General features: G+C 39.1%; 1 protein-coding gene across 2 annotated transcripts; it reads right to left on the reverse strand.

The window, feature by feature from the left end:
- Positions 1 to 15,031: 15,031 nt before the first annotated feature.
- TES (testin LIM domain protein) lies at positions 15,032 to 43,925 on the reverse strand. Of its 2 annotated transcripts, none has more exons than XM_050323793.1 (7): positions 43,828 to 43,925; positions 32,791 to 32,876; positions 23,435 to 23,687; positions 21,876 to 22,211; positions 18,385 to 18,600; positions 17,714 to 17,872; positions 15,032 to 16,484 (listed from the first exon to the last, which is right to left on the reverse strand). In XM_050323793.1, exons 1-7 carry the CDS (start codon positions 43,852 to 43,854, stop codon positions 16,293 to 16,295), a joined length of 1,269 nt encoding a protein of 422 aa, XP_050179750.1. In that variant the 5' UTR covers positions 43,855 to 43,925; the 3' UTR covers positions 15,032 to 16,292. The 2 variants fall into 2 exon arrangements, with proteins under 2 accessions (XP_050179750.1, XP_050179752.1); XM_050323795.1 differs by lacking the exon at positions 43,828 to 43,925 and adding an exon at positions 43,578 to 43,595.
- Positions 43,926 to 72,089: the final 28,164 nt, after the last annotated feature.

Here is a 72,089-nt window from a genome sequence, read left to right on the forward strand (position 1 = left end):
TTTTAAGAATACAGAAATTAAGCATGAGGAGATTAAACTGTCAGCATTTTCAACACTTGATTATACAGTTAAGGTCAGTGCCCAAGAGAGGGCAGAGGCAGCCTGCAGGAGGGATGGGACTGACCTCAGCTACTCCTTGGGAGGAGACACAAGTAGCATCAGGTGTAAATGAAGGAGTGCTGAACAGTGCAAAACCAGCTGCAAAGCTTAGTACTTTCTTAATGAGCATCATTGTGAAAAATCTCGATGGACTGCAAAACTGCACTGCTCTTGTCTAGCTTAAGGGACACAGACGCGAAACAAAAGAGCAGAATTATTGCTCTTCATGAAATAGTTCTGTTTGGGAATTGCTTGACACAGAATGCTGTGAATTCTTAAAGTTTGCACAGCATTACGGGAAAATTGGACAATGCTGTGGGTAAGAAATCTGTAAATATTACCAAATAAAAGCCAAATAAAACCAAACTGAACTAAACAACTCACTTATATTGATCTCAGGAAAGCTAATTTACTTTCATTTGAAAATGACTCAAGGGTGAGAATGCATTTCAGTGATGTATCTTCTGTTTTCCTTGTTCTCACGTTCTTTGTTAGACTTGTGGTTGCTGCTGGAGACAGGATGTTGGTGTAAATGTGGTTCTGTTATGACCTACCTGCAACTGTCCCAAGGCTATAATGTGGTGAGCGACATGTACTGACAGCAGATGATGCTACGTGGGTTTTGTGGCTATTAAGTAGTTTCCAGAGATACCTTTTCCCAGAATCTCTTGGCCCTACAAATAAAGCAATTCTGCATGGTTTTCACGGCTTTAGACTCTCTGAGTCACTTGTTGGGATTGCAGAGTATGGAAGAGGTCAAATGCTTTGTTAATAGGGATAGGCTGCACCACACTGGAAATCTTTTTTCCCCAGTATACCCCTGACATTTCTAAAATCTAAGAAATGGGTTTCTACAAATAAATAACATCTGTGTGTTATCAGTATAATCCATCTTGAGGATGGAACACATTCATCTGGGTAGAGCCTGAATACCCTCCCAGGACTATTTCAAATCCATCTCCTAGGTAAAGCAGACAGATACTTCTGCCCCAGCCCTACATCCCACACTGACTCCTGCATTCACAAGGAACACTAGTGACCTGTCTGCATCCATACAGGCTAACCACACTCCAGGGAAGTGCATTACCTTTCAGAATTAGTATAGATTGGTTTTTTGATGGGTATACTTCAATTTTGTCACTTGTCCTAATGAGAAAATTTAATTTAAATTTAGCATCCAGGAACGTTGAAATGTACAAAGGGTTTTAAATGAAAAAAAAAAAAGTTATTTCAAGTATTGCCGTGTTTGGGGGAAACAGAAGAAAGAAAATGTAGGTGATAATTCAATCTTCCACCCTGATTCAACAGAGGGGAGTCTATGGTTAAAAAAAAAAAAAAAGCTGTAAGATGCAAATAAATTGCTTTTCTGAAGCCTTTTACTCAGGTAGGAGTTACTCTTCCTAGTGACTAACCATGTGTGAATTATTCCTCCAGTAGACTGACTTGTGGATTCACAAAATTTAATCAAACTATGGCTCAAACTTACATTGTAATATAATTATTTGCCAGCTTAAAAAAGAGAAATGCAGTAAACTGGAAATTCTTACCATTTCCCCCCAAAATCCACTGGTGAGAGAATCAGTAGTTCTTCAGGTTACCGTTTCTAATTCCTTTGGTCTCTTGACTGCAAGACATTACTGGCTTTCAGTGAACTGGTAGTGACTGACTGCTCCAAGCACACTCCTAGACTGTTGCAAATGCAAAGTAAAATGGATTTTTAAGTAGTCACCCATGAAGATTGGCTGAGCTGCCTGTTTGCAATGGGCTAGGACCATGCGCACAACCAGTTACTGTCACTTGACTGACAGGCAATTAAGATGTGCTAACTTGAGCTTGTGGGAACATATTAAAATGCCTTATGCAGTACTTCATCACACTAAAACAAATACTGTGTCAAGGTTGTGATAAAAGTTTTATTTTATTGATACTACATGTAAATTAAAAATATAGCCAGTTACTATGCAAAGTTTTACATCTTTTATCCACTCAACCTTGTTCTTTATGATCAAAGTTTCCACATCTTCCTTTCTGCACCAAATGTACTTACAGAGAAAAAGATGTTACATATTATCACATTTTTTCCGGGTTTTTAATCAGTATTCAGAGGATCTTATGACCACACATGGGGGCCTTTGGCAAATCACAGAATATTCTGAGTTGGAAGGGACCCACAAGGATCATCCAGTCCAACCCTCAAGTCAATGGACCCCCAGGGATCAAGCACACAACCTTGGCATTACTTGCACCAGGGTCCAACCAACTGAGCTAATCTCAAAGGTAATTTGCAGTTTTCCACAATGCTGTGTGGGTGGGTTTTTTTGAGAATCTTTAGGTTCAGTTGTGACCCAGTACTACAGAAAATGCCTTGATATATAAGAACTAAAGTGCTGTGCTTTTCTGCCTCAACAAGTTATTAATTTGTTTTTAGCTGATACTCCATGTCTAGATAAGAGCTCTGCTCCTAACATTCACCTACCTCTCACTCCCTGAATTCTTTCCATCAGAGAACTAGATATAAATTTATCACTGTGGGTGTGACAACAATCTTCAGATACAGTAACAGACAAGAAGAGAAGAAATTATTCCTCTCTGACAATTTTGTGGCCAAGTGATTTCACCTCTTGTCTAATATTAAAAAAAAAAAAAAAAAGAGTTCAAGAGGCTGATTGTTTTTATTTTCTCTTTCTGCTTACTTATGATAACTGGGGGATGCAGGCCTTAACTTTGCATTTAAATTATATTAACATTTTGAGCTGATAAGGCTTACTGTTTTAAATATGGTCTGTAAAATACATAGCTTAAATGTGAAATTCTGAAGAAATGAATAGGTAATTAACCTGAATTACTTTGACTATTTGAAAGTCAGACATAGTCTAAGCTAAAGGGCTACCATCAAGAGAAAGTGAGAAAGGAATGAGCAGGTACAATTCAGAGAATCACAGAATATGTTGAGTTGGAAGGGATCCACAATGATAATCAAGTCCAACTCTCAGCTGCACAGGACCATCTGCAAGAGTCACACCAAGTGCCTGAGAGTATCATCCAAATACTTCTTGAACTCTGTCAGGCTTGGTGCTGTGACCACTTCCCTAGGGAGCCTGTTCCAGTGCCCAAACACTGGTGCCTTCACTCTGGTGAAGAACCTCCTTCTAATATCTAACCTAAAGCTCCCCTGACACAATTTCAAGCCGTTCTCTTGGTTGTATCATTGATCATCACACAGAAGAAATCAGTGTCTACCCCTCTTCTTCCCCTCACGAGGAAGTTGTAACTGCAATGCAGTCTCCCCTCAGTCTCCTCCAGGATGAACAGACCAAGTGACCTCAGCTACTCCTCATATGGCTTCCCCTCAAGGCCCTTCACCATCTTTGTTGCCCTCCTTTGGACACTCTCCAGTAACTTAATATCTTTCTCATATTGTGGTGCCCAAAACTGCCACAATATTCAAGGTGAGGCCACCCCAGTGCAAAGCAGAGTGGAACAATCCCCTCCCTCGGCCAGGTGGTGATGCCAGGTCTGATGCCCCCCAGAACATGGCTGGCCCTCCTGGCTGCCAGGGCACTGCTGACTCATATTTGACTTGCCATCAACCAGGACCCCCAGGTCCCTTTCTGTGGCACTGCTTTCCAGCATCTCGTTCCACGGTCTTTACCTACAGCCAGGGTTGCCCTGTCATGGATGCAGAACCCAGACTTTTCCCTTGTTGAATTTCATACGGTTGGTGATTGCCCAGTCTTCTAATTTGTCGAGGTCTCTCTGCAGGGCCTCCCTGCCTTCAAGAGAGTCAACAGCTCCTCCCAGTTTTGTATTGTCTGCAAACTTGCTCAGTATCCCTTCCAGTCCTGTGTCCAAGTCATTTATGAAGATGTTGAAGAGCACAGGGCCCAAGATGGAGCCCTGTGGAACCCCACTAGTGACAGGTCACCAGTCTGATGCTAACCCATTCCCTATTATCCTCTGTGCTCGACCTGTGAACCAAATTGCTCACCTACCGCATGATTTGTTTATCCAGCTGTGTTCAATAGGATCCTGTGAGAGAAAGTATCAAAAGCTTTACTGAAATCCAAAAGATCATATCAACTGGTTTCCCTTGACCAGCTAGGTGGGTTACCTTGTCATAAAAGGAAATCAGGTTTGATAAGCAGAACTTTCTTTTCATGCAGCAGTGATGGCTGTGACCAGAAATAAACGTCTAAAATAGAATCACCCTCTGGAGATGCTTTTACCTCCTCTCTTTAGTAACAGGCTGAACTTTGATGATTAGCTCCAGTTTGACATCTTACTGTTAAGTGGCTAAAATTAGGTGGCATGAACCTCATCTTGCCATTATGCATTTTCATCTAATGCAGCAAAGCATTTAATAGCAATGCTATACTTAAATGTAAGACAAGTGCCATAAATCTTTCTAAGTGTATTGCTAGATGAGGTCAAGGGTGCTCATTTGTTTACAGAGTTAAATACTGTATCTCTAGTGGTGTTTAGCTCTTGAAATTTCTATCAATACCATTGCTCTAATGTGCAGTTACAGCTTCAAAATATGAGAGCCAGATTTGAAAGGATTTGTTTGTCACTTGTCCATGAATTGGACTTTACCAAAGGGAAGTGAAGGTGTAGAAAAAAGAGCTTGCAGATCTCACATCTGAATACTGTGCATCTGAAAGTTATTTTCTTTCATGATCCTAAACAGTCAGGAAAAAGGAAAAGCACAGACACTGAAGTGGGAATAGATTTACCATACAATTATTAAATTTACTTGGTGATATACTAAGCTTAGTTTAGGCATCTACCTTAAATTCAACTAAGAAAATGCACATTTAGGAATCCAGATTTCCTTTAAAGGAAAACTGGAAGAGACACTCAAAGAGCCAATGGGAATATCAGCATTATCTCCTGCAATCTCCAATGTTACCCATTTTGCTATTTAATTGCAACATTAATGCCTGGTTGTTTCCTGGCAAGGTATAAAGTACACATGGAAAAATAAGATACTGCAAGAACACAGAGCACCTTTTTGAGCCCATTTAACTTCCCTGTAAATTGGCAAGCAAACCCTACTTTCACTGATGTCCTGTGTTGAAGCAACACAAAAATGTTTTTCAGACAGTATTTACCATATTTTACAGTACTATTTCACAGCAATCTAGATAAGTGACCTGCACAACCCATGTTGCAGTTTAAGTATGGGAGGCTAAACTCTATTGGTGCACATATCACAAAGATAAAATAGAAGTGTCTAAACAATATTATATGTTGACTTTGAACAGGGTGAGTATAGCAGGTTATCATCCTGCAAAAACAAACACCTTGATTCTGTGACAAATATTCAGAAAATCAAATTTTGACTCACCTAACCACCTAGTTTAGTTTCCAAAATGACATGAAAGAGTAAAATATTTCTCTTGCCTACATTACTGTTGTTTTAGGCCAAACAGGAGATTTGCTTTAGCAGCTCTGCTCTGACTTTCCTTAAACTGTTTGACTTATTACAAATCTAGTCAAAACAAAGGAAAGAAAACATTTCAGATTTTGAAGACTGTCTTATTTGCAGCTTAAATAAAACAAGACTTTGCATTTGCTTCTCTGACTCTAGTTGCACAATAGGTGCTTGTCAGTGCTGCCCAACCAAGATGACTCACAATTTTTTGTGAGGTTCAACTGCAAATAGCTTCATTCTGAGAAAAGTCTTGTCTAAGACAGTGGCCTAAATCTTCATTCTCCTACCCATGGTGGGTAGTGAAATATCTGTTTAAGCTGGCAGATGTTGACTAGTCAATGTCCTAGAGATGTGCTCCAGCAAAAAAGAATTTTCATGAGGGATGGACCAATTTCTACACTTACACAAAGGGGAAGAGAAATTACTGCTTCAATCTACATTTTGATGTGAAGCACTGTCTATTAGTTTAATGAAGTTACCTTATCCTTACATGCTTATTAAGGTAAAAAGTGTGGATATCAGTACTCCTGATAACTCTCAGACTTGCCAGTTTGAGAGCTGAGACCTGAAATCAAACAGATGTCTCACAAAGAGCCACCTCCACCATTCTGAATGAAAGAGTGGGAGTAAAGGAGACTTGCTGCAGTTATCTGCAGGACCCTTCCACCACCTCAGGTATGGTATTGGTGGCAAAAACATAATAAGGAACGTGTCAAAGAGGACCTTGATGATTCTATGATTCTATTGGACAGTTGAATTGGCTGCAGACTGGTACCTGCATGCAGCTGGCCAGTCTCACTTCTGTACCTCTCCAGTTTTCTTGTAAGGGTCTATTAGCAATTATTCACTTTATCAATAGATGAGGTGATGGCACTGGCTTGGTATAAGAGAACTGTGCTTGAACAAAAATTATATCTTCATGTTTCTTGTCCACTTTATGTGGAGAATCCTGTGAAAATAATTTGCTAGATTAAATGATTCAGATCGACTGTTCTTTCATTTGTGGACGTCAGCCCTATCCCTACAAATGTAAAGTGAAGGATACGGGCCAGCTAATTGGGTGGGACTTTGACATTCCTCAGAGGCTTCTAATTCCTGTCCTGCTTCAGGAGTCCCTAGAGACCTCTCCCGAAGAGCTCTGTCTTCCTGTTACCTCTGGTAATGGGACTGAGACCTGTCTACCACCACGAATGATGAATGCTGTCAGGCTTATTTGAGGTGGGAGTCTAAAATTCCACACCCTATTCCTTCCCCACAGACTTCTGCCAGTAGGAACCTGTTCTTATCAATTTGAAAAATGCAACTTTTTCCTCTACTAATGACAACAGTAGTAATAGTGCTGCTATAGCAAACAATACTTAGAATCAGGCAATCTTTTCAATTAAAGAGTGCTAAAATTTGATTTTATTTCATTTTTTATTTATTTAAAATGTTGTCTTCTGGCAAGTAAATAAATAGCTGAAGTTAACTCAGTACACAAGTTCAATTGGCTGAACTAAGCAGTAAAAGTTACCTGTAGTAACAGCACAAGGGTATTTCTGAAATACAAGATACTGCACCTTGAGCCAAGATTCAGAGCAGAGGAGCTGAGTGGCAGCATACAATGGCCTCAAGGCCCGTGTGTAATGGCCAGGTATTTCTGGCCAAGAAAACGTCTATATTGAGTTTAGTGAAACAGGAATGCTGAAAACACAGGCAGTCACCTGGAGTAACTATTTATCACCTTTCATCTTTAAATTACTTTAAAGTTATTAAGTGGCTCTACAAGATCCCAGAAACATTTTCCTGCCATCTTCATTTAAAAAATGAGAGCACAGAATTAGAAAAGGTAGTGGCTTGGAAGGAGCGGTTAGCAGGGAAAAGAAGAAAAATCAGCCTCAAAATGAGGAGGAGTTCTGGTCCTTCATGAGCACCACTAATTTTGTAACTATTGCTGAAAGTAAGTGTGACATTGTTATCTTTGCCCAAAATTGTATTACTGTAATTCTAATGAAAGTAATTAATTAATGAACTGGTTAACTAACCTAAGCTTGCTTGAAACTAAGACTTTCCTATCCTCTATAGAATTCACACTTTATATTACAAAATTGTTTTTGTACATACACAAAACTGGCAAAAATGTTACTGAGTTAGATCCTACAATTTTCTTTTTCCCTCTACATTTTTCACTATAACTAGTTTCTAGTAAAAAAAGTTGTATTTCCTCCAAAATCACCTACAGTATACTCAACAATGCACCTTTTCTTGCTTTGTAGAAACAAATCCTCAGCTTAGGGTATACCATTTGGGTCAGGTTTGGATGCAGCACAGACCCATCCCTCTCTGGAACAGCGTGTGCTTTCCAAGTCTGGTCAGATGCACGTTGTACAACTGCGCCCGAAGGCAAGTGGCAGCGGTTTACATTAGGATCAGAACTGGGCTTGGGACAGTGAGTTCAAGAAGCACTGGAATAATGTTTCTTTCTTTAGCCATCTCTAGGCCCCACCCCGTTTCTCAAAATTGCTGAACTATTTACAAATGTTTAAGAGAACCTCTGTGTTATTAGAAGAATGTTTACACTGACACGCATTTCAGATGCAGGCAGAGCTATACAACCAAGGCCCACCCCAAAGACAAGAGCTGTGCTGTATTATCAAAATATGTACTGGTTCTGCTCTCCACTACCATACAAGGCAGCTCTGCATTCCCCCTGGTAACCTTTTATTACCTCCTAAGTTTTCCAGATCACTGCCAAATTTCTTAAACTTCATGGAACAATTACAGGCTTGATAAATATAAAGCCCAGATTCTGCTTGGCAGTTTCATATGCGAATGTCAAAATGAAGATAAAAATTATTTCAGAAAAGACTAGTAAGGCCATTTGTATAACTGAACTGGGAACTAAGCCTCAATATATCACTGTGAAGTTGCTATTACACTCATCTCACATAGGATGTTAGCTGAGGAACAGAATGACCAAGGAATTTAGACAATGTCCCATTGCGTTCAGCAGAAGACTGGAATTAGATGTCAGATGTTTCTGCTTTGCAGTCACAGTCTGCAGTACTCTAAACTATGCTGATTCCTTATGCTTTTAGACAGGAAGAAAGTATTACATAAAAAGGATTCTAAACAACTTACATTGATACTCTCAATGCATTATGATTAAATTAGAGGGGGCTAAGAGTCTGTTTGTTTGGTATAATTAAGAAATTTGTGCAGGAATATGCATTGTAATTTCCCCAACATATTAAAAAAAAATTAAAAAAAGAAAGAAGGGATGAAATAGAAGAAATTCCACAAACGCAGTTGAAAAGCTTCTGAATGCCTATCATACAGAGAGTTTTAAAGCAAAAAAAGTGCATTGAATTCATGGAATGAGAGAGATTCTGTTTGTATTCTGCCCACAATGTTCTGGCTTCCTATTCTGGAAGGTCATTAAAATGTTTTCTAAGAACTGATGAACTGTTTACTGATTTTGTTCTTACTGATTATTCCTGATTTCTCTCCTAAATACACTACCAAATTTATTCATTAAAAATGCTTCCCAGCTTGTTTCAGCTGGAAATTTAAGCTATGATGTTGGCTTTTTTCCATATTTTTTTGATGAATATCTGTATCCAGCTAAGACAAGCCTCAATAGCTTCCATTGAGTCAAATTTCTACACAATCTAACAAAATGATGCCAGTACCTAAAACTTAGCTGTCAGAATGTGTGATTTTTGGGTCCAGAATTTGAAATGCTGAACAGTCACCCCACCACAACACACCAGTCGGAAATGCTCCAAATGCTGAACATGGATTTTTCTGCCTGCTCTGAAGTTTACTAGTGCCATAGAAATGGGTGCAGACCACACTGAAGTGCTAGTTAAGGTACTCTTGGAAAGACTCTTCAGAGTGAGTCATGTGTGGATGTGTTTTCCGTGTAGGCGGTCTGTGTGTGTGTGAGAGAGACAGAGCAGTCTCTTCTCCTGGAACCACAGCCAAACTTGGCAGAGGGATGAAGATCTAATATTAAGTTCCTAAAAGTTCTGAAAAACTTGCAAAACAAGTTTTGTCTGTTAATGCTGAACCTCTGCTGAGCCTCAGCCTCTAAAAGGCAAGAGAAATTTCACATGGGCAAATGAGATCTAATGAATTCCCTAACCATGGGAAATGCTTTAGTCAGAGTTTATGGATTAAGCAGCTGAAAAACCTTGAACTGCAGTTCTTGCCTGTATGAAGTCTCTGCTGCCTAGCAAATCTAGATGATGATAGAAGTCATAAATACATTTTTGAATATGGTTTCCTACGTAGATTCCCTGAAGTCTGTAAGGGATAAAGTGCTGCAGCTTAATATAATACAATTAGATTGTCAATTAATCATAAAACCTCTGGGAGCTAAGCTGCTTTGGTTCAAGTCCCAGAATCCAGCTGCATCTCTGTACTGGGGGCTTTGGACTTAAGTAGAGAAGACACTATGGAGCAATGATCTTAGGTAGAGGGAGAAATGGCACCTGGTGTGTACCTTTTCAGTGATGTGTGACAGTGAAAACCAGAGTAGGCAATGAGATAAAAAGAACTAAATTATATACGTTGTTGGAATAAGCACGGTTGGTGATAATGACTTGGCTAGACAAGGTTCTGAGTAACTTGATGTACTCACAAATTTTACCCTGCTTTCAGCAGAGGATCAAACTGGATGACCCCTAGAGGTCTCTTTAGTTTAAATCTTTCTCTGTTATGAGCCCTCAAACACTGATTTCATGGTTAAAAGATGGGTAATTAATTTTGCTTCTGTGTTGCTTAAACTGTTACCAGGGCATGAACATCTGGCCTGGATCTATCCCTGTGTTTCATTTCTGATTTGATTTCTCAGAATCATAAGTGAAATTCTTCTGAATCAGATCTGCTTCCTAGGAAATGTCACAAAGTTAACCTCAGACAGCAGACTTCAGCGAAGTTTATAAAGCCATTATCACACAAAAAATATTTTGCTTTTTTATTTAAGTGAGGTACTTCTATTAATCACCATACAAGTGTAACTGATGACATTTTATATATACCATAAGTGTGCAGCGTTAGGAGCATGGATTACTGCTGAATCACAGAATTGCAGCCTTTCTACCTTCATGTTCTGATTTCTAACCACAGCAACTAACCTTTTCTTTTTTAGAGTAATTGAGCTTTATGTTTTCTATTTTTAATAGTAAGTCAAAATTATTTCAGAGTATCTCCATGATTCAGCATTACCCCACCTGGCCTATTGTACCTTTTTCCCCATTTTCTCACTCTACTCGTGTTCATTCTGAAGTACTTCTCCTGTGCTGCCTCCTCCTATCCAAATTCCTGATCACGCTGTTTTCCACTTCTGCACTGCCAACTGGACTTATTGCCCCGTCCTCAGCTTGTTCCTTTCTTAAAGCCTTCAGAACATCTCTTTCAGTCCAAAACTTATTTTCCTACTGTTTCTCCGGGCTCTGTCCTGTGGATGCAGCAGCCCATGTGCTGAGTGCAGCACAGATGGCATCTGCTGGGGAACCAAGGAACAACAGGTGACTGCTTCCAACAGTTCAATTACTGCCAACATAAAAAACAAGTCTTTATTCATGTAAACAATTCATCCAGGGCAACCAATAAATACTCAATGCTTTAGTGTCACACTATTTTTTTTTTTTAACAACTGAAAAGTCAACAAATACATGAAGCTTGACTAGTTTCTCATAAACTGGGTGCAAAGGTTTTTTACAGCAATGCTAGGCTTAATTTGTAGCAGAAATATCCTCTCATTTGGCTCTTTTTTCACTTGTTTATAGGGAAGGCAATGGGGGAAACTGATCTTACATTTTATTGTGATTGCTTATAGCAAACACCTAACTCGACGCTGCTGCTCTCGTGATGGCACAGTCAAACAGGTACTGCCTGGGTGCTTACAAGAGGCAAAACGTATCTGGGTCAGTTTTTGTGAGGAAGGCAGTGAACACAGGATGGCTGTCTACAATCTGAGCCTAGCCTGGCTCATATGGTTTTGGACTTTTATTCCCTAAAGCTCCTTTACCTGATATTTTGTTAATAAAGACATGGAAGAAATGAACATGTTATTTTCAGTACATGATGATATATATATATAGATGATGTGCTTTCTATTTAACACCTACTTCTAGGACCTCTTTTTGCAGTGCACTCACCTTTATTACGTACTATGCTTTGGCCTTATGCTTAATTAACAAACTCAATTTACTTATTAACTGAAGGAATGAAAAAAGGCACAGTCAGAAGGCCCTGAGATACAGACTTTTTAGAGCCCTAGCACTTTGAAGCAATAGGGTAGTAGATGTAATACATGAATGTGGGTGACGGGTTGCAACCTTTTTAAGTATAGAGAGGCTCCAACTTCATACCATTAGCAAGCATCAACTTGTAAGACAAAAATCACCAGATCTACTTCTGTGTGCTTCTACTCACTGCTGACTGTAATGACACAGGATTACAATTTTAATGGTGCATTTCAGCCAACATTAAAAATCATTAATTGTATATGTGAAGTTACAGTCTACCTACAACAGATGGCATGAAGGGTGTTTACCTGGAGTAAAACACAGTAAGCCACAGCTTGATGGCTGGGACATTCTCCTTAAATGTGTGTGATGCTGAATTTAGAGCTGAAACACTTGAGGAGAGCCCTGAATCCAGACTTCCCACTTCAGGAAGCAAATACCTCACTCATACAGAGACACAGAAGAAGGTGAATAACATCCCGTGTTTCACACCAAAAACTATAACGAAAATAACATTTATGCTCAATGGAGCTTGGGGGGTTTGTGGGGAGCAGTTAGACTGGGTTCCTGTCAGTTCTAGGATAAAACACGGCACTCCACAATCCTGACAAAAGGTGTGGAGACCTAGCAAAAGATTTTCTATTGGCCTCTTGCACAAAAAGAGGCCTCACAAAACATTTTTTCACCTCACAAAAGCATTCATACATATTGACGTGAATCAGACTGGAATCTTCCCTGACAGTGTTTTTGCCTGGGCTGGGAAAGGAGACTCCATTGGCTCACAGGTCTGCTCTTGTAGAGGTGTTTTTTAAGATGGCTTTTCACTGAGATGTCACAAGGTATACGGGATGCTGCTTTGGTGGCATAGGATGCCCAGGACCTGAGGACACCCTGCTCAAATTATGAATTTCTGCCCTTCAACTGCTTCACGCTCATACATGCAGAGCCTTCATCCTGTCCTCGTAGTACAGCTGTTATGTCCATGTTCCCTCAGAGAGCTTGCTGTAGCTGAAATGCTGACCCTGTCCTGGACGGCCAACCTCCTCTTTGCCACGCATTTGTAGCTCTAACATTCCAAACCCATGCTAAATTTGGCAGAGGCTGTTGAGCAGAATGGTAACATTCTGCCACTCCCACCTCACCAGTTTGTCTGGGAACAGATGGTCTAGATTGTCCAAGCACCTCAAGTGTGCTAATGGTCATTACTTCAAAGTCAAATAATTTTGCTTTATACCATTAACTGTGTTCTGTAAAACTCAAACCCAAGGATTCTGCAAGCAAATAGGAAGTTGCTGAGGTGATTGCTCATTAGCATGTATTTTAAGAGACACAAACCTTAAACTTCCAGAGGTAAAACATACATATAAACCCTACTTAAAGTATGTTTTTCTTTTTATTTCTAGCATCTGTATAACCATACTAAGTTTGAGATGCAATCCAAAACTCAGTGTTACAGGTTATTCCCACCATATATAAATATCTGTTACTAATTCAAAGACACATTGGTTTAGCTTTGTTTTTGTTCAAGTTTTTGCAAAGCTTTTACCAGACTCATTTCTACAGACCCATAGTATAACTATTCCTTAAATAGACTTTGTTGTTAAAATGAGTTCTTGTAAGATTTTCTTACCAACAAAATTCTACTTTTAAGCAAATAACTTCAATGTTCACAGAGTTCAAAATTTCATCTGCAAAGTATATATTTTTATTACTTAAGTATGTAAAAGCTTCCAGCTTCTATTCTTAGCTTACTAAGATAAGTAGATCCAAAAGGACCTCTAATAAACTAGCCAAAAAATACAAGATGAAAAAAATTCAACACTAACTGCCAATTTTTTTATTATGACAGTAACAGAATGAAATCTCCTTAATGCTTGTTTTCAAGCTCCAGTATGTTGACAAATCTTTCAGCTAACACAAAAAGTGTTATCTGCAGGAACATAAATTCCTTCCGAGCTCATTACAAAGACAGTTTAGTACTCCTGACCATCTCCTGACCTATTGTGTAGTCACACAGCAGTATCTTTGTCTCCTCTCTGTAGCACCTGCACATTACACTTGACCTTCCTATGACATGATCCTTTCCAATTACTGCATGAACAGAAATTAAACTTTGGCTACCCCACAGCAGAAACACCAACATGCATCAGGTTGCAGGGAGGAGAGCCAGAAGGGATCAAGTAAGCAAGATTCTCAAGGAGAGAGCTAGCTAAAGCCAGCAAGCCAACATGCTTCAGGAGAGGTATGGAAAAAGTCCCAGAAGCTGATGGATTATTGAGATGTTTGGTTTGACATCAGTTTCTTTAGCAATTCTGTCTTGATGTAATGAGTAAGTCCTGCTCATCCTTTTAAATGAAGGTTACACAATAATAAAGTTTAATAAACAAAACAAGACTTAAAGTGAAAAGTCAGACTGCCATCAGTGCAAGCAATCATGTTAAGGAGAAAGTTGATACAAAGCATGGCAAGGAAAGGGTGGGGAAAGGTGCACAACAGCTTTTCAGTTCTTTATAAAGGTCAGCTTCATCTTCAAGAACAGATTTTAGTGAGTGGGTGAGGACAGATGTACTCAAGACACAAACTCCAGTCACTATTAATCCATTCTCATAGATAATGATTAAATAAGACCTCATCTCACCCTCCAAATGGCATTCTCACAGCATGTCTTGTACAGGTTAAGTGGCACTTAAATGGAAAAACCTTCTCTTACTGGGACTTCCTGGTTTTCCTTGGTTAAAACTGCAAATCTGGCAAGAATACAGCCCTTGTTGGTATGAGCTGAAATATATACACTTTTTTTACAATCCAAGGAACTCTGAGAAAAGCTGTACAGGCCTCCAGAACATGGATGTAAAACTTGATTCTTAACTTAAACAACATATAAAGTATGTATCTCACACCACTCTCTCTTTTTTGCAGTACCCAAAGGATCACAATGCACTTTACTTCTTCAGCACATTAACTCACCTGTGTGAATTAAAAAAGTATTTTAAGACATTGTATTGGAAGTTATGTGAACAAAAAATAAATCAACACTGAGTTCTGAGTTGTGGATTTGCTGGAACAAGACCACTGTTTTGCACTTATAAGCACATCAACAATGTTACACATGACAGTAAGCACTGCACAGTAACACAGAATTAAGTTTTTTGGAAATAACATCCAGACCAAAGAAAACATGGAAACGTTTCCCCTCCTCTTTGCCTCCCCGGAAGGGGATTCAACAAGAACAGAATTAGGAGACAACTTAAGTGAGCAACACTAATTTTATTTGTAAATGCTACAATACAGCCACCATAAAACTTAAAAGAGCTGAACATAAGACTTGCATGGCTTTTTAAAAAAATTAGGTATTTTATTATTTGTTTAGGCCAAATACTTCCCATTCACTGTTTGGCACAAAGATAACTAAAGGCTTCATTGTAGATCTGAAATTAAAGAGATCTGTCTTAAGAAAAAGAAATAGCCCACATTTGGTTTATCTAGTAAGCAAAGGTAATACACAGTTGTGAATTTTTTCGCTCAAATATGGAATTCTTCTGGAAAAGGCTTCCTTGCGCTTTGGTTAAGAACTTAATAATCAAAAGGCTAAGCAGGATCCTTTTGAAGAAATACATTCTTGGAAATGCATATAGTATTGTGTGCCACATCCCTCTGATAGAAGGCACAGCTAATGAAAAGAACATTCATGAAATAAAACAGAAACCACTTCAGAAAGGCTAACAGTGACACATTACTCCTGGTGGATTTTTTTTTTTTTTTAATCTAGGCAAGACCTGCTCTTATTTTCTAACACCAACACTCTCCCCCCAGTCCATAAGCTAACTTCAGTATTCATAAAATTAAAACTCTTTCAAGTATGAACAGTTACAGGAGAGAAACATGAGCCAACACAGTTTTCTACTGGTGGAGTTGCTTTCAAAACTACATGTAAGAGTAGTCACTATCCCTCAAGAACCCACGCGTAAGGAACAAGCAAATGATTACATGCAAATTTTTTTTAAGTGTCATTCTCCCTGCATACTGGAGGTCAAGTGAACAAAGCTGCATGTGGCAGTAAAACGGATCATTTTGTCTAAAGTGCTTGATGAAAGCAGGGAAGCTATAAAAATGATAAATTAGTGAAACCAGAGGTGTAAGAGTTACATTTATCATACAAACCAAGATAAATTGGAGCATTTTCACATTTTCTTGTTCTATTAGACAAGATGCAGCAAAAAGATCCTTCACAGTGAAGAGCTCCTTTAAAGTGTATATAGTTCATAACACATTTTTTCTTATATTTCTGGGATATGAAGTAATTTGAAATAAGTCAGGAACAGTATTCCATGAAAGAAAGTATTATTGTAGCTAAGAAATGAAGATTACATAGGAAGATTTAGTCATTCAAAAAAAAATTCTTTGGGAATTGCTAATTAATACTTTCAATAACTTTAAACGCCCTGATACTATATATTTTACAGTAGAAATGCAAGAGCCTTTGGAACACAGCAATGCTTGGTTGATTCTGTGCATGTCTTCTCTTATGACATCATCTTTTTCTTACATTCCACTGAGCAGAAAACCATCCCTTCCACAGGTATGAACTTCTGGTCAATTAGACACTTGCTGCAACAGGAACACAGGAAGCATTCCTGAGTAGCATGCCAGTTGAAGTTGTTGTATGTCACACGCTGAACTTCTGGATCTATAGCATTATGACAGCCTTGGCAGATCTGTTTAGAAATAAAACAACACTTAAATGAAGCATACACATGCTCTCTACAAGTCCAATAAAAGCTAGAATTCTTTAATGTTTTTGGAAAAGTAAGGTGTTAAAAGAAGCCTTTTAAAAAAGTCTCCAGCTTTTGATTTTTTCCTTTTTTTAAAGCAGCACTCCGATTAGAATTCAGTTGAGGACACAAAATAATAAAACGGACACAAAAAACTATTTGCTGCTGAGACTAAACTTAGACAGTTAGGATGGTTAGGATTTCCCAATATCCAAATAATCATAAAATCCTGTTATGTCAAAGAGCACAGATCTTTATATATTAACCTATACATCTGAAGAGATTAGTTACAAATCTTCCTATGCATTGACAGCTGTATTTGTAATACCAAATAATTAAATGCTATTAGAAAGTCTTGGATGTTATTCATCTTAAAATCTGGTCGATCACAAATTATCACTCAGATCAAGGAAGTTAATGTTTTAAGAAGAAAAAAAAAAGAAGCCTCTCCAAAAGACAATTCTCATACCTATCTCAGATGATTATTAACTGCCAGCTAGAGATAATAGTTCTTCTCTCCATTCACTATATAAACAGTCTAATGCACATTAGGCTGAACTCCCAACTAGCACCTACCTCACTGATATGACACGAATGGACCATCATCTCACGTTAGTTTCCATCATAATCATGAGTCGAGAACCATCATTTTTTTCCAGACTTCTAGCTTTATCCTGTCATTCACTCTCCTTTTTTATCTCATGTGGTTAGAAACACAAAGAAACAAAGTACCTAGACTACAGTTGCCACTACAGGCTTTTACTAGATCAGCTGAAGTTGATTCCCACCAGTCTCAATGAACTACAATTGACAAGAACTACATATTTAGCAGTATCACTTATCTCTACCTATTCTGTTCCTTCTACTATGAAGTCCTGCTTCACCACTAGCTAAGATCAAGGTATTTTTCCATTAACTTTCCTCCCATGGCAGTGGCTTTTATTTAAGTTTATAAATTGACAAAATACTTGCCTGATTTTAAGTTGTGTGGTGGTGGTGTGGGTTTGTTGGGGGGGGGGGAGGGGGGGAGGGGTAGGAGAATGACTCAAGCCTAAACATACGTTCAATTTATACTCTTCAGATATTCCCACACTGGGAAAAAGTAAGAATTTCAAGCTCCATAGATGTATGTTCCCTTCTTTCTAGCACTAAGATGTCAGCAACGACCTTACCTCAGCATGGTTCTTCACGTAGCAGGATTTGCAGACTGGCTTGTCATTCACCACTACATAGATCTCCCCAGCCAAAACACAATCACAATCAAAACAGCAGAAGTGCTTCAGATGCCAGTTTTGACCTTCCGCCTGAGTATATTCATTGCTGAATATCAGCTATGAGGAAGACATAAACAAATACATTCATTTGAACAGGATCTCTTTTACTATATCCAGCCTCAGGATGTTTTGTAATTTTCAAGGAACTCCTGGTGTTTCCAGCATTGTTTGACTGTTTCCCAAAAGCCTCCACGCTGTTCACTAAGAGCCTGCCGATGCCAGAGGCCCCAGCCAGACTGTTCCCCGTGTGCTGCCCAGAGTCGGTTCGCCCCCTAGCACCCCTCATGAGCAAAGAACTGCACAACTGGGACTTGCTGGAAGCGTTTGCCCTCACATTTTACATCCTATGTCCCTGTAGACTGTGCAAAATCCCCACCAAATCCAAAGCAAACTATGGATCTTCCTAAACGTGCAGTATCCATAACAATTTCGGTTCTTTGCAACTACTATCAGCTAAAGCTAGTGAAGGCATATCCTCTGCCTGCACTGAAGTGTTTTAATAAAAATATTAATCACTTCCCAGGGGAACAAACTTGTACCCTACAAGAAAAGACTAGAATATTTCCTACCTCATCACATCCAGCACAGCGGGGTTTTTCACTATCACAATAATGTCTTCCACAGTAAAGGTTGCCATTCTTCCAGAAATAGATCATGTCTACTAGAAGTTCACTGCAGGTGCAACACACAAAACAAGCTGGGTGCCACAATTTGTCATATCCAGCACGTTCTGCATAGACAGCTGGGTCGCCTTCTTTCATGTTCAGTTTGCAGTGATAGCAGGACTGGAAAGAGGTTATTACCAAGTTAATTATGTCTTCAAGAGGTACATTTATAGAAATTACTTATTATCAATATATTTAGTAAACTCCACCTTCCCAGACTGAAATTAAAGTATTAGTTTACTCCTATGATCAGACAGTAGTGGTACAGGATGCCATATTTCAGGTTTAACTACGCAATTCAAGATAATGCACATTCTACTGGTATAGCAGTAGTGCTGCTTAAAAGGATTATTGTATTTTGCCATATTAATGTTCTGCAATTACAGTGAAGTGTCTAAAAAAAAAAAACAGGCAATTAAAATTCATGTTATGCTCTATTAGTCTTACACACTCAAGGAGAGAATAATGAGCCTCCATCAAAGTTAACCAATTAGACCATAACCAGAACACGATAAGAAAATGGCTGTACTTCTACATCACGAGAAGATCAAGCCATATCTGCATCACTGATGAGGAAAAAAACCTGTGAGTATTTCAAACAAAGCTGTGTTCTAGGGATGCTAGTCACTCATGGCTGTTGTCCAACAGTCTGTGATTAATGATCTTAGGACAGGGAGAGTGATTGTGCAAAAGGGACTACAAAGTGTATGAGCACAGCTACACTACAAATAGTTCCAAAGAGTCTGTAGTCAGTCTTCTGTTCTATACCTGGTTACAGAGAGGGTTTTGTCATCAAGTCAAAACATAGTAATTTATGTTACTGAACCCAAATTTTTTTTTTATCTACAGTTTAATCACCAGTTTGGCATTTCCTGCACTCCAGCTGGTCTGTGGACTAGGCTGAACATCCTGGGAAGGTTTTCCTCTATGATTCACATCATGACAAGCCCAGCTACAAACTGCTTTGTGTGTGCATATAAAAATAAAATAGATATAAAGTGCCTTGGCTCTAAGGCATATTGATCAGATCCGAGACAGTTTTAAAATATACATAGAAAGACACCAAAAGGGGAAGAACAACTTGGAACAGAATGTATGGAAACTAATGAAAGGAAAAGTGTAAATATATGTACATAAAGCTTTGCAACTTCTCTTTCTTTAGACCTCATACTCCAAAAGAAATCAATTGGAAGGTTAAGTAGCTGCATAGACCCAGAAGAGGGTAACATGATTCATTAGCCTACCATTTACAACGTCTCCAGCCTAGGTGGTTAAAAAGGTACATAAAGATTTCCTTCTTTACAACATGAAAATATGCTGAGTATCTATTTTCCATTTATTCAGCTTCCAGTCATGGTAAAAAAAATTATTATTTTTTTTTTTAAAACACAGAGACAATTATTACAGGTATATTTACGTTAATAGTGGAGAACTGGTTGTTAGTGGTTTATTGTTGTTTTTTGCTCTTTATTAGGTTTCACAGAATTTCTATCTATTCCTGTAATGAAAATAAATTTTCCACAGCAACAGGAATACCTGCTTTCAGACTCAGTCTGAAAGACAGCATACAAGAAAACTGAATGAGCAAAGATGCAGAACCAATCAAAAAAAGTATAGACAAAGATGGCATTTCTTCTGCTAAGTATTTAAGAGTTCTTCTTTGTATTGATTTATTTTGAATTGTTAAAAAGAAGTTAAGATAATGTTAAAGTATATAGCTGAAATGAAGTCTCATTGCAGAAAATAGACTCCTCCCCCAAATACTTAAAAATACTGTATCTGGATCCTGATTATTCAGCTCAGTGTAAACTCAGTACCTAACAACAAATAAGCAACTCAAATATTCACTTACACTATTAAACATTTCTAAGCCTCTTTCTAAATCACTGCCCACAGTGATAAGATATGCCTGGCTTAAACTGTAGGAAGAATACCCAGGTGCTGGAGTAAAGAAAGTGTGGAACTGATAAATAGGTATAATGTAAAAACGAAGCACCTTTTGACACAATTACTCAAGAGGACAAAGTGCCTCTTGCCATTGACTTAATGTAGTCCAAGGCAGTTGGTCTATAGGGTACAGAGCAATGTGTGTATTTCGGTAGGTCTTCCTTGAGGAGGTACGTGAACAATTGCTGTGGTGAAACTGAAGTAAGCCAGTAGGAAAGGCTGATTTAAGACAAAATGACAGTAACCTAATCAAGCCATGATAAAATAAACTTTTTAGGATCTTATATTCCCTGGGACAAGATAATGGCAAGGAAAAAAGAATAATTAATTTTAGAAAATATCTACAGGTAGCCAAGTGGCACAGCACAAGACTGATTAGGGCAAGTGTACATGTTCAAAGCTAAAACTTAAATGTTGATTTTGTGTTGCACACCACAAGTCATACACTGTGTCAGTTTAAAAACAAACAACAACAACAAAAAAACCCACACCAAAAAAAGCATACAACACTCCCCAATAACATAAAAGCCATATTCGACAACCAGTGTCAACAAGTAAACCTTTTTCCTCTATTTAGAAATTGTATGTTCATTTTCTGTAAGTAACCTGCAGACAAATAACTGTGGGGATTCATACATATAACAGCAACATTTCTAAAAATCAAGTTACAGTAGCTTGTGATAGACATTGATTAAAGTGTATCTCCACTAAACTGATTTAATGTTACTTCTGTAACATTACCCCTATTTTATATTTTTAATTGGTAGCTGAGACATGCACAGCAGAAATCAGCAAGTTACAAAAGAAATACTTGATTAAGTCTGTAGGTTTTCAAAATATCAGTGAAAACTGGATAATTTTACATACCTTGATTTTCGCTGAACTATTACAAGGCAGAAATCAGATGCCAAAGAATAAAAATAGATAAGAAGATGGATCTGAATATGAAAACAGGGCTAGTGAAAGCTTGTTAGACATGGGATGGAGAGGTGTTACTTTATTATTCCTTAGTTTCATTTAATTTCAAACACAATTTGTCAAGTGGGTAGTTTTGGTGCTCTTCCAAGAAAGAGAAGAAAACAGGCTTCTAAAATTAAACTAAACTCTTCAACAGGAGAAGAATGCAGGAATTAGTCCGTTAAGACTGCACTAGTTTTTTGATTATTATTCTGTAAAAGCCACACTACTATACTATCTCCAAGCTAACATGTTTTTGTATCAAGGATGAAAATGACACCTAGGAGTTGTTTTCTGCAATGCATTAAATACTGTCAAAAACCAGGGGTCTCTGCAGACACTCACAGCATTTTCCAATTCCCCTTCTTTCTTTCCCTCCCCAGATTTTCACTATTCCAAGTTAACAAACAATTTAATTGGTTAAAATGACCAAATAGAGCACTCTGGTGATAATATACCTTCCTGCTTTATGTTTCCCTTCTTATACTTACATACTGAGATGCTTTCTGATCTGAAGACTTGTCCTCCATTGCTCCTACAACAGATGAGGTGCCTCTGTCACCATTGTTCAGGTTATCCTTGTCAGCAGCTCTCGCTTCCACATCACCAGGGAGCTTGACATCTCCTACGCCAAGTGCCTCGTTTTTGTACTTCTTCACAAATTGTTCCATCTGCTTAACCTCACTGGGGGAGAGCTCATGGCATTTTGAAGGATCTTGATCGTGAGCAGGCAGCTGCTTAGCCAACTGCTTCTTCCTGTATTGCGCGCCTTCTGAGCCAGCAACAGGCTGCTTCTCCTTTGGTAGCATCTGCATGTACTGTCTAGCCTGAATAAAGAAGGAATTAGATATCAGATAGCACTTCAGCTACTGACCCATTCTCTTAAGCAAACACCCAACTAAAATAATCTTTACTGTTGTTAACGACAGTCAGATTTGTCAAAAACAAAGTTCTTTCCATAAACATTGAACTCCAGAAACACTGCAACGCAGATGCATTAATTCACTTTTTCCTAGAGCAAGACAAAGGCTTCCTTTTAAGTTTTTTATAACATACAGAAAAGAGTTATTATTTCTCAGAGTAAGTAACATTTACACAGCACCTTGTCTCTATCTATAACTGCAGATCATCAGTATAGTCTTAGAAAAACAGAATCTGAAATAGTCTGCCTGGGGCATACAGACTATTGAAAAAACAATTCTTGCTAAATAAAGGTAAAAACCCTCCAACCCTCTGGTTTTAATAAAGCAATGACAAGGCTAAAAGAAGAAGAAAAAAAAAGAGTAGTAGTAACTGAAAGTTAAGTAACAGTCAATTTAGATGCACAAGGTTTGTGCACTAAAAAGGGGTAGGTCAGAGATAACGTGATTCTGGCACAGATCACACAATACTGCAGTACAATAAATTAACAATCAAAGTTTGAGAAGTGAAGCAAAATCCTCAGAAGGCTATCTACCATCTCATCTACTTCAGCTGAAAATATACTGGAAGAGAGTTGCTCTTTCTGATGTCAACACTGACCTTGTTCTTACCATATACAGTAAAAGCTATAAGCAAGACTAAGTGTTCACCTTAATTTTAAACAATGACATAAACTGATCGGTTGGTTTTGGTGTTGGGGGGTTTTTTCAGTGGGCTTTTTCCTTTTTTTTTTTTTTTGGTTCGTTTTTGTTTTGGGGGGTTTTGGTTGGTTGGTTTTGGGTTTTTTGTTTTGTTTTTTCCTTTAAGCCCACACTCCACGCAAATTTTTTCAAGTTTATCAAAAAAAAAAAAAAAAAAGGAAGTTAGAGAAACTGGGACTCCAGGGACTTAGAGTTAAGAGTTATCTGCTATTAAAAACCATCTCATCTCCCCAGATTTTAAGAACTTCCACATACAAACATCCATGAAGCAAGATGACAGAGGCAAGACTCATTAAACAGGCACCTATTTTCAGTTTTGAAGAGGAAGAGAAGACGACAAGTGGCAAAGTTATCCTTCCAGTAAGCTCTACTACTTTATTCCCCATCAACTCCTGCCTTGAACATGAAAAAAAGCAAGCTGGACTTACAAGTGTCTGATTCTGAACAGGAGGAGCCCACTCATAAGTCACGGTATTGATGGATATGTTCTTCTTGGCTGGCACTGGATTGGTCAGTATCATTACATTGCGTTTATACACGGGATTGCCATCATTCTTCAGCTTTGCAATAAGGGTCGTGTATTTTGTATCTTCAAAGAGTTTCCCCACTTTCCGATCTTCCTCATTGCTTGAGAGGATATCATGCTCTTCCTGGCCACATTTGCAGTTGCGGCATATTTTTCTGAAATTCGTGGCAACAGAAAGAAAATTACTGTCTCAATCAAAGTGACATTTCACATCAGCTGTGCGTGTAGTAACATTACTCGACCTCTTGTTTCCAGTGCTTTGATTAGGAAATACTGTTTCCTAAAAAACCAGGAAGCTTTTTACAAGTTACTCCATAACATGCTAAACACCTCTTTATTTCTCCTATTGTATCAGGTACATTGTTTACAGATATTATTATCAGATAGATATCAGTCAACTACATTAATGCATTTTGAATATGATGCCATATCATTCCTTCACTTACATCTCAACACTGATCACACACATATGTACACATTATCAGTCACCTACCAGATTTATTTTAAGGTAACTTCATTCATCTACATGAGTCCCTCAGCAATCACTTATCTGGGCTTTTGTTTTTCAGTTGCTCTTTATACACTCAGAGTTACATACGCTGGTACTATTTTGTTCAGATGCATTTCACTGTATGCATGATATTTGGTTACCACAGAGTTGCCATCATGTGGAAACAAGTATTTCTTAGAAAGGAAAAAAAGAGCATACATCCATATATACAGTGTAACTGCACCAAGTTCTGTTCAAAGCACAGGATTTAAAGAGAAGATGAAAGAAAAATCTAAGGCTTATATGGACAAAGCCTTTCAAACAGCTCTGAACCAAGTCAGAAGTGCTCTGGCACACACTGTAGAGAGAATTTTTACAGATAACAGCCTTAAAAGGTAGAAACATATCTACTTACTTAGATATAAATGGTATTCTTTTATATACAAGACATTTCAACTGCTTTGGCTAAGGGATATGAGAAAGCAATTTATTACCTTAAGCATAATTAAACAATTCACATATAATGAACAGAACCTTGGATTGGACAAGCTAGTTTATTATTTATTAATGGCTTCCCCAGAGCTTCAGTTCAAAGCAGTCAGCCACTGTATACAGAAACTAGTGAAGCTGGATGTTAACTAAAGGTTCTTATAATAGACTAAGAAAACAGATCAACCTTCTGGTTCTTTGGAGTTTAAAGAAGAATGAGCAATATTTTACCCCATTAACTATCCTTTACCCCATTAGTTATCCTTCCAACAGCAAACAGCATAAACTACTATGTATAAATTGCTTTTCAATCCTGCTTGCCAAAACCCACTGTACTCTAACCTTGTTCTGCATCTTGCTTTCTACAGTCTTTGAAAGCAAGTTAGGTGCCTTAAGATAACTTATGTCACAGGTACAAGACAAAAACATGCCACTGACCACAGCAGGCCTCCGAGGGGATAAGAAAGGAAGAAAGAAGGATGACCTGAGTGTAGCTGGTCATGTGAAGTGATGCACAGCCAACCCCAAACATATGCCCTCCATATGTACACCATTTTATGATGTGGGGTACTATCAGTTCAGTGTGTGGTGGATGTTGCCCTGGTCATGTGGTTATACAGCAACCACAAGTTACGGTAACAGGTTATAAAGCCAACTACAAACAAAAATAATAGCTAACTGCAATAAGAATTAACCACTCCACTCTAATAACATGAAAAATAAGGTTGTTAAGCAGAAAGGACTTCACTTTGCAACAGAAATACCTAAAGAGATCAATAATTGGCTGGCTGACAGCTTCCTTAATTTCCATAACAGGAAAGATGCACAGAATGTCAAAGTTGATACTTACCTGAATAGCTACTAAACATTAAGTACTTTTCAATCTTCCAGCTTACCAAAACATTCAAACATGAACTAGCATTGCCTGTTAAGCATAAGAGCTGTACTGTGCATTTCAAGCACTCGAAATGAAGTTTTGCAAGATCTTCAGCATCAGTCTACATGAGCCCTTTACAAAACTAATGCCTAGAGACTGTTTAATAAACAATAACAAAGAAATTCATATTCACTTTGCTCATCTTTTAAGGCATGCATGTGATTATACCTTATTACTAACTCATATCTTCTTTGAGATCTAATACAAGGTGACAGAATCAGACCTTGTTTTTCAAAAATTTAGTGATTATTACATCATGATCATCATGCAGCTTTGTGCCTCACACCACACATGTAGCTGGAATTAAAGAAGTTAGTCCATCTGAACAACACCTTATCAGATATTTTGCTTACTTTTCCCACTTAAATCTTTTAACAATAGTAAGCCCCAGTTTTATTCTTGCCTCTTGACAGGATGTGATCTAATAACACTGATGAACAAAACAGATATTCTCAAGTAACCTGCAGACTCACACAAGTAAAGTATCATCACACTGTCCAGAACTGCTCTGCTTGCAGGACAAACCTCAGTAAGAACAGTTCATATTGTTTTATTGCCTGTGCAGTCACAACTGCAATGTGACAGGCTGTGCAGCTCTCCCTATCTGTAAAGCATCCAACTACAAAGAAGCAACATTGACAGCCTGCAGTGACCAGACCAGCCCTCTCAAGCTGTGGTGGAATTCTTCCCAAGACTTTCACATGTGCTGGAAAAGCCACAAGGGTACCTTATTTTCGCTCATATTATGTCATGAAATTGCAAATCTTTTTCTAATAGCATCCTTTCAGAATGCAGAAGTGCTCAGAGATCCTGTTTCTCTTTTCAACTATGTGAACACCCAGACTCAATAATTGCTGTTACCATTCTCTGTCCCACCTTAAAGGCTTAATATGTTTCAGTAATTTCAGTAGCTGTGAGAGATTTTATTTCTTTTGTTTTGCTCTTAAAATATAAAGCATACAATTTGTCCTCAGGTCCTTCCTGGGACCCACTGTGAAAACTGGCATAGAACTACTGTGCTTTGTACTTGCATTGAAAATAACAAGATACTCACTAATCTTCCCCAACCCTGCACCTACCGAAATTAAGAATTTGAGTGTGTATCTCTCAGTATAATGCCACCTCCTTCCTCTTTCAAGGCTAAGGGAATGACTCTTTGCCTACATAGAGTCTGGAAGAAGCTGTGACACAGGCTATGTTACAAAATTACAAGTGTAATGGCTTTGGTATTAGAACTTGTGGACAATTAAACCTCCAAATGCAGGAGAAGACAATCCAGAAATAATGTGGAGAATGCTAAGTCACAACTGATGTCAGCATATCTCAGTAAGTCAAAGGAAAATCCCCTAGGCTGTTGCCATTTCCTGTGCTCCGCAAGGCTCCCTTGGATCTCAGCCACATGAAGATGTCCATAAAACTGCTAAGAGCCAAAGAAAGGTCTCCTGCACAGACCTATAATCCCTCCTCTGGAGCAATTTCCAGTATTAAAAGATACATAGTTGACATTTACACACATGTAGTTGACATTTACTCTTCCTGAATAGTACTGTTGACAATTCAGTCCTACCTTCTTCCACTAGGTTGCCACATCAGAATCCTGCTCATTGTCACTCACAATCCCTTCTGCAGAAGGGATAAGGCCAATTACTTCTCTTTAGAAGAGACAGACTGGTAATTTCTTCGACTATGATGCAACTATCTCACTGAAGTGACCCCATGCCACTACCTCAAACTTACACTTCATAGGTCTGTCCGATAATTGATACTTCATCTTTGGTGTTAACAAGTTAACATCTCAAATGTGCCAGAAAAAAACCCAGTTGCTGTTATATACACACACAAACATAAACATACATAAACACACACGTATGTATAGGCAACTTTAGCTCCTTTGACTCTATCATGACAACAGGCAGTGAAAATTTCTTGTTCTCTCCACCTGTACTGTTGAAAACATTTTCCCTCCACCCGCGGGCATTCAGCAAGATCCCTACTGAAAGAGATATTAGGGACTCCTACTTATGTGTTTGCAGCTCTCTAGACCTCAGAGCAGAAATGTTCCTCCACACAAATCTCAACAATTTGGGAAGGTCTTCCCATTCAAAACATGCAAGATTGTGAAGTTTCCTCCCTATCTGTGGAATTAAAAGTTGCGTATCTGTAAAATAAAGATCTAGTAGATAGTGCCTTGCCCCCAGGTCTTGAGTCAGTAGAGAAAAGCAGGAAAGGTATACAGATTCCATCCTCTCCCTCAAATGGTGAATTCCTGTGTCCCGGATGTCTATTGACAGCAAGGATCCAAGACTTCCAGTCCCTTCTCCAGAACCAGATGTCAACCATCCTCCTGCTTTCCTATATTTTGGTGCACGGAGAGGAAAAATCATTCTGACCACGATCCTTCCTATGCTAGCTCCTAGTGACAGGAGGCAGCAGATGCAAGCACAGAGAAACCCTCAACAAATACCTGGCAAGTCCTGAGGCTTGTGCCCTACACACAGAAAGAGTAACGTCTTCCTATCACAGAATGAGTATGGTTGGAAGGGACCACAGTGAGTCATCCGGTCCAACCTCCCTGCTCAAGCAGGGCCATTGCAGAGCACATGGCACAGGATTGCATCCAGGCAGTTCTTGAGTATCTCCCATGTGGGAGACTCCACAGCCTCTCTAGGCAATCTATTCCAGTGCATGGCCACCTGCACAGTAAAGATGTTCTTCCTCATATTCAGGTGGAACTTACTGTGCATCAGTTTCTGCCCACTGTCTCTTGTCCTATTGCTTGGCACCACCGAGAAGAGTCTGGCTCCATCCTCTTAACACCCCTCCTTTCATATACTTATAGACATTGATGAGGTCCCCTCTCAGGTGTCTCTTCTTGAGGCTAAACAGTCCCAGCTCCCCCAGCCTTTCCTCATAAGAGCTCCAGTCCTTTTAATCATATTTGTTGCCCTCCACAGGACCTGCTTCAGGAGCTCCATGTCTCCTGTATTGAAGAACTCAGAGCTGGATACAGCACTCCTGATGTGGCCTCCCTAGGGCTGAGCAGAGGGACAGGATCACCTCCCTCAACCTACTGGCCATGCTCTTTCTGATGCAACCCAGGATGCCTTTGGCCTTCCTGGCCACCAGGGCACACTGTTGGCTCATGGACAGCTTGTTGTCCACCAGGACCCACAGGTCCTTCTCTGCAGAGCTGCTTTCCAGTAGGTCGGCCCTCAGCCTGTATAGGCACCTGAAGTTATTCTTCCCCAGGTACAGGATCCTGCATTTGTCTTTGCTGAATTTCAGACAGTTCTTCTGTGCCCATTTCTCCAACATGTCAAGGTGCTTTTGAAGGGCTGCACAGAACTCTGGTTATCATCCACTCCTCCAGTTTCATGTTGCCAGTGAACCTGCAGGGGAGGCATCTGTCCTCATCTCAGGATCTGATGTCATCTGCAGGCATCAGGTCTATAGTTATATGATTCCTTCTGTTATGTTTCCTTGCTATCAGTGCAGCTATAGTAATTGCAAATGCTTTGAACTGCATCTCATACTTGCCTGTCAGTGGCAGTATCAGAGAATCTTAAAGTCAACCTAAAGCTCTCCCCACCTTCCATGGATTTTATGTGTGCAGAGAAGCCAGATGCTGAAAAAGGGCATTCCAGAGTTTAAGATTCTTGTCCCCAGAAGCTTTTTCATATCTTGGCAAGCCACAGCAGAGACTACCATCACTGTCTGGTATATACATGACCAAGATAAATGAGAACGTTCTCTCCCACTTTTAACAACTTAACTCCTGGCCCATACTTCCCTCTAGTGGGAAATAGGTTCCCAAAGAGCAACATGTAACCGAGTAGCAGTCTTGCATCCAGCCTGCCCTGCTGCATGTGTGTGGAGGCTGCTTTGCAGTCTGAACTGAGTCTAACACCAGAATTAAGAAAACCCTTCCTGATGCTGCTTCTACACTTGGACAGAAGCATGATTCTGAGGACAATTTTGAATGCAAAAGCTATGAGCTCACTAAGATAAAGCAGGTAATTTTTAATCACTCAGCTACATTGTAGACCCTGTCTTTTTCATTTTGTGTTCGGCTCACAACACTGAGGCTGTCAGAATTTCAAAATTCAGGAAAAAAATTTACTAAAGGCTTTGTTTACCACCATGTTTATACTAGCCTCAATTTACAGTTCTGCACCTATAAAACCTTCACACAACGGTGTCTCAAAATTTATAGCACAAACTGCTTACATAGCACTTGCCACCCTAGAAGAGATATTTTCCAAACACTACCAATATAAAGAAGGGTGTAGAAACTCTGTGTAAAACTCTGCCACCAGATAGGTAAACTTAGATCTTTTTGGTGCTCTTTCCAATCTCACCCCCCAGAGGAAGAGCTGAGACTCTTTCGTACAGAAACACGGAAAGAAATCACTTGTTAGCTCTTTGAGAAACACCGTTTCCTTGTATCAGGCCAAGGGCTGTGTGATGCGCTGAAGCTCCCCGGCTCCCCCCAGGAGAGGGCAGTGTCAGCCTTACACCGCCCGCAGCCGCTGCTGCCTCACTCACTGTGCTGCGTCAGCCTCCTAGGGAGATCATTGTCTTCCTAATGCCCGTAGGGTGTCATGCTTTGGGTTTGTAGATAAAAGAGCCTAGATAGCACTCACTATCGCTGAGCACTTCTGGCACAAAGTCAAGGCTCCCTCGTTTTTTGACTCTGTCCCTATCTCAGCAAGTGAAGATGCTGGGAGGGGGCACAGATGATTCAAACTGGTCAGAGAAATGCTGAATACCATATGTCATGATCAGCAGGATGACAGAGGTAAAGGGTCAAGAAGGCAGGGTTTCTGACTTCTAAAGTAGACACTGCGTGGAGACTGGTTGGACATCAGTCTGCTGGTGGGAGGTGGCTGGTGATTGCCTTGCTCACCCCCCATTTCCTATTAAACTAACGTGATTTCAACGTATGAGTTCTTATTTTTGTTCTTGCTTTTTGGTCCCACACTGTGATGTGCAGGACAGTGAGCGAGCAGCTGTGTGGGTGCTTGGCTGCTGGCTGGCCTCAATCCCCACTCTGTTATTACCCCAGTGAGTGACAGTTTCTCTAACTACAATTCCTACTTCAACACTTGTGTTTTACAGATGAGTAACAGTAAAGTTAGTGATTAAACTTGAACTGATTTTGATCATTCATGCTATAAAGACAATATTCTGTTTACTTGTGCTACAGTTTGTTTCTACTTCAGAGTTTCAAATTTTAAGGTTAATGACTAAATGTAAAGGATCTTTCTGTTTCAAGTGGTAGACTCCCAAAATACCTGCATCATGCAAAGCATAATATTTTTTCCTTTAAAAACTGAATTACACAAAACTGAATTAAGACTTCAAATTCGTACCCTTTCCATCTCCAGTAGCAGCTCTGTTGGAGAAACAGCTGTTTTCTAACCCATCCTTGAATTGTCCCAATTGTTAACTTATCAACCGTTTCGGAGTTATGTGCCACATTTGTCTGACTCATAGATGAACCTTCTCAGAATACTTCCACCCACCTTATTTCATCTAGTCTATCCCATATAGATTCAATTTCTAAATTAAATCTTATCTGAATTGTCACTGTTTTTACATCTTTTTCCTTACTTGCTCTTTAGTCCACTGCTGTCTACACGCTCTTGCTTCCTAGAAGAGGTAGTGTTCTGATGAGCTATGAATTCAGGACCTGGCACAATGAGGCCTAACCACAGGAAGGTAGTGAAACACATATAAAGAGAAGCAGACACTTTCTAACTTGGCAATCATACCATTACATGATTAAATCACTTAGGCTATTTTATTTCTTTTTACATTAAAAATTCTTTAAAAAATAAGCTAGCAATTACAAAGTCTAACACTGAGAGCTAAGCAAAAGAAAAAAAAAAAGGTAGAAAAAAAGTTCACTGAACTAATCTTTTTCCTCCCCCACTTATAATTTTCCCATCTATCATGGTGACTAGAAAGCAATAAAATTTCTCATCTAACCATGGATAAACACTATTTACTCCTGCACTTTTTAGTTCTCTTTTTTTGCATTACCTACACACATTAAGTGTGTTCCGTTTTATTTTACTTGTACTTCTACACTAGTTCCTGCAGTGACTCAGTGCATGTTGAAAAGGGATTCCATAAATTAATCCTGTCTTATCTTTAGATGATCACATTTACTTATCAGTACACTACCACTTCTTGCTCCATATCGTTATTTGTATGTTATTTCTATAGCTACATATTACAGATACATAAGCAACATGTTCTTATCAACTTATAGCAAGCTTTTGCTTTTTGTTTGTTTTTGGTTTTGATTGCCTGGTTATTTTCTAATCAGAGTCTCATCTGCAGTAAAATACTTGGGCCAAGACATAAAATCTCTTAGGCCTTATCAGCACCTGACGCCACTATGATTGGGATACAAAGCCTACCTTTAAAGAACCCCACAAAATGAAACTCTGCTGCAGATACAGTTATGACTGTAGCTAAATAACATTGACAAAATGTTAATAATACGTACAAAATGTAATTACAAAAACGTAATAATTTTTACTGTTAGCATGTGCTAGTGCTACTAACAATTATTGGGTTTTATGTCCTTTTCAGGTGTTTCAGAAGGATTTTTTTAAAAATCAGAATCATTAAGCTACATCTTAAAGCATACCCAGTACAGTGAGTCAACTGGGTCAGCTACGTATATATGCATTAATATACATATATAGATGTTGTTCCAATAAAACAAGAAAGATCTTAATGTAATACAAAGTTTCTGCCCAAGTAATGGCATTGATCACAGCACAGACTATTTATTGCTATCATCCACTCATTGGTATAGTAACAGTGCATTATTCAAGGCTGAATACTGTCTAACTTACTTGAATTGTGACACCTCTTCCCTCTTTAAAGTAATTTGTAGCTGTATACAAAGTTTCAATATATTTTCAAAATAATTTTACCTCGAGTCTCAGATCAACGCTTATCTATTTGGTCAGGAGTTGAGAATGCATTTATGGTAAGGATGGCCATGTTTTTACAAAACTACTTCAACTCTTTAGTCAGCTAAAGAAAATGCTTCAGTAGAAATACTACCATTTTTTTTTTGAAGTGCAGATGAAATACTCATAAGTGATTAGATACTTAAACACTCTGTTGTAATGCATCTGAGAGCTTTGGCCCTGAACTTTGTCAGCTTTTTAAAAGTATCTGAATAGTTTAATCAAAATAATAGTTTAATCAAAAAGTTTAATCAAAAGAGAGAACAAAAGCAGTTACTTAGACATTTGCATACATGTACTAAAGTCTACAATGCTGAGTCACAGTATAGGATACATCTGGTGTCACTTACCTCCAGTAATGAAGCTCAAATCCTTCACACTTTTCCTTGCATTTTAAGCATGGGGCACCAAATCCTTCCTCGTGGCCCAAGCCCATCTGTGTACAGAGCAAGATGACTACAGTCAGCTTCAAGAATAATACTGCATGAGTGATTTTACTGTTGCATTTATAATCTGCAATCTACAGTTAAAGCAAAAGGTTAAGCATTTGATTAAGCTGACATCAGGACAGCATTTTGGGGTCCACTTGCCTTCCTATTGTATCTACATAACTGTGTTCCCCCCATCAGGCTGTTCGCAGAGTTGAGCTAGCAGGCAGAGCTAGCCTTAGCCAAAACCAAGTATTTTTCTGGTGACTTGTCTCCCCAGCCCAGCTTCTACAAGCATCACACAAGGGAAGAAACAGATTCTTTGCAGCCCTTCCTTAGGTTTGACGTCGTGAAACCACAGTGAGTGAGGCCAGAAGACTTTAAGTCAAAGGACATTTAATCCAGTTGTCAAGACAAGGTGATTTACAGTATATGACTCGGCAAAATAAAGGAGACGAAGAAATAAACAGACCCAACAGTTACACTTATTTAGGAATAAAGGTAACAACTAAGCGTTTAGTCTCAGCCATTCAAAGTTAGAGGTGAAAAACAGACATGAAGCACCATAACTTATGCATTCATATAAGACAGTAAATTTAAAATGTAACATTTCAGCTCTTTAAACCTTTGGGAAACATCGCTCTTAAATCAGACAGATGAAGGATCACAGAACTGTGGCTACAGCAGGATATGCAGCCTCATGCCCAACGTGCAGAGAGGAACCCATCCCCACACCCCCGCCCACTGCTCCAGCAGCACAAGGAGTGCTCCCAGCTTTGTGGGTAGACAGTGTGGGAGGGATGGTCATTGTGAAGGAGACAGCTCACCTACAGTTTAGTTTTTACCACAAATGGAAACTGAGCTAAAGCTGACAAGTTCTGGTGCTAATCTTAGTTCTGGCAACATTAACACAATGCCAAAGTTGATTAGATGTTGCGATATGGTTTTATTATTATTATGTTCTCTAAAGAGAAAGCTGCCTTTTTTGTTGGGGGGATAGGTTGTGGGGTTTTTTTTGGAGTCATTTGGTTTTTAAAACCATCCTCCCTAAAAAGCTGTTAAAATATACCCACAAATCCCTCATCTGCCCAAAAAACCCCAAAGACAACATCAAACCTGCTACTAGTTCAGCTACAAACTGGCATTCTTTATGCATTGGCTCTCTCCTCCTTTAAAAAGAGTGGAAGGGGAAAAAATAACAATCTTCTTAGTGTTGTAATTAGAAGACTTAGAAACTTAGGATCATTTGTTTAGAGAGTACTTGTTTACAGTGCACAGATAAACAGCCTTGACATTTCAAGAATTCCCAAAACAGAATCTGAAATGCAAGTTAGAAAATAAAATTATTTTCAATTTTTTAACATATCATTTTCAAGTTTCTTAACATTTAAGGTTTTTTAAAAGCTAAAAATATCTCTTCAGAAGCAAATTAAGGAGAGGAAATGCGTGCTGTCTAAATGCTCCACCCAGAACATACTCCCTCTGCAGACTACAGGGACAACCATCAGCCAAGCCTACTTGCACCTTAACAACCAGCACTCTAAGTGCAGATTTCTTCAGAAATACAGGATTCCATGTTCCCTGGCCAGAAATAAAGAACCCATAATTAAGTAAATGCTCACGCAGCTTGAGACAAATAAATTGAATTAGCAAATGAGACAGATTTGTTTTGAAATAGGTTTTTCATTTTACTGTGAAACAGAAAGGAGACAACCTTTCTATATACAATGTCTGGTCACCTTATGGAAAAAGCTGAGCTCACAACTAAGGGGTACACTGAAAACCAAATTAGATGAGATTCCAGATGCACGCACAGCCTCAGCCCTTGTTCTGACAGAGAAACTGTGTGGGTGCTTGCTGAAAATAAAGATATAAAATAACAGCACACAGTGCTTTTGAGTTTGGCTATCTAAAAGTCAGTTCACGTCACATGTTCCTCCAGAGTTGTGTAAAGGGACATCCTTCAGCTGTAAACAATCATCAACCTCTGAAGTGACTGCTTCTTCTTCAGCAGCCAATTCTGCTGTAGCTTGGGAAATTCAGAAAGCCCAAAGCTGCAGTGTGCTGCTTCTTTGCTGCTGCCTGCATCTATCCCCACGTCTTCTGCAAGACATGGTCAGCTCCATGCTGGAGCACCCAGAGATAAAACACCGGCTGAGCACCCACTGGAGCAGGATGCATGCCTGAGAACAGGATGGAATCCATTTTCCCCATAAATGGAGCTATGGGAGAAATGGCAGATAGGTCAGCTGGAATACTGCCTGAAGGTTTCTGTCTGTCTACCACCATTAATTTTCATTTAACAGCAAAAGCTATCCAAGCCAACTGGTATTACTAAAATACTCAATACAGATTTAAATACTCTGAGTACAGAAGATGATGTAACTATGACTGAGATCATCTGTTGCATGCTGCTTTCAAGATTAAATAATACCTCAAGGGCAAAGAATTTTAAATGGTTACCACTAAGTGAGAATTAGTGAGAGACCACCCTGTTTCAGTTCAGACTGGAGTCCAGTGACAAAAGTAGGCTGTCTTTACAGTAAGGAATCATATGTAGCACCTTACTATCATCTTAAAAAACCCAAATGATCATATTCAAGCATCTAATAGTTTGTTAAGATATGTAAGAGAAACACAGAGTTGCTATGCAGTAACAATAAGTTAGGTTTAAACTAAGTTTATTGAACATGACCAAGAATGAAAGTCCAATTTTCCCCACTCCTATTAACTGAAACCTGCCAGTAAATGTTGAAGTCTTATGTTGTTGCAGTTCTAGAATACCAATTTCAGAGTTCGCATTTCTGCAAATAGAGTATATTTCACAGACCATCAGACAATAAACACCTCCCCACATGGGATTCTATGAAAAAAATAAAATATGGATGCAAATCGGTTATGCATGTGGAGGTACATAGCCAGTGTAGTCTGCAGGCTAAAAGAGATGAAATTACATTTTGTCAGCTACAGTTTCTCTTATGTGGTAAAATATGGGTAAGTTTGTTAAGAAGTTTGTTCCCACATTGAATAAACTGTGCCTCAGCTCCCAGTGCCAGTAAAAAAAATAATTTTGTGATAAACGAAGGATTAGCTTTTTAATAGTTAAAAAAGTACAATGACACAGAACAAGATTACTGGGGGTAGTAACAGGACAAACAGAGATAAACCCTAAAAAAAAAAAAAAAATCTTAGATTCATTAAAACATAAGGCAGAGCAGTAGTTTTTAAAGCTTGCCTACACTTCTTTTAATACATATAGATTGTTTTAAGTTCAAAAGGCTGTCTGGAGGTCATCCAGTTGCACACAAAGAACAGATGCAACAAAACCGTATTTGCCCAGGGTCTTGTATAGATGTAGATACAAGGGCCCACATATTGGACCTCACAGACGAATGAGAAAATCTATGCTTAACTACTATTTTTCACACTGCAGTTTCTGCCCACTGTCTTTCAGTATTATCATTGTACATTGACTAATCTCGTTCTGTCTTGTCTATGCTCTCCTAAGCAGCTGGGCGTAAACAATACAAAGAGTATCCTGACAGAGTTTCCCTTGGAAGTGTTTAATTATTTTAACAGTTAAAATTCAATAGTCATCACATCCAACACAAATACATCCCTCAAATAAAGCTAGTTGCTCTGATCTCCCTGCCCATTACAAAGGAGCCCATGGATGCAAAGGTAGGAATATGGTAAAAGAGAAGCCTGTACCAAAATGCAGAAGCACCACTTGACACTTGCATGTTTCCCTCCCACAACATTTCTTTTACCTCCTCAGTCCCACCAAGAGACCAGAGATAACTCAGGTCTCAGCTGCTTTTCCTTCCTTCCCCAAGGGGGACTCCTGAACCGTCAGACAGGTGATCTGCATTAATCCCTCCCCTTACCAGACAGTAAGACACAACACTGGTTACTCAGCCTTTGCAGAAGATCGATAGGGCCCTTCCAACATCCAAGATACCTCTAGAATTTGAAAGGATGTGGCTATACACTGAGAATGCTGTCATTAATGGGCTGCAACGATTAACAGTGAGCCTCAGATTAACCCTTAAGAATTAAATCTTCTTCAATATCATTTTGCAGATCTTTCTCCTGGGATCTTCATTACTCCAAGGGCAGAAGTGACGAGATGCATGCTAAAGCTGTTCTTGGATTTACTATAAAATCCCAGGAATCTTCTGATTTGAAGGTTACCTAACTATTGATCTATTTGAGGAATAGATGGGAGAACACCTGTATAGCACAACAGATTTCTAGCACATCCTAATGTGCTTTAGGGACTTTCAAAGAAGGGAAGGTAGAGCAAGTATGAAAAAGAGACCACGAGAACAAGACACATTAGGAATCTCATGTGCTGTGACTGCTTAATTGCTGATATCTAATCTTGTACTACTATATTCTGTACAATGAGATGTCTTCTCTAGTAGAGAAACATAAAATACTGAAAATTAAAATAGGTTACAGCACTTAAACTTTAAAAATAAAAGAAAAATGATATTTCTTATGATTCCAGAATGAAAAAGAAACCAAAACCATACCACTACAGAAGACATGTTCATGTCTGGGCAATGCTCTTATAAAACTGTGACTGACACTGAGAAGAAAGAACAAGTTTCAGATCTGTAGCAAAGAGCAGTATCCCAGGAACCACTTTATATTTGTTATGATTTAACATTTCCATTAAAATTGATGGTAATTCCTTTTTTTTTTTTTAATACACATTTTGAATTAGGGAAAAGTTGACTGGAATTAAGAAGATTGGTTAAGAAAGTCCCTTTTGCACAGAAAGAAGGATGCCAAAAAGTGGTTGCATCCAAGAAAAATATTTGAAAGATGATCCAGGCAGGACAAGCAGAAGAATAAATCAAGGAGCTGCAGTAGCCTATGACAGTACACAAGTACTAAGAATTTATTTTATTATGATGTCTTCAACAAAATATCACATAACCCAGAATCTAAATATTTAAGACACTGCTACACAGTGTATCATTAAAAGACTAACAGTTAATAAAGATATCTCAGCTGGATAGAAAACAAGTGTTTATTCACAAAGCCCAGCATTACACTAGCTACATTTGAATGTAGCTGACATACTATCCATACACACTATCTAACACTGTTTATAAACCTCCAATACAACTCTATCCATCATCCAATGCTGCAGAGGCATTTTCACAAAATTCTGTGTATTTGTTTTCACATCAGTTCTCTTACCCAGTTGCATCTTTTACCTGAGGTGGACCTGGAAACCTACACACCCATGTTTTAGGATCTTTAAACATGCAGGAGAGTGCATGCTCTCAAACTAAAATCCAGGCATAAAGAAAGTGTTAAACAAGACTTTAAAAATGAAAAAAAAAAAAAAACAAAACAGTAACACACACAGAGCAGTACTTGACTACAGTTAGATCTTGTGTAATCTGGAAATACTGTGACAGAAGCCTCCTCACTCCCTTGACACTCCCCCTTTCATTTAACCAAGTTTAAGACTCCAGAAAACAGGTGTGACAAGCTTTCATCTTCACAGCCCTACTCTTCCTGCAGGTATCCTGCACCTAAAAGAACTTGACCAACTCTGCACATTAGCAAAATGTATGTATTAGGGGGTTTTGTTCATATACATATATGCATAAACATATATATATGCATACATTCCATACACATAAATGTTATACATATAAATCAAACATGCATACCTATTTAGATTAGATTGTAAAACCATTTTAAAATACACATTTTAGATATTTACATCTATGCCTTTACATCTGTAAACTTTGTATCTGCTAGGAAGAAGCCATTAATTCGCATTACATGTTCAGTATAAATCTAGAGGTAAAAAAAAAAAAAGTGGTTTTCAGCAAATTTTACCAATAAAATTTTCATTGACTACTCACTATTACTTACTTAGAGGGAAATAAATATATTTCTTTTTATTCCAGGAACAATTTCAGAAGCAGATCTTTGTTATTTTAATGGCAGAATACTGTAACTCAAAGTAAGTTAATTTTCCACCTCACTGCCAGGTACTTGGCTTATAATTATGCCATATCAAAGAAAGTTACGCCTGATCTTAGAAGCCATGTAGTCCTGCATTCAAAGAGTTTTTTTGACTTGCTATTCAGGCATTTCATGATATTTTATGGGCAGACACCTCTGCCAGAGGATGAACAAGAAAAAAACCTCAAGAAGTTTAATTTAGCCTTGCCATATTTGCCAAGCTGATATCCAGGGATGCTGGACAAAAGATTCAGGTGTGGTGTGGATTCAGACAGGTGTTCCAGAAAAACTATTCACATGAGATATTTTTTTCAAACTTTGATGGGGAAAAAAAAAAACCAAGCCAGACACCACAGCATATGGAGGAAGCAGTTACTCAGTTTCCTTGTTAACAAAACTGAAGTAGTTCCTCTCATATTTCCATCAACATTTTCATACTTCTACTTGCAGGTAAAAATCACCCATGAACAAAACTACATTTCTTTGATCTTACTACATATAAGAAACAGCAAAAAAACCTCTATTATAAAGGGTTCCCATGGCAGTAACACCAAAACAAACAGTGACCTCAACAGGAAATGCAGTCCAGCAGATATGCTTTGCAAAACCATGCTTTGCAAAACACAAAAAAGTTGACTTTGCTCCTACACATACTTTATTCACCATTCACTTATCAAAGATCATTACAGTTGTTGACTTAATGTCTAAAGCATTCTATGTTTGGTTTTCCATCTGTAACAGAACAAATTAAGTCTCACACCACAAAAAAGAACCACACAGAAATTTCACTTTAAAGAAGTTGCACCTCTTCCCCCCAAACTGCCCCTCCCCTTCTCCATTCCAATCCAAGTGCTTTCTATAAAGCAAGTATTATACTGTGAAAGCTTATACAGAACAGACTCTCTGCCAGATTCTTATTTTCTCTAGTAAAGCATGAGACCATGCAAGCAGCAGGACTGCAAAGCATGACTGTGACCTGCTGATTCATTTTACTAAGTTCACAGAGGTGACAGACAGGGCAGGAATCCAGACTGTTAGAACAAAGTTCTGCTAGAGTCTTCAACACAAAGCATTAAGTCTTCATTTTCCCTATACCCTCAAAGCAAGGTTTGAGAACACAGCATATATTGTATTTGGGAGAAACAGTGGTCTGTTTGTTGCACAAGTACTTCTCAAGCTGGAGCTACTGTTTTTACCCTTCAGCTCTGCTGTGCAATCTCTTTTTATACACAACACTATCTTCATGATCCTCAAATGCAAGAGCAAATCCAATTCCTTGTCAGAAAAAGGAGAAAAGTATACAGCAACCTTTAAACTCTCTTCTCCTTTAAATGTAAATTATAACAGACAGTAATGTATCAGGCTTACTGTTCACAAAGCGGCCAAAAAGACACTATTCACTGCCTAGATATTTGCCAGTCATCTCACGTGTCTAAGAAGCATGGTGAACTGGTTACAAAAAAATTAAATATTCTTCCAAATATTTGCATGTGTTCTGCATATATATTCCTCAGTGCAGAAAGTTCCTGCTGTTCATGCTGAAACTTCTGTTTCTGGCAGACTGTGGTTGTCCAGAGCCCAGGATGCAGACCACAAGGGACATCTGGCTACATGGTAATATTGGTTCCTCTACCCACTTGTTAAGACAGCAAGATGAGTTTTATAGCACATAAAAGAAACCAAAAAGAAGTTGAATTAGAAGTCTAAGTTGAAGTAATTGTGTCCTCAGATTCCTCACAAACACTACAGAAGTGTATGTTACACAGGACTACTGTGTAAGAGCAAATACATAAGGTATCTGCTGCTAAAAGATGGGTTAGAAATAGTGTTAGGTGGGGCAATAACTCTTCCTGCTGAAGAACAGGTATGTTGTTTGAGCCCTAGTGGTCTTATATTAGAGGAAAGCAATTCCAGTCAGAGGAACTGTGCTAGAACTGTTAAATCTGGGGGAAAACCCCCCAAACCTGATATTAACAATGAAAACAGACTTTTACGGAGTTCTTTTTTCCTTTGTACAAACCTAAACTTGTAGATATAAACGTATGCAGCAGTTTTCCAAAGAGACAACGAAGCAGCTTACAACTAAAGAATGGATTCATGGATTACTGATGCTTAGAGAAACCTTAGAAATGTCAACTTGGAAACTTTCTCTACTGAGCTTTCCAGAAGCAGAAAACACCCCAATATATTATCCTGTGTAGTTAGTTATACAGTAGCAGTTGCAGGCAGAGTAACAAATTTTTCTACAGCATCAGCTGAGTGTCTGAGGCTCCACATTGCACACTGCTCCACTGGGCATTCATTTCCCTCTGCTCCACTGAACACTGGGACTACTTAACAGCCAACTTCTATAATCAGACTTTTTGTTCAGAAAAGCAAGGGAACTGCAACTTCTTTTGGGACAGTATGACAATTCCTGCTTTCTTCTGCGCAATGTTCTAGGAACTTCCTACCCAACAGGTAGGCCAGCGCCTCCCTAATGTTTACATCTATTTGCCAGGCAGTAAATAGGTACAAGTCGCTACAAAATAAAAAGTTACCTGAGGTAGCAAGGACATTTTGTAAAAGGACTCAAGTTATTTTGCCCCAGGGTGCAAAAGATACGTGAGAACTACAACACGTGGTAAAATAACTCATAGCTGCTGATGGATTAAAAAAATCTGACATGGACATCTCCACCTCAGGACAAGTTTCAGTTCAAACAGTTTACTGGTTTAGATAAACTTGACTAGAAACTTCTCAGAATGTTCTTCCACCTTTCAAGAAAGAGGGAAGTTGGGAAAAAAAAATAAGAAAAAAAGAGAGAAGCAAAAAGATGATAAACAGGTTCATTGAGAATCAGAATTAAAGGCACATAGTTATTCCAGAGCTGATGTGAGCTGTCACTCATTCTTTCCAGTGCACAAAATCTAAGAAGTTTTGATTAAGTAAATATTGGTAGATATAAAAGAACGAAAGGTATTGGTACCAAACACACTGGTACATAACAAAGCTTCCCAGTTCTCCCCACAGTGACTAGTCACAGATCCTTGCCTGTTCTCTTGGAAATGAGCTTCATCCAAGTTTCAAAGAGAAAGAAGATGAGGAGGAGATGTGAACAAGCGAGGGCAGAACAGAAATACTCTTCTGAACATACATACAATAGACATAAAGAAAACGTAAAGTTTTTCCCAGCATAGACATCTCTGTGTATTAACACTAAAGCTGAACAGACCAGAAAGACAAATTACTTTCTATAAACAGAGCTTTGCTGGTTTCTTTTGTGGCACTAGCTTCTGTGTCTGACTGAGCATGTTCAGAAAAGTCTTCAGGAAACTTAGAAGATGATGAAGGAGAAAAGATGATCAAAGAAAAACATGACAAAAGTAGTCAAAACACACAAAACTACCCAATAATTACAGTGCAATTTAAATGTTCAGCAGCTACAAGTTCACCCAAATCAAGACTCAGCAGAGTTTTATCAATCATTTCACAGCATTTCACCTTCTCTTTAGATGGAGAAATGGTGAGTAGGAATGCTCTTTCTTCCACAAATATGCACCCCTTACCTCCTGGAGTTCAAAAAACGATCAGTGAACAAGCCTTGTGATGTCACCCATTTTAAGTTTTAAATTGTGCTTCAATAATATAAGCAAATCTATTCAGTAAGGTTGTTTTCATTACATGAGTCACATGAGGGGAACAACCCTGTGCACACAACTATCTTCTAAAGACAGCGATAGTACTTAGCTACACCCGTGTAAACACTGATGGACTAATGTTCACAGGGGGTTGATATCTGTAGTCTCTCCAAACCAGGATCCTCATCCAGGTGACATTATTGCTTGAAGCAAGCTCTAACTCAAGGCTAACCTTTTCCACTAGGATTCAGCCTTCACAAGTAGCTTTCCATACTGCACAGCTACTTACATACCCCTGTCAGTTTCTGAACTGCAAGTTGGAAAAGCATACAGGTATACAAAAGTGCATATGTGTATTTTAAAACAAGTTGTTACCTTTAAATATACCAATCTAAGAATAAAACCCACACGTGTTCATATAACAAGCATTTCAAAAGACTAGTTTTCATACATCAGTGAGATTGGTATGTACGGATTTAACTCAGGTTAATATGTAAAACTCCTTCTGTCGTTATCAAATAATGTTGAAACAGACACTATAAACAAAAAACTCAGTGATTTAGCACTGCATTTAATTTGCAAAAGCGCCAGAAGCAAAGATTTATATGTGTATCCCCCACAAAGTCAGCTTTATATAGGAAGTTTTAAATAGCAAGTTTTAGAGAGAGATTCAATACAATTGAATTGAATACAATTGAGACAACACAATACAATAAGTACCTCTTGCTTTCTGTTACTTACCTTATGCTTCTTGCCAGTTTGACTCCAAACTAACTAGTCAATATGCCTTTATATAGAGAGATAAACTAACGCCAGGATTCTGTCTCAGGTAGGTAATCCACAGGAACGCTGACAATGCACTTGTAAGGAGCCAGTCACATCATAGGTCAGAAAGTAACCTTCAGCCCGACCACAAACAGCGCTTTGGCTGCTTGCAATTTAAGTTTCATACCTACATACAGTAAGCAAAACCTGAAGACAACTATCAGCTCTGAGAGGTTTGCTGGGGCGGAAGGGGAGAATACATGTTTTTACTTGCATGTAATGGTACGTCCCCACATGACCACCTCGGACACAAGCTGCGGCGATTACCTACGGTCGGAGCAGCCGTCTCCGCACCAGGAGCAGCGGGAGGTCACCTCGCAGGCAGCTCCCCTGCCTCCCATCTCTGAGTCGGGGCGGCGGAGCCCGGGCGGGCAGCGGGAAGGGCTGACCCCGGAGGCCGGGCAGCGACCCCAGCGCAGCGCCCGCGGGGAGCGGCAGCGACGAGGCTGGTCCGCCGCTCCCCGCGGAGCGGCTGTCGGCCGGCGCGCCGGGTGACCCGGCGGGCAGCCTGCCTTACCTTCTTCACCTTGCCCTCCAGGTCCATGCCGGGCCGGTGGGGCCGTGAGGCGCCTGCCGCGGGTGCGCAGCTGAGGCGGCTCGCGCGCTCCGCGGCGCTCAAACTTCCGCTGCCCCGCGGCAGTGGCTGCAGCCGAACAAAGGCCGCGCGGCAGCCAATCAGCGCTCGGCCGAGCCGGGCCCGCAGCCAATCCGCGCAGCCCGGCCCCGCCCCGCCCCGCCCCGCCCGCGGGCACGGCTGTGAGTCACTCCCGGCTAGACGGGCAGGGCAGGGCACGGCTCCCAGAGGTGATTGCTGCTCCAGCCGCTTGCCTTGGAGTTCGTGCGTCTGGAAACGCGAAGCCTCCCGAAGGATGAGAAAAGAGGAAATCTCGGGCTGTAATGAAAGTGTTCCCTTTCGGTCAGGAGGGCCAGTAGTATCCTGGGGTGCATCGGGAGGAGTGTGGCCAGCAGGCCGAGGGAGGTGATCCTGCTGCTCTGCTCGGCCCCAGTGAGGCCACATCGGGAGTGCTGTGCCCAGTTCTGGGCTCCTCAGTACAAGAAAGACAAGGAGCTACTGGAGCGGGTGCAGCAGAGGCCACAAAGGTGATTAAGGGTCTGGAGCATCTCCTGTCAGGAGAGACTCCGGGAACTGGGCTTGTTTAGTCTGGAGAAGAGAAGACTGAGAGGGGATCTCATTAAAGCATATGTATATCTGAAAGGTGAGTGCCAAGAGGATGGTACCAGACCCTTTTGGTGCTGCTGAGTGACAGAACGAGGAGCAATGGCCAAAAGTTCCACCTTAACATGAGGAAGAACTTCTTTATGTTGAGGGTTGCAGAGCACTGAACAGGCTGCCCAGGGAGGTTGTGCAGTCTCCCTCTCCATAGACATTCGAAACCCACCTGGATGTGTTCCTGTGTAACCTGTTCTAGGTGACCCAGCCTCGGCGAGGGGGTTGGAGTAGGTGATGTCCAGAGATCCCTTTCAACGCTAACGATTCTGTTACTCTGTGGTTTACTGACATGAGGAGGAGCGGGAGGCAGCAGCTGGTGCGGCCTTGCCTCGCCTGCTCCCAGTACCACAGTGACTTCCTGGGCAGTGCCGTGTCCACAAGGGCTGCCTCCACCTGCCTGCCAGAGGCCCAGGAGGCTGCCAGGTGCTCGGGCTACACTGGGGACAGGCTGTGCACATCTCTGGAAACACAGTTAAAATGTCACCCTGCGGGGGCTGAGCTCCCATCGAGGCTGCGGAGGAGCAGCGGTTGTGCTCGTTTGCAGGGGGGCTGTGTGCAGGCAGTGGCCCTGGCAGGGGTGTGGTAGCCAGGGCAAGTGGTGACTGGGACAGGACCACCCTGCCAACCTTCTGCCTAATCCGGTCACCTGAGACTACGTAGAACTGCTCTTTGATGCAGGTTCTGTGGCCTAATTCTGCTCTCTCTCACCTCCCTTACATCTGCAGGGAATTGAGTGGTTTTGCTAAAGTGGATTATCTTCCACCTGAATCCACTTAAGAGGTTTTGATACTCCAGCACCTGATCTCATCATATGTTACCACATGTTTTATAACAGATTTTTTTTTTCATTGAACTGAACAGCTGGCTTTTTTTCTGCTGTTGGCATTGTGTGAATATTATGAAAAAAATTTTAGGCTCTGATCCCAGTCTTCAAACTCATATGCACGTATTCAGTCATGGAATGTCCCTGATAATATAAAATATATTTTACCTATGTATAAATGTATAATGGCCAGTCTTCGCGAGCGAAGATCCGGGGAAGGTCTTTCCACCTTCCAGCCTGCGCATTGGATTTTTTAGGTGAGACACAGTGTGCGCGGAACTGAGCCCACCCTTTAATCCTAAGGTTCATCTGCCAGGGCCAAGCGAGCTTGGACGGTGGCAGCGAGGTCCTCAGGACGTAGATGGGTTGCCTTTAAGGGCTAACGAGCCCCACCTGCCCGGGAGTGGCCCTGACCGGGAATCGAACCTGGGCCTCAGCAGTGACAGTGCCACGCCCTTAACCACTAGACCACCAGGGGCTCCTCTAATGTATATGTAATGAAAAATGACAGAAAAATGAAGTATTTCCAAGACTGAATACTTCCATAAATATTTTAATGCTTCATAATTTTTTTTTGATTTTGGGGAAAAAATAAAAAAACCTTCATAGAGATTTTAAAGCTACCCTAGGCAGTGGTGGTGATTAATCTTCTAGATTATTTGGTCGTTCATCTGCAGTATCTAATCTTTTCTCTCCACACATACCAACTTTTCTCAAGAAGGTCTTAGGTAATTTTGTTGCTTTTCCAGAGGCCAAATATGCTTATCTTTCAGTGTTTAATTTTTTTTCTGTCATTACTTGTTGAAAGATGTTGGCAACAAAGCAAAAATGAGACTAGGTCTGTTTGTTGTCTGTTAACTGATAAAAGCAAAGCTCTGACTTCTTTGCTAGGACAGGTGTATGTTGAGGGCCAATTGCTCTACAGATGAGTCTATGTAGCAGACCTTGGCCAAGAAGTTCAGTATGCAACTAAGAGAGGGTGGGATCAAGCTGTAACATTGGAAAAATGAGCGAACATAGACCATCAAGTAATGCAGCTGTGCTTAGTGCATGTAATGCAGCTGTGCTTAGTGCATGGGTCTGTTCTGAACAGAGGAGAATAATAAGAGCTGTTGCATGTATTTTGTTTGGTTGGTTTTGAAATTTTTTCTTTTTTATTCTCATTCTATTTTGTTTGGTTTAGTGGTTACTTCCTGGTGGTTTTAGGAGTAAAAGACAGGGGGAAATTAAAGTGCCTGAAATGTTGGTGTACCTGGGACCAAATAGTTTGAATATCATCAGTGCTCATAACTTTCTCAGGCTAAGATCAAAGGATTAAGCAGGACATTATTCCTGTTCAGTGAATGTGCTGTCAGATGATATAATAGTGAAAAACACCAGCAATTACAAAGACTAGCTATGTACCTTTGATGGTGCTAAGCAGAGGATTGAAACTATCATAGCCCTCATTATACTTTTTTCATATGGGAATGAATGTAGGTGCATATTTTCCTTTTAGGAAGCTAAAAAGTGAAAGAAAATCTTGTATGATTTAAGTGTACTTTGCTTCTTCTTATCTCCCTGAGTATAATAGCATAATAATGGTTTTGATAATGACATTTTTTTCCCTACTAAACTATGACACTGCTAATTTAATTTTGCCTGTATTTTTCCTAAACCTCCTTAGTTTGAGATGCTCTGGTTGTGATTTGTGCATTTTTCAGTTGTGTCATTTAGTACTGAAATACAGTAAATTTTAGCAGCCTTCCTATCTATGAATTTGTATAAGAGGCCTGCAAATTCATATATATATAATGGAAAATGCAGACAGTAATAGAAGACTTCTGTTTTGCAGACCAGCAGATTGCTGTTGGAACACACTTCCTCTGAGATTTGGATCAATAAAGAATGCATTTTAAGATTCTGGGTTTTGTGTTTTCTATGGCTTTAATCGGTCTGGCAGAAATAACTTCCTATTCTGTGAATATGATCCTGTATGGCTCTTCTCCTTAAGGATTCAGAAGTTTCCAGGAGCACAGTATTGACATGTGCCAGGGCACAGAGCTGGAATTTCTCATAACTGTCTAGGAAATGTTGAATACCTGATTTAAATGTTAGTATTTTATAAAGAAAGAGGAAGATGCATCCCGACATTAACTTTCCACAACAATGTTCATGAACACAACAGGCAGAAGATGGGAAAAGGCTAATACTTGTACGATACACACTTCTGGGAACACAGACAGCAGAGGGTGGATGATCTCTCAGATCATTTTCCTGGTTTAACAATTTCCATTACTCTCAGATACCACTATGATAAATCTATTTAGAGTAACTATATTTCTCCAAACATTAGTTACGTAGGTTATATAGATGATTTATAAATCCATCCTTGAATGAGAGAAAGGATAGTGTCATAATGACTTAGCAGTGATGAACATTTGTTTCTAGTAAAGCTGTTATTTAATAAACAGTTCTTCTGTTTAAATTTTTGAAGCAAATATTTCAGACTAGCTTCTAGTTAAATTCTTCTAGTTGTGCTGTTTACTCAGTGCTTCATACATTAGAAGTGCTTCTAAGATTTTTTTTGTAAGTGTAATCTGAAGTGTAATATAAATATAAGGAGTCTGTCTTGCCTCAGAGTGACCTAATACACTAATTTAGTGTTCAAAAAACATTTCAGTTTGAGAAAGCAATAACATTTGCTTTTTTGTATCCATTTGAATATAACAAGGGAATGTTACGTGGAATGTTTTATGACGGGTCCAATAAAAAACCAGAAGGGAACTTGGGTGTAAAAATTGCAAGTTGTAAGTTTTGGGGCATTGCTGACTATCTATCTGCTTCGCAGATAAGCATATACTTGGTTCTCCATTTTTACTGTCTGTGAATTTTGACAGAGTAATTTGATAGTTGTTTCATGCTTGGCCTATTCAAGATCTAGAGACTAAACTTCATTGTTTTTCACTCTTCAAAGAGGCTTAATGTGCTAGCAAGTTTCAGACCATGCACAAAATAAAGACTGATTTAAGAACCTTGTGAAATTTGGTAACAGCTATTGCTTTTTAAAAAGAATATATAGAGAAGAAGCTGCCCTGCTTTTCTGTAAAGCCTAAGTATATAGTGAACTTTCCCCCAAGTTGGGATACAAGGTTACCAACTTTCCTCAGCCTGATGGGGAATCAAACTACAGCCTCCATCTGTTAGGACTGTGGTCTAGCTACTAGATTTTGGCTACGGAGTTAAATGAAATATGTTAATTATGCTTTTGAAGTAGTGCCACTGTACAGAAGAGAAAAAGGGCTCCACTGAAACAGTGACAGTGTAGATCTTTTAAGTGGCTATGCAGTCCCAAGACCTACATTGGCCAGATTTTGGATAAACTTACAGTTTTACAGCTGATGACTTGTTATCCAAAGAACCCTTAGCATAGGCTGCAGGCATACTCTTCCTTGTGCTCCCTAACTGTCCCTGTGACTTTTCAGTTCCTGAAATAGTGGGAAAGCAAAATGGTGGAAAAATGGGCTCTCGTTTCATGATTATGGCACCTGCTGGGAAAATCAAAGCTTCCTTTGATCAGAAGAGGAACCTGAACATGTATCTTCCACCCTGTGGAGAGTATTAGGGGATAAAGAAAACAGGAGAAAGCAATAAGAGGAAAAATTCTAGAAGTAAAGAATAAGCTGTTCTTTGTTCTTTGAAAAAACTGAGATAGGAGAAGGTTGTGTTTCCCAACAGGCAGAGATATTTTGTCTCAAATATAGTGGATTACACTAAGTTGGGAGACAGCTGTTTGCTGACTGTAATTTCTTTTTTGCTCAGTGTGCTTCATGGCTTGGAGTCTGTTCTGAATTATGGGACTGCTCCATGAACTCTATGTGCCTTAGAAACTAAGCATTATAATGTGTAACTTTTAGGCTTTTAAGTAATTTATTGGATATAACTCAGAAATTATGTACTAGAGAATGGAGCTAATTCTTTATTTCATCTCTGCTTTTCAGTCCCAGTCGCAAAATCAATAGTTACAAACATGCCACCCTGAAAAAGGTTCTAAAGTTATTAAATCTCTAATTGAAGTAAATTTACTTAGACAAAAAACAATCAAAAAGCAACCCAAACCCTCAGCACCTACCCAAAATGAATAGTAAATTATATTACAAAAAATTAGAAGTATGGTATCAGAAAAATACTAAGTAAATCCAGAGATACACTTGTTCTTTGAAAAGCTTAATGTGTAGTAAGTTTCCACAAATATTTCATTCATGGATGAACAAGGAGTTCCTGGCAAAACTCAGACATAAAAAGGGAGTTTTCAGAAGGTGGAAGCAGGGATGGTGTAACCTGGGAGGAATACTGAGGCACTGTCTAAGCATGCAAAGATATGTTTGTAAAAGCCAAAGCCCACCTGTAGTTTAACCTGAGAAGTGATGTCAAAAGCAAAAGATGGAGTTCTGGAGTGCACAAATAGCAAAGGGAAGAGTAGGGGAAATGTGGACCTGCTGCTAAATGGGGAAGGGACCCTTATGACACAGGACATGCAAAAGGCATTGCCATCTTCACCTCAGTCTTTATGAATCAGAAATTCCAGAGACCAAGGGCAAAGACTGTACAAAGAAAGATGTACCTTTGGTGGAAGAGAATAAGGTCAGGGCATACACAAGGAAATTTGACATATGACTGCCAAGGACACTGGATGATGCCATTGTGAGTTTAGTTGATATTTTTTTTTTTAGGGAATTCTGTTACACCGTTCTTCCTTATTATAATTTCATTTGAATTTGAATATTTTATATTGATTTGGAACAGCTATCTATATACTTGTATTTTCCATCTGGAGAGAGATAAAAAATTTGATGTTTATCTATTAGCTACATGGTATCTAATCAATGAGTTTAACCATTTTTTATTGTTTTGAATTATGTCAGAGGTCTCTCAATGTCCAGAGACAAAACTTTGAAACTAGAATTATTTAGAAATTTTATGACAAACAGTTTTTTATTTTGTCATGAGAACAGACCAGTTCTTTGAAATCAAAACTTTCTGCAGGAATTCAAACACTAGGAATGGAATTTCTTATTACAGGAATTTCTTATCTTTTCCTGTGTAGGGAACACAGGAAAATAATTTCCATCCCACTTAGGATTAAGGTATTTACATGAGTTGCAGAAGACCAATATCTGATCACAGAATCATAGACCCCACTCTGCCTGGCTCACACTAGAAAAAAGTAACCGTGGTGAATGCTTTCACTATGGGAGTAGTTAGTTCAGTAAAGGGCAAAGGCTGTTTCTGTCAGGTTTCTCACTTGGAACATTCTTGGTTTCATTCCAATGCAAAGCAACACAATTTTTTATTTATATTCCCAAAAAATTAAGTGATGGGAACTAATTTCCTATGGAGCTCTGCTGACAATATAACATTGTGAACACTGGTTTGGCTTCTTTCCCATGCAAGAGAGCTCCAGCAAAGGTTCTGTAGTTCTCAGATTTTCCATTAGTAATAATTTACATAAAGATTGTATATGTCTAGAGAGGGATAACTTAAGTACCATCTGGATAGAATCATAGCAACTCTTTTGCTATAATGTATATTTAATAACTTCAGCCTAGGCTTGCAGAGATGATGTCTAACAGTACTGAAAGTAGTTACAGTATATGAGATCATGCTTTTATGACTACAAACGCCAAGAACATTAATAGGTAATTGAATTCTTTATGTGTCTGTTCATAATTACAGTATCTTGCAATACTTGCTACCCATTTCTGAGAAAAGCAAGCCTGGCGAGTCTTAGGAAACACACACTGATCATCAGCATTTCTGCATAACGGACTCCTTTTAGAGCTATCAAAAAATCTTCTGGCTTGGCTCTGCAAGCACAAATTTTTTTCTTAAATGAATTGAGGTTGTCATTAGGGTCATAGGTCTCCAAGCTGTCACTTTGATAGGTCAAACACCTTTTCCTGTCACTCATCAAATCCACTTTTAGCCCAACCAAAAAGGTACCCACTTCAGATCTTACCCAGTAACTTACACCTTGTCAAGACATTAATCTCAGTGGGAATGTTTTATAGTTTCTGCTGGTATGTATGGTATTACGGAAGAAAAATTAAAATTAGAACAATTATCTAAACTACAATAAGTAAACTTCCTGCTTGGGTTTGCCACTTCTGTTTTTTTTTAAGTCCTGGAAGATTTTCTACTTCACTCTAATCCTTCTTCATGTAATAATGTCATATAGTAATATGGCCTTGCTATGAGTCTAGAACTTGTTGCCTCTATTGAAATACAAGTTTAGGCACTAATCCAGCAGATGAGAATGCTAGTTGAGTTTCATAAGACAACCACAGAGGGAATTTCCCTACATTTGTGCCTTCATTTAAAATGAAAAGGTGTAATTTATATCTGCGGCGTGCAATTCAGTTTCCTGTTGTATTTTGCTGTTTGACTTAGAGACCTTTGGTGTAGAGGTTTGCTAGTTCTGAAACAGATGAAAAGCATGGCTCAACAGATCTGATCTGCAGGAGTGGTATTCACTGAAAAAAAGGCGACATTGTCTCGACAAGTAAAGCAAACTGCATTTTCAACAAATTAAAAAAGATTTTCCAAAGGCTTTTAGAAAACTTGATTTTTTTTTTTTTTTTTTTTTCTCTGTGGCAAAGAGCCTACAAAGGCATGAGTTCAGCCACAGGCAGATGCTTATATGTGCTTACTGCATTTGGTCTTTCTTAGGCTTTGTTCCACAAGTACTTTGTGTGTTTAGCTTTACACAGCCATGGTAGTGCCATTGACTTCAAGTGATTTGATGGCTTGCATACATACCATTAACAAGTGTGTTTTGGGGAGAAATAAAAACATTTTCACATGAATAAAAAAATAATTCAGTAATTATGTGGCTGAGGAGCACTTAGAGAAGATGTCTGATCCTAACTATCAGCCATTTTTGGCTAAAGCAGCAGTTCTGATTTTTCCTCATTCCTTTCTTTCTGTGGTTTGCCCAGTCTCATGACTTTCCTTGTGCCATCTCTGGTCCTTCTCTGATTCCTTGAGTAGCCAGTTCAACTCTGTAACCGGAAGAAATGTATTAATCTTTTGATTATTTAATTTTCTGTCAGCTTAGTGAGCTGAACTTGTTGTGGAAGAAATCAAACATCAGAGAGAGCAGAAGGCGAAGGGCGCGATGGTGTAGCTGGGAGCAGGGAAGTTTTCGTAGCACTTCAAAGTGAGGGAGCCAGATAACAGGAGAGGTCATTGTAGAAGCAGAATTGGAAGGATTATTAAATGGAGCCCAGAGACAGCTTTACGACAAAATGATGCCAGAAAGGATTAGGGATTGGGTCTTGAAGATGGATAGGCAGAGAAAAACATGGTGGGCTGGTTGTTCAGGAGACACTCTAGAATTCATGTCTTCTATACCATATAACTGGGAAGCTGTTTGTTGTACATACTACAGACCAAGAAAGAATTCTATGAGTCCCAAAGATTATCAGCATGTTTGCACATCTTGAAATACGGTACTGTCTAGATTCTGTCTTGTTCAATAGAAAATAGTAAAATTTTTACAGGATGTAAACTAAGGACTGAAACCTCTGTCATTCACTGGTCAAATATCTACATCTAATGAACAATGGGTATATTGCTGTCTCAAAAGCTGTTGGGTAGAATATCATACATGAGTGCTGAAGAAAACAGAAATGGTTGAAGTTGTATCTCATTTTGGTTTTCACTTCATTGTCTGTATGGTGTATTTCTTCTGTGTGTATTAGGCATGAAATATTACAACGCAATTTCTCACAGCTGTTTTATGTATACATCAGCTTTACTCCTTTACTGGTAAAGACTAAAGGATTCATAAGACATTAATAAAAAGAAACAGTATGAACAACAGGGTTCATCAGACTAGATCTTTTCATATATTTTCCTTTTTCTTTTCTATGTATGCCTTTTCTTACCCTTTGCTGCTCTGTTACTTGGTTTCTGTCTTCTTCTCACTCCCTTATATGGAGTGACTGAAGTCTTAGTTTTTACTTTTCTCATCCATGTTTTTACCTTCCATTCTCAAAACCAGTATTTTAATATAGCTTCATAGCATTTTGTATTTGTCTGTTACTAAGGGAGTATATACAAAAAGGTACACAAGAAAAGAAAGCCCGTGTACATGCCTACCTCCCAATGCTTTTTTCATTCACTTCTTTGCTTGCTTTTCCTGAACAAAAATGTGACAAAGTACAGTACAATAGCCAAGGCTATTCCTGGCACAGGGTCTGTTCTCACCTTATTTTAACTTTATTAAGCATCAGCCATTTGAGATGAAAAGTTTGCCGTTTCACATCCTACCCAGCATAATTCTCCTTTTAAAATTTGTTTATTGTTACTGGTTTTGTTTGTTGGTTTTGGTTGTTGTGGTTTGGTGTTTTTTTTGTGGAGGTGGAATGTTAGAAGAGAGAAAGAAGTTGATTTGTTTTTAATGCCAGATAATTGAGGTGTGTCCTAGAGCATGAATAGTGGAGACTATTTTGCCTTCTTTTGCCAGAGTTAAAATTTCTCTAAAAATTTTCCTGACAGCTAGTCTCATTTTGGAGGCAGTTTGAATAGAAGGTAATGGCTACATTCAGCAACCAAGCTAAGAGGGTGTACTGGTCTCCTCTTGGATAGTCTTGTGTTAAGGTCTTCAGCTGTAGGTACAATATGGGACATCCTTGTCTAATATTTTTTCTTTTTATACTGAATCTCCCACACAAATCCTATAACCTCTAGGGTAAGGAAGCATTCTGTCTCACCAAGTATGTACTTAAAGTATTTTGTATGGAGCAGAACAACTTTGACAAGAAATGTTCTTTTTCTGATATATCCCTTTTTGTGCAGAATCCCTGCTCTGAAGAAGCAACTCCTGCTTATGGATAATTACCCATTCCATTTAATGTGGGATAATTCTGAGTGTAGTCATGCTTAGAATATATAAACCGGGCAATTTTTATAATTCCTGGCAATTTTATTATCACTAGTGGATAAGGTCTGGGAAGAAAATATACTCTTGTATATTGTAAATTTCCTCTGTTTTGTAAATGTCCTCTGAAAATGGCTGGTCTTTTTGTTATTTTTTTTGTTGTTTGTTTGTTTGTTTTTGTTTTGTTTTTCTCTTCTAATATTTCTAATCTGTACAATGAATACTTGAATTTTTGCAGAAAGTAAGTCTGGGACTTCTCTTTTCATGTTTTTAAAATAATAGATTAATTTAATTTTAACTTTATAATAATATAAGCTTCTGAAAAATTGTGTTCTCAAAAACTTCTCAATTTGGTAGCTCAGTTTGAAGCCTGTCTATACCATGTAATTCAGCAACCATTCACCCTAGGCTCAGCAACCTGAAAAGGTTACATGACTGAATAATGCATTGGGGATAAAAATTTCAGAAGAAGAGTCAGCTAACATTCTTTAAACCTTAGTCTTTTGAAAAATCTGACCTTTCTGTATCTCAGTATTCATGTCTAAAATTTGAAGAATAACTCTTCCTTAAACCCATATGACATTTGAAAAAAAAAATTAATAAAAAAAGTCAAGAATCCAGGAGTTCCATGTGCAGCAAGGGGTAATTTCATAAATACCAAAAATATATACATTGCTCTGGAGCAATTAAATAGAGACTCAGTTCCAACATTTTATTATTTTCTGATGTTATTTAAGTCAAATAACTTATATTTATTTATTTCTTCTGGATTATCTTACCTATTGAGAGAATGCTTTGTTTAAACCAGGTAAGTCACTTAAGATTTTGATACACTGAAATTATTAAGAGATGTTTTTCTGTCACCAGTGTGTTTTGCATCATATGGCCAGATAAATAACAACAAATTACAGACTTTTTTAATCAAGTGCTGCTATGCTTTTAAAGGTCTGCTCAGCACTGCAAATAAAGATTCCTTTTGGCAGATGAATGCTGCATTTTCCTTTAAATTCAATTTGCAATTCAAATCATGTCTTCAAAATAGGATTATCAAGCATCAGATCTATGCAGGATTTCTAAAACATCTTAATGCAAGTTGGCAGTCACTTATCACGCATTATTAAACAGTTTTCAAAAATCACAATGTTGTCACTGTAATTAGAAGCCTCTTTATATTGTACTACATAAGTGGCTTGTTAATCTGAAAAGAAAATTATTAATAGAAGGGTCTTAATTGCTATAATTACTTTAAAAGAAGTCTTGTTGTAAAGCCTAAGAATGCTCCAGTTGCTTTGCACACTTCCATGTCTTTGGATGATCATTATAAAATGCCAGTGATTTTAAATTAGGTTTCAGAGATAATTACAATTTAAACCATAAACCTAGTATTAACATAGTATAGCCAGAATATATCTTCTGTTTTGAAATTCTGGTATAACTGAGGATGGAATTTTACCATGATTGCCATCACTATTTTATTTTTTTATGGGAAAATGAATGATTTTCTTTTCTCTTTGAAAGGAAGGTGAACCTGGTGAGAAGCAGATCATCCAATTACACAGGTTGTAATCTTGGCATACTTCGAGCATCAGCAAAGGGAAAGCGACACTTTTGTCAAAATGCTTATTTTTTTAAGTATCTTTAAGGCTCCCACCTATAAAGGAAAGTAAGAACTGAGTTTGAAAAGCCAGATAAGATTTCTGGAACCGCTACTGCATAGATTGAAGTGGGAGCCTCCCCATTCACAGTTATGTGTGCTCTCATACACAGTTACTGATGATTTATCACAGCATACAAATGATGGAGGGGAAAAAGAATATTTCACAGAATCATTCAGGTTGAAAGGGTGCTCATGCTCATCTGCTCGAGCCTCCTGGTCAGATAAGGATCAACAATCAGACTGCATTGGTCAGAGCTTTTCCTCTTGGGTCTTGGAAACCTCCAAGGATGGAGTTCATGCAACTTCTCTGTGCAACCTGCTCCAGTGCTTAATTATAATGTTTTCCTTGTATGAGTCAGGATATCCCATCTTTCAGTATATGGGCTCTGTTTGTCATTTTCCCACCACAACTTAGTAAAGAACCTGGCTCTATCTCTTGGTGGTCCCTAAGTTACCCTGAAGCTACCTCTTCAGAAGATGAGCAAGCTTAGGTCCCTCAGCCCCTTTTCACAAAGCAAATGCTCCAGACAGTGATAATCTTTGTGGCTTTTTGCTGAAGTCTCTCCAGTTGGTCAATGTCTTTAATGTGCTGAGGAGTCCCAAACTGAATGTGGGGCCCTACACAGGGGGGACCCCACTGAGAGTGGTTTAATGAGTGCCAAGTTGAGGTGATGAAATCACTTCCCTTGACTTAGTGGCTGCAGTAGGTTTTTTTGTTGTTTTTTGTTTGTTTGTTTGTTTGGGGTTTTTTTGTCTTTACAACCCAATATGCAGTTAGTTTGAAGAGGCAAACTTTTTTTTAACCAATTGTTGTGGTTTAAACCCAAATGGCAACTTATCCCCATGCAGTCGCTCACTCACTCCTCCTCAGTGCTATGGGGAGAGAATCAGAAGGGTAAAAGTGAAGAAAACCTATGGGTGAAGTAAAGACAATGTAATACCTAAAAACAAATTTAAAAAATGTAAGGAAAAAACCCAAACAAAGAGAAAGGAAAATAAAATCCAAGAATTTTTTCTTGATGATGTAAAAGAAAACACCACCAACTGTCTGATGCTCAGCCAGGCCCCACCGATTTTATTGCTGAGCACATCATATGATCTGGAATATCTTTGCGGTCAGTAGGGGTCATCTGTCCTGGCTGCCTTCCCTCCAAGCTTTTTGTGTACCCCTAGCCTCCTCATTGGAAGGGGAAATGTGTCAGGAGCAGAAAAGACTTTGTGTAAGCACTGCTCAGCAGTAACTAAAACATCTCTGTGTTACCAACACTGTTTCAGCACAAATACAAAACACAGCCCCATACCAGCTACTGTGGAGAAAATTGACTCTACCCTGGCCAAAATGAGTAGAAATATCCAGTGGTTCATCTACCTAGATTATAATTTATCTCATAGATACAAGAATACTATGGGAGATCTCAAGGCCTTGCTAAAGACAAGGCAGATGACATCCATTGTCCTCCCCACACTGACAGATGTTCTTTCATTGTAAAAGGCATTTGGCACTGGATTGTTAACTATGGTATAACCATTCTGTCTATTTCCAATCACCATCTTTGCCTTATTGTGCCCAGAAATAGTTTTCAAAAGGACATTTTCTGTGATATCCCCAGGGACCAAATTCTGTCTGACCAGATTGCTGTTCCTCAGATCAACAAGATCTTAAGGTGAATGCAACATTAGCCTTTCTTTGGCCATCAGGACCTCTTCTGATTTCTACAGTCCTTCAAAAATAGTGTGAAGCAGCCTTACAGTGATAATGGCAGGCAATCAGATGCATATCACCTGATCCCATGGATCTGTATGATTAAATATTCCTTAAAGATACATGACTCTACTCCTTTTCACTGTTGATGGTTCTCTTCTTAAATCCTCTCTCTAAGCACAGAGGCCAGAATGAAGCACCTGGCCAGATGCAGACTGAGGCAAAGAAGGCATTGAATAGCTCACCATCCCTTCATGTTCAGGCAATGTTGATGTATTCTTCTTAGTAACCTGCCCTTGCTTCTACCTCCTATATAATGCCTTTTTTACACTGGGGCATAGCCGTGTTTCCTGTTTAGGAAAAGTGATCTTCTGAAACATCTGATAATTTTCCTGAGTATTAAGAGAGACTGGTTTTGCACTTGGATGTTTCCCTTAATGACCTGCCATGTCTCTTGAACTCCTTTTTGCTTTCAGAGATTGCTCCCATAGGATCCCATGTATCAGTTCCTTGAAGAAGGCAAAGCTCATTCTCCTGATGATGAGGTCTGTATATTCACCTTTCTGCTCCCCCTTTGGGATTTTGAACTCCACTGTTTCCCGGTCCCTACAGCCAAAGCTTCCATTATCACATTGCCAGTAGTTTTTCTTGTTCAAGTTCATGATTGGTACCCCTAAAATATGTGGTTAGAAGTTGTCCTTGACACCCTCCAGATGCCTCCTAGATTATGATCCTGCTGTGTTGCCCCCTTCAGAAAAGAGAAAGTCTCCCATAAGAGGCAGACTCTGATCTGAGTTGCTTAAAAAAAGTTCATTCACTTCCTAACTACAGTGCTACCCTCAGTGGTCTCTTCTCTGATCCTGACTCATGAGTCCTCACCCAGTCTCTTGCTTATTCCAAAGACCTCCACACACTCAAACTACTCCTTCACGTATGTGGCAATGCCCTCTCCTCTTTTCTTTTGCCTGTTTTTTTCTACAGATCTAATGTCCATCCATCAGTGATGTCCTGTCATTTGAGTTGTCCCAACAGTTAGCAACTGTTCCAGTGATGCCATAGTTCTGTGTCTGCATGCACAGCCCTTCTTATTCCCTCCCAGGCCATGTGCAGTTGCATATGGGCAGGAACTCTTGCCATCTTTAATCCTTCACAAGGACTTCCTTGTTCCCACCAGCTTGCCTCTTGGACTAACAATTACTGACCTCTGTTTCCTCACATAACTGCAAACTCCTATGCCACTTTACTGAGGTGCCACCAAGTTCGTTACCTCGAAATGGGCCTGATCTTTGCAAGCAGTCCCCATTCCTGATACAGAAACCAATGCTTGTCATAAAAACCCTTTCTGTATGAATTTGTGTGGATGGGCTATATAGATATTTATGAGTGTGGATGGAGAAATAATTGCCAGAAAACAGCAATCTGAAGAGAGGAGAAGTACACATGCTAGAAGTAGCATGCAAAGAAGATATTTCAGAGTCTCCACAGTCTAGTGATCCTTTCGAATCCACAGTGACTGAAAAACTTGAGACATGAGTTTGCTGAATCTGTACTTGGCCACTAGCTTGCACTAGCATCAACAATGGGTTGTGTAGCTCAGACCACATCAAGAAGCAGTGGAGGCTACTGTATGCAGATGAGTGCTACAGGACTGCACGTATATCTGGTAAAACAAAGGACTGTTGGAGGGACCACTCTCAACACCTACGTACAAGCCACTGATGCATCAATATAACTCTCTGTTTCTGAGTGAGCAGCTGAGGCTGGCTTTGACTACTATAGCTGTGTATTTGTGTTTAAGTGAACTATGTGAGGAAAATGCATTGTGTGAATAGTTATCTTCTATTAATAAGAGTAGCTTAATTAATAAATGCTCTAATAAATATTGACTGTGACCTGCATTTTTCTCTGACTTGTTTCCCCCATGAGAGAAAAAGAAATTTGCAACATGGTTGTAAAAAACAACGGTCATGACACCATCCATGTAACCACCTGGCAAATCAGAGTATGTTTAATCCTACTAGGCCTTTCCCTTTCACCTGTAGGATTGTGGAAAGTTTGCCTTGGACTCCCATGTCACTTAAGCAAAATAGACCCCCTAGATTTGCTCCAGGTCACTCATGGTGCCTCTGTGGATAAGCAATGAGAATGAGAGCACTATGAGCCTCAGCAGTTTCTCCACAATGTCCTGAATCATCACAGCAAACAGGAAACCTCCTATGACAGCAACTCCATCTACACAAGGGGGTCTCCAACCATTATCTCCTACTACTTCATCTTGGTGCTAATGCATATTTTAAACTCTAGAGTTTCCTAAGTGGACCTTGTGCCCCTTTGTTGACTCTCAGGGCACTGTAAGCTCAGATCTGAAGGCAGAAAAGGACCCATTCTGCTGCTGCCAGAAGGCATAAACTCCCAGTTTTTCCCTCTGTGGGTGTCTCCATCCACCATGGGTTCAGGCATAGCCATACCATGCCATGCCATGCCATGCCATAGCTAGCTCATGCCATGCTGACTCTTTGTGTGGCTCAGGGTCTTGCCTCTGTAAGGTGTCTGGGAAAATTCAGTGATATTTTCTTCTTCGATGATGGTGTGCAGTCAGTCACCTCACCTCACAACACCTTCACTTGTCGGCCTGAACAGAGCACACCTCCCACAGATGAGTCCACCATTAAACCCAGCCCAGATGCCTTCATCCTGTCACCTGGCCATGACATGTCCGCCTGCCCTCCAGAATGCCGTGAGGGTTGAGGTCCTTTATGTGCTTTCTCCAGCTGGTGGCAGAGACTGCATCACATGGCACATCACCAACATTGCTGCACAGTTCCACACAACCTGGAGCAGGGTTTTTTAAGTGTCTCTAAACTACATGCTCTAATAACTACTAATCTCTTTGGTGCATTTCTATTCAGCAGTCATATGTGTGTCCCCACTTCGGATGAACAGCAGATTGCTCCCTGATCAGTAGGAAGCTAATGACTAAAGAGGCAGGCAATTTTTAATTCTGAACGAATCTAAAAAAGCCTCAGTCAGACAGACTGTGGATGTTTCTGGAATTGACAAGCAGCAGCAATCTGAAGAAAAATAATAAACAGAACAAACTCCAAACATAGAATAGGTAAATAAAAGAACAAACCCCAGGTACTGGTGAGAAAAGAGCTACAATGGGAGGTGTAGCACTGCAGGAGCAGTGCTGCTGGTAACAGTACCCACCTTTACTACAGATCATTCTCAGTAGAAATCTGTCCAATCATCATTATTTCTCAGGTATAAATGCAGATAGTAGGGTAGTGTACAACTTCCTGTATTTCCTCTGAAGGCAGATACAGTTGTCTCATTATTAAGCAAGAGATTTTCATCATTCAGTTTTAGATGTGTAGGAGTTTAAATGTATGAGTCACAGCTAGTCACTCTGAGCTTGCTTTATAGTCTATGGAAAAATTCATCTGGCTTACTTACACACCAGTCTTAGGGTGATGTGATTCATCCTTTAGAGACAGCAATTTCTTTTTATCTTTGATACATAGTTAATCACACTGCCTCTTGATAGGTCATCTCTAGCTTGGTGAGTATTTGCAGCCTTGTGGCCTGAAAAGTTTAACTCATTTTCACAGACTCACAGAACAGCTGAGCTTAGAAGGGTCTCTGGACATCTGTTAGAGCCAAGCACAGGTGGCAGGAGGACTTATCCTCTGGGATTAACCATTAAATAAGGTTCCAAGAAATGTTGCTCAATTTGGCTATCTCAGCTATTATTAGGTATATAATTTTCTCTTAGAGTTTTTCATCAAAAGCAAGACTATTTGTAGACCCTCAGAAGAGAATAACCTTGAAAGCTCCTTTGGGTTGTTGAAACCCAACCAAATAGCTAAACCAAATCACTTATAGGACTCAAAGACAATCTGGATGCTGAGTCAGTAGTATTTTGACCTAGCTGTGGCATAATGCAAAGAAGTTTTGCCAGCGGGTTTCATCTTACTTGGATGACTTTGGTTTCTTTGCCTCTTTTTTCTCCATCCTGTTTAACCCCATCCTCTGACAGTTTTTCTCAATGCCTGAATCACTTAGTGATGGCAATATGTCATGGTTTTTCCCTTCCCCCTGCCCACTGCACACAGAACTGTTAAGTGGGCAGTTAAGGAACACAAAAGAAGCTGCCTTCTAGTTAAGGGCTCAGAATCTCCTCCTCAGTCTCCTGGGAAATGAGGGGTGAAGAGCTTCTTTCTTACTTTTTTTCTTTCTCTTGTCTCCTGGGAAATGGAGGCGGGGAGGAGTTCTGGCTGGGTGCTAAAGCTGGAACAAGATCTGAGGAGAGCTCAGAGTGGTTTTTGTTCTCAACCTGGTTGCCAGCTGTGGATTCTGCTTGGATTTTCATTGGAGAGGAACTATTTTGGGAAGGTTTCTTTCTTAGCAGTGGTCCTTGTGCACATCAAAGGGAGAAGGAAAACTATATGGCATGATTCAACCAACCGAACAGAGTGAGGTTTTTTTCCCACTAGGGAGGAAATTTTTTTCGTTGTTTCACTCCCTCCTCTCTCGATCCTCTTTCCCAGTGTGTGTGTGTGTAGGGGAGGAGGGAAACCCATTTTTTGGTTTGTCCAACACACCCCGGAGGGTGTTACCCCCGTGTGGCAACGACCAGTGATTCCACTGCGCCCCCTGCTGGCCAGCATAAAGAACTGTAGGCTCTGCATCTCCAGTGATCCAACAGCGCCACCTGGTGACTGGTACAGGACACTACAAGCTCTGCATCTCCAGTGACCCAACGGCACCCCCTGTTGACTGTGGTTAGAATTGCACCAAAGGGCGCAAAACTGAATTGTTTTTTTTTTTTTCTTTGCTTGTTTATTGGTTTGTTTTGAAGGGGATTATTTGTGGGTATAGGAGTATTGTTTGGTTGTTTTACTTGTTTTCTTTCGTTGTTTCTGCCAATACACATATAACTTTAAATAAAGGACTGTTATTTTTTCCTTTTTCCACATTTTTTCCCCCTCAATCGGAACCTCTTAATTTTGGATTTACAATTGCTTAGAGGGAGGAGTTTGGGTCTTCCTCATAACTCATCCTCAGCAAAACACCTGTGTCTCATTTTAAACTGAAACACAATATTACTGTCTAAGCCAGCAGGAAACCTAGGCAAGGGTAATATTCTGCTAGTTTACCTGTTACAATGAGTTCACTCTGCCAGGATTGGCACCAAGGGGTGGGAGGAAGCAAGTGACCACAGGGACCAGAGGGAACTGTGATGCCTTTGCCTTAGAGAGCCTGAAGCTGTCAAAACAGCATCCTCAGATTGTAGGTGGAGATACATCTAAGTTACCACTGACTTTCACAAAGTAGTTCCCTTCCTTCTTAACTGCGCTCATGTGCCATTTCTGTTCCCACATTGGTGTGGGTGGATCACAGCAGCCTTGTCTTGTATGTGACTCTGAAAACAATGAGGCTCATCTCAGCAGGTATCTCAGAAAATAAAACAGAAAGGGTAAGGCTGAGAACTTCTTACAAGGCAGAACAGCTCTGGCATGCTGTTCTCTGTTCTAATAGTGTACTAGCCATTTCAGTTGAAATTACATACAAATAAAACCAAGACGTGTTTTACTTAGAAAGCTCAATTTTCCTGTGTTTTTCTTATGTAAATAAACTTCACATAGAGAAAAGGGAGGGGTAGCCACTGATACAAGAAGCAGCGGTATGAGTGGCCCATGTTTTCCATTCCCAAGAAGGCAATCCAAAGAACTGTTTCTAGCTCTGAAGGAATGGAGTAGCTGTATGACATCAGAGAATTTATTCCTGTCACTAATTCATATAAGTGCTGAATAAAAATGTCTTGTCCATACCATGATTTTGTTACACATATAAATATTTGCGTATTCAATACAAAAACCATTTCAGAATTAGACCACTGTATTTTTGATTTTATTAAACTATTCCCAAAATATGCATGTGTTAAAGCACAAACATCTTCTAGTCACATGAAGAATTATTCTTGGTTACACAGAGAAGACATTTTATTGCTTATTTTGCATTACCCCAAGAGACAAAGTTAGTTTAGCTTTTGAACAAAGTCCAAAGAAGAAAGTGCTAACTAAAAGTTAGGGTTCTTCCATGTGGAAGCTCTGTTGATAAATCTTGATTAAACCAGCTCAATCTTTTCACAAGTTTAGCTCACAGCTGATATTGTATTAATTTCATGAGCAGATGTGGGACTTGCTTAATTCTTTTCCCCTATTTTGATTTAAAGTAATGTATAGTCATTAATATTGATGCATTAATTATGACAAAGTAATGTGTGATCTTATGGAATCAGGCAATCATAAAAACAGATGGCTCAAAGTAATTAATGAAATGCATATAAAAAGGATGTTATTTTTGAAGATCAGAGGAATATTCTGACACTGAGTAATTCTATATCAACCTAGTGTGCACTGACCCTTTTTGTCTCAGCTGACAAAATGCAACATTCAGTGATTGTTTATGGAAGCAGAAACAGGGAGAACAGTGTCTACTGAACTGTACGAGAACTAAGTTAGGTGAGGCTTAGGAATAGGAAACACCTGTGAGAATGTCAGGAAACAGCAAATTCAATTCTTCTTGCACCTTCACAAGCAAGGAAAAGGAGACAGCTTGATTTGCAAAACTGCAGGCCCAGACTGTGAAGAGTAGCATGCATAAAAATCATCTTTATTTGGAAATTGAAGAAACAAGCTCTCACTGTTAGACTCCAGTAATGTGGTTAAGCTAGTGTATACTATGACCAAAATTAAATGTCTGCTATATACACTTAACTGCTATTTGTGTGCGTTTGTTAGTGTGGCCTATGTGCAGTGGGTTAACGTGCTAGCATTGATACAGGATCAGAAAGTATGATTAAATTATGAAACTGTTTGTGCAATATTCAGTGAATCAAACACTTGGCAGAAGTACCAGGCTAACTATATGTGTACTGAGATTAGAAATGCATATGCAGAGTGGAGAACACCTTATTGGGGGACCCATATTTCTCTCTACAATTTCCTGCAAGGAGATTGTAGACAGTTAGGGCTGGTCTCTGCTCCTAAGTAACAAGTGACAAGACAAAAGCAAATGGCCTTAAGTTGTGCCAGGAAGGTTTTGATTGGATACTAGGAAAAATTTCTTCATTGAAAGCATTGGAACAGGCTGTCAAGCATTGGAACAGGCTGGTCAAGCATTGGAACAGGCTGTCCAGAGAAGTGGTGGAATCACTGTCTCTGGAAGTGTTCAAAACACATGTGGATGTGCTGCTTAGAGGCATGGTTTGGTGGCAGACTTGGCATTGCTGGGTAATGGTTGGACTCAGTGATGTTAAAGGTCTTTTCCAAAATAAATGATTCTGTGATTGTCTAAGTATCTGTGTCTGGGATGTCTATGAGGTCAGCAGTCTAGCCATTACTCCATGCTTTGCAATCCTTGACAAATGTACAGTAACAGTCACTCTGCCTGGGTGCATTTTCAGTGCAAAAAAAACCAACCAAAAAACTGTGGAAACCTAAACACATGGCACCTTATTTCCACCATCAACCAGATTTGAAAAACAGGCCTGGGCTCGTAGATGAGATCTTATAGAGTTGTTAGCACAACAGATATTATGTTTCAGCCATAGAGTTGCAGAAGCAATGACAATACTTCATATACAGCTTGCTAATTTCTGACAGTGAACCTCTCTAGCCCACAGAGGGAGAGATTTCTTAGCTGTAAACATGACTGTCAAAATTAATATATTTTCCACTCTACTTTTAAATATATGCCTTCTGGAGATGCTGAGCATTACAATGGCATGGGACTCAGCAATGTGAAAACTTAGAGAGGGGGATTTTATTGCAGTGAGATGTTGCATAAGCCATGTTGTTAGTTCTGCTCATTCAATAGCCAGAGCACTGAGATCAGCTGATGTGTCATGAAAAGAAGTTACCAGTCAGTTCACAGTGGGGCACATTCTGTCGCTTTATTGTGGGAGGTTTTATTCTTCCTTTCCTGTTTGTTTTTTTTTTTTTTCTTTAACCTGAGGTTCCAAGTGACATTTGGTTTTACTTTAGCATCTGATATTCACAGTGAGAAATAAAGCTTTTTAAATTAGAGGAATACATATGCTACTGGTGTACTAATTTTTTGGTGTTAATTGAACGGGGGCGGATGTATTTAAGCACATCAAAACCATAAACTTGGTGCAAAACAGAGGACAGAAAAATTACCGCTCTCAAATAAAAAAGGAGTTTGCTGCCATCTTGTGGTCTCGTCAAGTATTTTTCCCTAAAAGTCATGGAACACTATTGTGAATAGTTCTTAAAATTATTTTTCTTAATCCATAGATGATCTTGGGGGAGCCTGTCCTGAGTCTGAATTTTTTATCCTAACTTCTACACATTTTTATGTTTTATTAATTGCAGATTATGTATATTTTTGTCTGTTATATAATCTATTAATTATTTTGGGGAAATTATTTTAAGATCTTAAATTACTACTTAAAAAACCAGTTAACAGTCTGAATAACAGACAATTAATTTCATACTCACTCACACTGCTTTACATTGGTAGGCTTACCTGTTGATGGCTTCTATATCTACTGAAGATATATTGGTCTTGCCCTGTACTCTGGAGTGCCATACATAGTGAATGACCTTCTCTCTCATCAGGGATCAAGACTGTGTAAAACTTTTTTCACATTATGAACAAATACTCATATTAAATAGTAAGGTTTTTCCATACTCTTTAAATAGAAGTAGCTGGTCCAGTTGAAACCATGAGTAAATAATCTCAGACTTAAAACTGCCTACTTTTTAAGACCAAGATCAACTACAAGCAGAATTGAATTTTTGTGTTTCTATAAGTATGCTTCCCATTAAAGAAAACTAACCAAAAACATGGCATTGTTTGTGACAGCTGTGAGGGGTTGTTGATCTGACTATGGCAAAGATTTTCTGTTATGCAGAAATTTCTGATCTTAAAATATTCTGTGCTGTGTTAGATTAAACTAGAAGCTACAAATTTCTTGGAGGAAGAGATTACAGTAAATATGCCTCTAGTTAGTGCATATTTAGTGCATAAAGAAAGAACTCATGCTTCAGTAAGTTTTCTCATTTCTTTATGGAAACTGAAACAGCTTCTGAAAAATAAACCAAGTCAGTTTTATACAAGAGCTTCTTGGTTGGTCTCTCACCTGGGATGCAAGAAATTTGGAAAGCAGGGCTTCCCTGGTATTGCAATTTACACTTTTGCTCTGTACAGAAATTCCATGGAAAGCAAAATTAGGAAATTCCTGAATGTAAAAGTTGTTTTTATTTCTGGCAGGGCGGGGCGGAGGGGTGAGGGGAAGGGGAGAAAAACGATTCTTTAGTGAGTCTGTATTTTCTGTTGGGCTATTTTCCTTGAAAAGTTCTCAGTCAGATTTAGTTGCAAAGAACTCAGTGATATTGTTGGGCTTTTCTGCAAACCTGAAAGAAAATAGGGCAGATTGGCTTTCAGAAAGCTGAATTGCAAGTAAGTATTTTTCACGTCAAAATATTTTCCTTTCACTTTCACTTAAACGTTAATACTGCACTTTCTCGGAATTGAAATAGCCCAGTAGAGCATATTGCAGAAACTTTTTGTAGGTGACAATTTTGATAGGATAATTCTAAAAGGGATATGAAAAAGAAAATGCAGATGTCTGATTTTCCTGCGCTCCTCATTCTAGCATCTCCATGTTCCCTCTAGTGGCAGACAGCGTGGTAGGGCAGGCTGCTGACAGTGCTTGAACCAATGCACGCTGCATCACACCTTATTCCCTGCCTGAAGCCAGAACCCTAAGCCTTTTCACCCAGCACGTTTACTGTCTTCTTCGTTGCAGCAGGTTGTGCCTGTTGAGAACAGTGGTGTTAGGGTAGTTTGTAGGCAGCTATACTTCAGCAGTATGAATTGCAAAAATTAGGGTTTTTTTTTTCTTTCAGGGAGTTTAGAAGTATGTATGTCCCATGATAAGCCTCATGAATGACACTGCAAGCCAAAACAGGATAACATGTATGTCACTGTATAGCTTTCACTCCAACAACAACAACAACAACAAAATCTTTTAAGAAATAACTATTATTACTGTTCTAGATTGACACCCAGTTATTTACCACAAAGAAAAAACTTACTTGTGACATAATTTGTCATTTGTCATTAAACATTTTGTTGTTAATACATGACCAAAGATAGAATTGCCTGAGTACAAAATGACAAATTCTTCCCTTATATCTTGTTCTTCTTCTCCTAGACTTGGATAGTTTGGCAAGCAATGGAGAGTACATAGCAATCTTTTTTAAGAAGAGGTACATACAGGGCATATATTAATCAAGATAACAGGACATCAGGCTTAGAATTTAATTGCTAAAATTAAGTTTTCATCTTCAAAGCAAAAAGTGGGACAACTGGTTTGCCTAAGGCAGGCATATAATCAGAATGGACTGACAGATACTACTGGAAATGTCCAGCTCTTGTAGTTTATATTCTTGCCTCTCTTTATTCCCTAGATAGAGAATCATTAGAAAGTGCTGGGGAAGTGCCCTCCACCCTGTGACCCCCCTCTGCCTGTCCCTCTCCTGAAAACAGAGCCTGTGGCGTTACCCAGCCTGCAATATTGGTATTGAGTTTCTGTGTTCTTACAGATAATTTGGAAGGGACAGAGGTATCAACACCTTGGTCACCTCTATGTCCTGGTGATCACATTAGTTTTCCTCTATTTATTTCCATCTTCTTATTTTGCAGTCATTATCATGCATTTGATTTAGTTTTTAAAAATAAAGAAATCTCTCTTTGTACATTGCTAAATGAAAGCAGTGTCAAAAAATGTTGCATCACCTATGCTGGTTCTCCACATTGAGGATGTCAGTTGAGGCTATATGTCTAGAGTTTTCTTTCTTCTTAAGTTTTAGAAACACTATTTTCTAGCATAAGGTCTCTTCCAGGGAGACAGGCACACACTGTCCCACTGAGTAGTGGATAGAATGCTCAGACACTTTGTCCTACTGAATGTGCCACTCCACTGTAAAGGTCTGCAGTGTATTTTCTTCCTGAGTACATGTAGTACAAATCCTATATAGAACAATATAAATCCTATAGAACAATACAAATATAGATCTGGAACAAAGCATTTTGCAAACATCTAGTGATTTTGATATAAACCTGTAAATTTAGGGTTTTTACATAATCAGATGACACAATGATTCAGCAGTTAAACTCCAGCATCTGCTCCTGGGAGTTTCTAACAAGAACTAGGTTGTTATCAGTTTTAAAATTAGTCATATTGAATAAAGAGGAAGTAACTGGTAAGTAGAGTAGGGAAAAACAGAAAAACTTCCTATAACAAAATAGATTATATCTAAATTGTCAGTAATATTTCCTTTTCCTACTTCAACATGACTGTTGAGACAATTAAAAATTCTGGAGAAAGAGACAAAGTGCTCAGAAGTTTCGGCTCTTAGAGAATGCTTTAGAATGTCCTGTCACAGCAGCCTCTATGTAATATTACAAGCTAGAAGACTTGGTTCATCTCTAAAGACTTAGGAGATTTTGCTGCTTATGCTTTATGAAGTATTGGACACAAAGAACAGGTATGTTACAAAGAAGAAAATTATTAGGCAATATTAATAGTGACATCAGTTTCTACCATTTGCTGATACTTCTTTTCAGTGTCCTATGATGATTGTTATTGTACGAGGACTTGATTTGCAGTGAGGTTGAACTATAGAAAAGGGAGATTTGGGGCATAGGGGATACTTTCTCTTACAGCTCATGCACAAGAGTGCATGAGCCAAACGGCATGTTGAGGTGCAACATTTTTATGTGTGGGTGGGGAGCTGGGTATCTAGACAGGGAATTTTCAGGTGAAGCAATATAATGAAACCGTGGGAGTATAGAGAAGGGTAGCGTGGGTGGAAATCAACTAAAATGACATCCTGAGGGTCTATAACTCACATGTGACCAAATTTTGTTATGTCTAATGTTAAGATGGGAATGTGGCCTCCAGTGCGCTCTCAGCAGGGGTGGGAGGAACCCAGACAGTTCCCGTACACTCATGGGGTCCCAGTCTGGCTCCTCTCTGGCACTCAGAAAAGCTACGGCTTTGGCATGACTGACAGCAGTACAAGAACTTCAGTAAAATGTCAGTGTGTATATTGTTTGCTTGCATTTCATCATCAAAACTCAGAAACAGCAAGCAAACAGGTTGTAGCAAAGGATTTGTAATCCAAATGTCACGAGCTGCAAATCTTTGCGATTATGGTGTCCTGGCCTTTTGATTTGGAAGTTATTGGTAGGTGTCAAAACCAACAAAATGGCTGGAATGTCAAAACGTGTGGATCCTTATTTAGGGAAAGAGTAGGAGCACTTGAGTGGAGAATTTCCAGCACACATACATTACTTCTTATGAGCATGCACTAAAAAGCTCAGAAGTTATATAAGCCAGAGGTTCTGAAAAGCACTGAAGTATCGGCAGATGTTAGGCATCTACATATCCAAAAATTTGTTAACATAGCAACATATTTCACAGATACAAATTAGCCCTGGTCATACTACATCTGATGTTTCTAAGAAGCCCATGTACTTCAGATATATCCAGAACTGGCAACATTTTGAATATGTTGAAGTGTATCTTAAAACTCTGAACAAAGGAAAAAAAAGTGTGAAAATTCTGACTTGGAAAAAAAATTTCCTGTGGAAAAAGATAACATATCCAAGGAAAAAACCATATCCATGACAACTTTTGAAAAGATTGCCTCAAAATCAGAAAAATGGTTTGTAAACTTCCACAAAGTGATTAATACTTTTTCTATTCAGAGATGCCATTTTTGTGTACAGTAAATGTAACATTAATGAATAAATTAGGTTTGACATAAGGAGTTTATTTCCTGGAAGATCCTGAATTGATTGGAAAAACATCTAAAACTCATATAGACAAAAACTACATTTCAACACTAAATGTAATAGAAGAAAAATTGGATGTGGAGCCATTTGCAGAGCAGTAAATGTGTTTTACATCCATTATTAATGATATGGCACATATTATTTTCTGAATCTAACCATCACGATGCCTGTTAAGTATACTCATGATTTTACTGAAAAGTCTATAAAATATTGTCTGCAAAATGTGACACAAATTGTGTATTTATTTGCTGCAACACTTAAAATGAGTAGAGAGAGAAATGACACCCTTAATTTAAAATTATATTAAAATATTGATATTTTTAATTTTTTCTAAATACAATAGATCTTGTAAGAATCTTGTGTATTCCTTTCAGTTTAGCTTCTGGTATTGAATAGTGTGGCTATTCATTAGACCTACACATGTATTTGATTTTTTATCATATGCAGTGTTGGACACTTGCTAAAGGATACTGCACTATTTTTCGTGTCCTCTTTAGCAGAATTGTGTTAGAGGAACAGCATTTTATAAATAGTTTTCATTTCTAATTTTAGAGTAATATCCTGACATTTCTCTGAGAGGGACAGTAGTGAAAATAGTTATGCTTTTACATTAGTCACCACTTAACTTTTCTGTACAATAAATGGGGAATGAGTTTTCTGTGAAAAAGAGGAAGTGACTTTGGTTTATATAGCATAACCTTGTCTGAGGGGAGACACAGACACTCATTTAGAACTGGAGAAGAGCATGTTCTGTGTCTGAAAAACCAATACAGAAAATGCATACAACAAATAATGTGCCTGCAACATTACTGAAGGTAATATTTTTCAGACTGTTTCTTCAGGAAATAGAAACAAGAAAGTGTATATGCTGATTGAAATATATTACTTATTTATATAAATCACTGCAGCAAGGTCCAACAACTAAAATGATTTTTAATTATATGTTTGTATTATGGTGATGTTCAGAGATGTTCCGAATAGGCTGGAGGTAATTATATTGGACAAACAGGAACAAACATTTAATTGCCATAAAATGCTTTGTATCACAGTTTAAGTGGCTAATGAAGTGAGAAAACTAATGTGTTAAGGGAGAAAGTAACATTTACACCAGTGTGTTTATCTGTGTTATAAAGACGTTGTGAAGTTCAGTGTTAGGTGTAAAATTTTGCATGTGGTAAACAGGGTGCATTGATGTTATTACATGGCTATTGTAGTGTTTCAGAAGGTTGATGCTAGAATGTATAGGCCTGGTGTTCTTGACTGAGTCACATTTTTAGATGTCTGCTGCTAGAAGTCAAGCTTAGAGCAATGTGTGCAGGTGCAGTGCTCGTTACTAGTTGGTGCTGGCCCATGCCCAGGCCTGAGTCAGCTTCTTGTCTGTGCTTCAATTGTGCAACCCCATCTGTGCTGAGGAAGAGAAAAGGGAAGGGCAGCAGGGGATGGAGCCATGGCTGTCCCTGTGCTGCCCACAGCAGCACCTGTGTGTCCCAGGTACATTCCACAGCCGGGTCAAGGCTGATGGCTCTGCCCTGTTCAAGATTTTTAC

This window comes from Myiozetetes cayanensis, unplaced genomic scaffold, assembly GCF_022539395.1.
Source record: "Myiozetetes cayanensis isolate MyiCay16 unplaced genomic scaffold, myiCay2020 scf3, whole genome shotgun sequence".
Classification (NCBI taxonomy): domain Eukaryota; kingdom Metazoa; phylum Chordata; class Aves; order Passeriformes; family Tyrannidae; genus Myiozetetes; species Myiozetetes cayanensis.

Bases quoted from the DNA above. Each gene is read 5' to 3' on its own strand.
- TES (XM_050323793.1), bottom strand. From the start codon at position 43,854: ATGGACCTGGAGGGCAAGGTGAAGAAG. The intron at 18,601-21,875 runs GTAAGTATAAGA...ACCTCTTTCCAG, and splicing joins ATCAGAAAGCATCTCAGTAT to TCCTGCTATCACTGCAAACT. The intron at 16,485-17,713 runs GTAAGGTCGTTG...ATTTCTAAACAG, and splicing joins ACGTGAAGAACCATGCTGAG to ATCTGCCAAGGCTGTCATAA.